General features: G+C 43.1%; 1 protein-coding gene and 1 long non-coding RNA gene across 4 annotated transcripts; both read right to left on the bottom strand.

Annotated features, from left to right (window-relative positions):
- Positions 1-30833: 30833 nt before the first annotated feature.
- Positions 30834-62667, bottom strand: HEATR6 (HEAT repeat containing 6). 3 transcript variants are annotated; one of them, XM_046675607.1, is made up of 21 exons: positions 62437-62470; positions 59817-59924; positions 57729-58245; positions 57511-57651; positions 56922-57037; positions 55978-56092; positions 54188-54289; positions 53103-53240; positions 50583-50884; positions 49625-49802; positions 43992-44198; positions 43492-43591; positions 41332-41687; positions 40464-40586; positions 40016-40102; positions 37374-37508; positions 36475-36597; positions 35629-35753; positions 34707-34803; positions 33461-33665; positions 30834-31796 (listed from the first exon to the last, which is right to left on the bottom strand). In XM_046675607.1, the coding sequence occupies exons 3-21, from the start codon at positions 57771-57773 to the stop codon at positions 31228-31230; spliced, it is 3264 nt and encodes a 1087-aa protein (XP_046531563.1). In that variant the 5' UTR covers positions 57774-58245; positions 59817-59924; positions 62437-62470; the 3' UTR covers positions 30834-31227. The 3 variants fall into 3 exon arrangements, with proteins under 3 accessions (XP_046531563.1, XP_046531562.1, XP_046531564.1); XM_046675606.1 differs by lacking the exon at positions 57729-58245 and having other exon boundaries at positions 62437-62667; XM_046675608.1 differs by having other exon boundaries at positions 56922-57027; positions 57511-58245.
- Positions 62668-66013: 3346 nt separating this feature from the next.
- Positions 66014-70438, bottom strand: LOC124247038 (uncharacterized). The gene is made up of 3 exons (XR_006890650.1): positions 70264-70438; positions 67494-67594; positions 66014-66207 (listed from the first exon to the last, which is right to left on the bottom strand). It is a non-coding gene; the product is annotated as an uncharacterized LOC124247038 (long non-coding RNA).
- Between the last annotated feature and the right edge of the window lie 1347 nt (positions 70439-71785).

The following is a 71785-nucleotide window of genomic DNA, read 5'->3' as shown; positions in this document are numbered from 1 at the left end:
CCTCACCCAGCTTACAGTCCAGCCGGGGAGACAGAGGCGAATCAGCTCACCTGCACGCGTCTTATCGCCAAGTGCAACATGAACGTTATAAAGGAAAAACAAAGCTGCTCTGAGAACCTGTGAAAGGACTCTGGTGTAGCTGGGAGGTCAGGGAAGTCCGAGCTGAGCCCTAACTAAGCGAGCAATCGTGAAGGATAGGGAGAAGTGGGGAGCACTCTCTTACTGGGTTCTTCTCAGAACTGTGCTCTTCTGGAAGCCAGTTGGGAGGCACTGAGGCTATAAACCCCTCCAGACACCAAAATGGTCTCCAAGAGGATCTTCTCCTCACCCTTGCCCCACAGCCCCGCCTTCACGTCCGCGTTTCCGCTGTCTCCTCTTGCCCTGAGCCTGTGGGAGATGCTGTGTTTGTAAGCCGCAAAGAGACCTATTTCTCCACCCTGGGGGCTTCCTGCTAGCATATACGGTGCCTTTACTGAATAACAAAAAGGTGCACCTCCCTGTGAACTGACGTAATCTCACACTGGGCACACAGCTTGGCTAGTAGAGCGCAGGCTGGATTTAAGCCACCCCCTCCAACTTCCCTTCTCCCTCATCAGCTGAACACCCTTGTGCAGTGGACAACTTGGACACCCTTCTGTGGTGGCCCTGCTGCAGTCTCGAGCAGAATGTTCTGGCTTCTTAGCTGTCTCTCATAGCTGGAAGATTCCTTTATCCTAGAAAGAGATAATTACGTCTTCTATGGGCATAAATCTGTTTGGACATTTAGAGAGGAATTTATATGTATTTTCTGGAGGACTGGGTGTTTTTCTTATCTAAATTGAAAAGAGGATTCTTTTAAATATGATCCAAGAGAGTTCTTTCATGTGGTAATTCACACACACTGGCTGATAAGCCCCAGACTTGGCATAAGGTTCAAAGCAGAAACTGTTCAGATGAGGCACGGGGATGCTTTTTGATCTGATTTGCTTTCAGACGCTGGCATTGGGATAACTTTGGCTTCTGAGTGGCAGTGGGCCTGAAAACCTGGTAAAGCAAGATCTTTGCAAAGAAAGTCTGAACTACGTAGAATGGGTGGAGGAGTCCTTGTTACATTTGGAAGCTGGAGAAAGATGCATTTTCTGGTGGAAGATAATTCTCATCACACGCTAGCTGAGCCAGATGGGCCCTTGAGAGCCACCTCATCCAGATCCTTCCTTTTACCAATGGGGAAACTGAGGCTCAGAGAGAGAAAGTGGATTGACTTAGGTCATATAGTGAGTGGCAGAGCCAGGTGGACACCTGACAGGTGCTTTCTTCCACACCAGACCTTGCTGATGGCCACCAGTGTGCAGTATGAACATGGTATGAGCTAAGTGGGGGACTGTGTGCATGGGGAAAGTGAGAAGGCAAGACGCAGGCCCTGAAGACACGGTGTCTCACCAAGTCTAGTGTGGCCCTCCTCTTTCAGATATGGGAAGCTGCTTTTCCTACTTAAGAGGGGTTAGGGATAAGTGTCATCTGCAGGAGACGACAGTAGGAGAAGAGTGGGAACTGCAAACGGGAAGACGGAAGTTCATTTACAACACCGGAGAATACACAAGTGAGCCACAGGCCGTGTCACTGCTTCAAGGTGATTGTAATAATCGGTTTGGGGTGGGGGAGGGTTGGGTGTCAAAGTGACATCCTACCTTGGGTACTATATCTTTCCATGTCTGAGATTTGTGCTAACACTCTCAGTTGTGAGTATAAGATGAGCTGATGGGTGCCTGGCACCCAGTGCGCGCTCAGTAAATGGGAGCATCTCTCAATAGAGATCCTGCTAAGGAAAGGGGCAGAGAAAGGGGACTAGACATGCGTTTTCTCCTTCAATCCCCTCAACAGTGCTTTCAGGAGGTCTGACTCTCCCCATCTCACAGATGAGGAAAGAGAGAGGATGAGTTTCCTGCCCAAAGTCGTACAGCTTGAAAGCCGTGAACCCTGGCTCTTCTCGTTCTGTACCATTTCCACCAGGCCAGGCTAGCTTCTCTTAGACTCAGTAATTTCCATCAGCTTCAGGTGACAATTCCTTTCCTTGCCTCGAGGGCCTGCTCTCCCTCCCCAGAGGACATGTAGCAGACATGATCCCTGAATGCACATGCACTTGAGTAGGGGTGTGGCACCCCGTGCAAAAGCTCTGACTTTGGGAGACAAGTGTGTTGGCGGCTCTAGTATTTGGGAATGTTGGAAATGGAAGTCCCTTTCCCAAAGATGCAAGATCAGGGGACATTGTGGGACACACCCAAGTTCATTTGCTTTTCACTCTAAGACCAACGTGTTTTCCATAGCCCCAAGCTCCATCATCCCGCCAGGACCCTGTTCTGATCCTAACTCAGAAAGTCAGCATGGGCGTTTCCGGCTGAGGCTGCTCCTACTTGGTTCCAAGAAATCTGGGGTCCCCTTTCCTTCTCTTGCCTCATGGTGACTGCTTCTGGTGACGAGGCAGAGACAGCTTCCAAACAAGATCTTCATCATTTCTTTTGTGAAACTGTCCTACAGATTAGGCAACTGTGTTTTTCATCAATATTCATTTCCCTAGTGAATTTCAACAAGATATAACTCTAAAAAATAAAATTCAATTTCCATTCCCTGGGGGTGTACGTGAATACGGAAAGACAGATTCACAAGGTGAGCTTTTCTAACTCTGAAGGGCACGTGCAGGAGTCCTGATCAGGCTGGGAGTGAGGCGACCTGCATTTTGCTCCTGGTTCCTTCCTGCTGCCTGTGTGATCTTGGGCAAGTTGTTTAACCTCTCTGGGCCTACATACTTGCTAAGGACTCTTTCAGTGCAAATATTTTATGGTTATAAATGCAGAGACAATCCTCTCAATAACACAGTTCTTTTGTAGTGCTGAATTTCACACATTCACCATGGCAAATGATGCCTGATGAGTTTAGAATTTTCTCTTGTTTGGAACAGGGACAAGGATTTAAAACAAAGATTCGAGTTCTTCCTAACTGTGGCCCTAAATCTATGGTTTTGGTAGATCAATGAGACTATAGGGCCAGAAGCATTTACGCTGCAAAAATATTTCCCATTCATTTAAAATAAAATCCTAGATGTGAAGTGGTGTTTCCAAACTCCACTGAGTTGCAACCTCAGAAACAGAGAGAAGGACCATGTGGTCCAACTCCTTGGTTTACAGGTGTGGAGGCCCAGAGTCAAGGAAGAAAGTGCCCCAGGACTCCTGGAGAATTTGAGATGGAACTGGAGCCAGAACCTGGCTGCCATCATGCCCAGTCTAGTGTCTGTGTCCTCTCTGTGTGAATAAAAGCTGATTTGTAGGGCAAAGGATTATAAAAATTATACCATCATCTTAAGAGCAACTTTAATACATGTAAATAGAGGCCCAAAGATTTTTATTTATATTTTTCAGTTTAACACACTTCAAAACCGTACACGTCTTTAAACACCACTATGGACATTTGATTTGCATTTCCTGAAGCCACCCCAGTGAGCAACTCTGAAATAAATTAAAAAGAATGGTCAAGGCTGAATGCACACCGACGTTTCCATGTGCTCAACTCAGCAGATTCAGGTCTGACCCCTACAGAGCGTGGACTCTGGACTGGCACTGACATTCTCTACGCTCAGTGACCATTTCACACAATGAATGCATCTGTGTAATTGTGCTTAGCTGTCCCAAGATTAACTCCATGTTTGCATGAAGATCAAAATGCTTACTTTAAAAAGTTTGGTTTTCTTCCATTTCTGTCTTATCTGGGGAGGTATTCGTGCTTGGAATTTCCTGGGCTTTTCTTTTTTAAATCTCTTGGAGGGAAAGAGAATGTGAGGGCAGAGTAGGGGTGGGCTGCCTTACTTTTTATTGTTCTTTTTTGGGAAACAATTGGCAATCATTCTTCACTGTTTTGATGTCCCCTTGTCAAAGGCAACTCAGCACATTGGGATTTTAAAATGGGAAATAGCATTCTTGCTGCTCCTACCCTTAAATCCTATGCTAGTTAGAACGTGATCTAGAATTCTGCTTTATTAAAAATTTTTCTATTGGGTTATAATTTACAAACAGTAAAGAGAACCCAACTGAAGTATACGACTTGATAAAACTTTCATATATGCGTATACTTCTGCTTTGCTTATGTCTTCAGTTTTTATTTAACACCATTTGGTAATGAAATACCTGTTCTGGGTTTTTCCAAGGACAGCCGCATCCGGGTGGGGAGGAGGCCAACATTCAGGGTGCTGGAAGGGTGGTGGCGTGATTCAAGTCAATCGGATTTACTTTCTACCGGTTCACCTCACTCGCACATGAGTCACAAGTTCTGGGAGAAACATTGGAAGGCACACTGTGCTTTCACTCACAATGGGGATCAGTAGGGAAAAGTGAGACATCTGTATGGGATGGGGTGTTTCCACTTAATCATTACCACTGCCGACATCAATGAGAACCAAGCAGTGCGTATCGTGGGCACCGGCACCTGCAACGAGCGGAAAGGAGGCCAGGCTCTTAGTAAGCGTTGTGATGAAGTTGGGGACAGACAGAATACAAAAGTGAGAGGGGAAAGCAGTGTGGCTCCTATTTCAGCTTCAGTGTACGATTGTTTTTTGTGGTTGGAGGGTCCAAACTGCTCTGGCTATTTCAAAACAATGTCAGGAGAGGAGCGGTCATGTTTTCCAGCGCCTCAGCCGGGGCCCAGGACACGAGGCAGCCTTGAGAACAAATATGTCCTTTCCTGAAATAGGAAGCCAACTATTTACTTTCGCAAGTCATGCTATAAAAGGGCTTTATGAGTTGAGTTTCAGCTCCTGAGCTTTGGACTGACCCCTCGATCTGTCTCAAAATGCTCCTTCCAGAGGATCCTGGCCCAAACAACAACTTAAATCCAGTAGAACCTCTTCCGTATACAAGTTGAACCAGCCCAGGCAGGCACCCTCAAGAGAGCTTCCGAACAAAGATGGCAACGATAACATTGCATCCTCAACGAGCATCACAACCTGGTTCCAAAATGCATTTTGTAAAGTTGAAAAAAATGTTTTAAAAATAAAATTCACTTTTAAATCCTACAATTATTCATTTTAATCACTTCCTTGCATACCCTCAACTCTCTCTCCCCCTTCACTTTATCCCTCCTTTGATAAAACCACCACTCTGGTTTAATCTAACACTCTGCTCACTTAGCGCCTGAGCCCATGTAGCTGAAGGAGGTTTGAGAAAAGCACACAACCACGCTGGCTGCTCTCACTTTAAATTCATGACCTCAGACCTCAAGTGGTTCCTTAGGGCTACCAGGCAATTGTATCACACATCCCGCGTTAATATAGATTGGCATTTTCCACTCAACCAATATTTGTTGAATAAATGGATTGAACAAATGCATTTTACTTAGGATCCCACTGATGCTACGGTTCTGCTTGTCCAAGTTTAAAAGTTTATTTTAAAAACAGTTTTTTAACATAATCACTGGCCTTGGACGCGGAAGATTCACATTCCAGTCCTAGCACGGCCGCTCATTAGCTGGGAGATCCTACGTGAGCCACGCTACCTCTTTGTGAGTCGGTCTCCTCTATAAAATGAAGCGGCTAGGCCAGGAACACCAGCAGGCCGAGAGTCTCTCTAGATGTTGGTGGCATGACTGATGCGAGGTGCCTTCCTTCTGAAGTTCACGGGTCCATGATTCTTCCTTGAGCCAAGCAAGCCCACAGCTGGGGGTTAATGAGGAGCGAGAAGGAAGGTCATGGACATTTAAAGGATACCAAGAGAAACACTTGCAGGAGGACCCCTTCTCCTCTTTATTGGTCTCTGATTTGAGAGGTTTCCGATCCTGCAGCTAGAAAGAGATCCCAAAGTAGTCAAACCTGTCACACTAAAAGTGAACAGTGGCTTTGGTTCTGAGCCAACTTCAGAGGGAGTGTGGCGGAAAGATGACATTGGACTGAGATTTGGGGACCTGGGCTCTAACCCAACTCTGTCACTGATCATCAGTGCATCCCTCCTCTCAGGCCTCAGTTTCCTCATCTGCATACTGAGTGCATTTGAGATCACTAAGCTTTTATCTGGCTTCCACCATTTCCCAGCACTGGTGGCATCTTTGGGTCCTTTTTCGCTTGCCTGGCCTGTTTCAGATCAGAACTGTCACAGTATCGGCAAGTTTATGGCTTTACAATGCCTAAAACATGCTTTGCAAATAACTGGAGAAGGCATTGGGAAGATCGTGTGGAAACACCAAGGGCTTGAACAAAAGCAGGACTTTGGGATTGAAGGAGGAATGGAAAGGTGTTGACAGTAGAAACACCTGCCCTTGAGTTTAACACCAGCTGAGCAGGTGACCACACATTGGGGGACACCTGCTGGTACCAGGAATACTGTATGGTACTCTCCCGCAGTGTGTGGTATTGTTGGTAGTTTGGGTGCCACCTGGGGAAATCATTAAAAATAAATCAAAATCTCTAGTGAGAAAATCAGTTTCAGTTTTCTTTCAATCTTTCTGATTCCTTCAAGGGATCTGTTGTTAGGATGTTTTAATAACTCTCAAATCTTTGCTAATATATCCCTTCTTCCTTGCCAACACTCTCCTCCTGGCCCCCACTTTTTATTTTATTTTTTTGCTTGAAGAAGATTAGCCCTGAGCTCACATCTGTGGCAATCTTCCTCCACTTTGTATGTGGGTCGCTGCCACAGTGTGGCTGATGAGTGCTGTAGGTCCACACCCAGGATCTGAATCCGGGAACATGGGTGGCTGAAGCGGAGTGTGCTGAACCTAACCCCTGTGCCACGGGCTCCCCCCGCCCCTGACTTTTTATTAAACAGAGAGAAAACAGGGCTCAAGCCTAGAAGCATTGCCAGTCTAGAATTTGATGATATTGTTTTGTTTCATTGCATTTATTTTTGTGGTTACTTTCCATCAATGACAAGTGATATTATTTTTCCCTTTAGAGTAGTTAAAAATTTATCTTAAAATACATGTATTTAAGTTAAAAAAGTGAGCTGATCTCTATAAAAATGTTAAGTAACAGTGTGTGTTTTACATAGATATGACAATATAGGGCAGAGGGTTCCTGGAGTTTGGGATACACTGGTGGGCAGCATTGCCAACATGAACTGGCACCGTTCAGATGGAGGAAGTTTCTCTGGACACCACAATAGTGCTTGTAAAGCCATTGAGATCTCCTGGGTCCTGATACCTCTGGATAACTCAGCTTGAGGTCTTTTTTTTTTCTTTTTAAATAAATATTTACCTTTTCCTGATCACTATTGTATAAAACTTGGAAATACAGACAAACATGCAAAATAAAAGGAGAAAATATAGAAAAATATATAGAATAAAATGAAAAATCACTCATTGTCTCACCACTCAGTATAACCACTCCTAATACATTAGTAAATTTTTCTTCCTCTGTACACCAACATAGCTATTATTATGTATATTTTATTTTTGTAGTGTTTTATTTCCTTAACATTATAGCATAAGCACGTCCCACATCATTCAAAACTCTTTACGAACATTATTCTAAATGGCTGTGAGATATTTAACATAGAGAAGCCCCATAATGGATATAACCGTTTCCCAATTGTTGGCTATCTGGGTTGTTTCCAGTTTTGTCCACAAAAATGTTGTGACGACTATCTTTATGCACATTGCTTTTCTGCATTTCGGATGATTTCCTTACAGTAATTCCAGAAGTGGCATTCACAAGTGAGAAGATGTTTAGGGCTTTTGGAATACACGTTGCCAGACTTTTTCCAAAGGATGGGACCTGAGGGTACTCAGATGTGACCCCACATGATGGGACACATTCTGGTTGTGTATGCAAGGTGGGGTTGTTTCTGGAAAGAGCTCAGACTCTGCCCCTTGGGACACTTTACCCAACTTCACCACCTCCTGCTGGTGCGGGGGCCGGTCACTCCCCAGGAATCCAGGAGCGAGCGTTGATGTGTAAGGCCTGTGAATGCTCATATTTCAACTGCAAAGGTACAGACGTCATTGACTTCACTTTATGTGATTCTCCTTTCACGTACAAGGATCAACAAAAGTTTTCTGGAAAATTACTTGCCACAACAGCCAAAATGCGTTTTTGTAACTGAGGTAGGAAAGGTTTGAATAAACATCGATGACTTTAGGGAGGGGATGCAAAAGGTGCTCTCAGCGCTGGGTGCCCATCATGCACCTGCCAGGAGCTGTGCCGAGAGCCACGTGCTTAGCATCTCATTTAATCCTCCAAACAGCTTTTCCCAAAGCATATTACACAGAACACTGGCTGCGCAGGAAGCTACTGTGTGTTCCTTGCAAAAAGGATTCAGTTGTTTGGAAAAGGCTGTGTTAGTCAAAGTTAAACAACTCTTTCACGGTTTCTCAGAGCTTGATTAGTCTAACGCTATTTGAGAATCTCCAAGACAGGATGTGATAGTCAGCATTTGCCAAACTCTCTTGACAATGAAACCCTTTCCCATCTTGTGGGATTGCTGTTCCAAAGACCTCACTTTGAGAATCACTGCTGACAACAACCTCGCAAGGTAATGCTTACAATTTACAAATGAGAAAACTGAGGCTCAGGTAAGTGGATCAGGGTTGCACAGCTAGTAATTTGTGGACTCAGGGTTTGAACCCAGAGCCACCTGACTCTGCGCCTGTGCTCTGTTCCACCATCCTGTGCTGTCTTCTGTGGGCCAGGAATGGGGGCTCTGAGCAGAGTGCCTCTTACCCGAGTGCTGGGAGCATGAAACTAGAGGGTGAATATTACATCAGATCAGAACTCGAGGGAGAATCCCATACTGAGTGCAGTGATCGCGGAGTCTGGGCCATTGGAAACCCATGCAGGGCTAGTAAACCAAGGAAGTGAGGAACCCAGAAAGCTGAGATGAAGCAGTGGAAGGCGGGCGGGATGACTTCTGGGGGCCAAGTATGAACACATCATGGAGTGCCTTCTTATGGACTCAGCTGGTTTACGAGGGAGCAGGATTCATCTACTGTGCCCAAGGTAAGATGCAGAGAGACAAAGGAACAATATTCTATGGTGGGCCACCCAGAAGTTTCTCTCTTATTACCCAGGAACTTCTGACTGTGTTATTTGCTTCACAATATGCTTACTGTATATGTGATATACAGTAAGGAGAAAAGGGGGGCATGGACGAGTTGGGGATGGGATATTCGGAGCTGACATTTTCGATAGGGATGGCCAGGGAGCCTTTACTGAGAAGGGGCTTTTAAATGCCCACAACAGCCCTTTGAGCAGGGAGGGCATCCCACATTGGTTACCCACCTAGTAAATGCCAGGAATTGCAAATTTATATATCCCATATAAATATTTTCCTTTCCAACTTACGGATGAGTAAAGTGAGACTCAGAGAAGCCAAGCAATTTCTCCTAGATCACGCAGCCAGATTATGGAAGACCCAGCGTTAGAAACCGTGTCTAACATTGGAAAGCCGATGTTCTCGCTGCAGTTGCACACTCTCTTCCTGAAACAGTTAGCCAGGCCAGGCACCACGCACCCCACCTACAGGAAAGGAAACAGAGGCCCCGAGAGCCGAAGGGACCTGCAGAACTGGGACTGGAATTAACGTCACCTAATGCCCACTCCAAGGTCCTTTCCATTTCAGTATACTGTCTCGGGGTAATGTGCGCAGGTGCTGTTCTTTGTGCTTCCCTGGGGTACAGCAAGACTGAGGGCTTGTCAAGAACTCCTTTGCACATGAGATTACAGAAGCTGACTGAACAAGCAGAAGGGACAGTGACGACGTAACTCAGTATGAGGTTTGCACTGCACTGCTATCTCGAACAGCTGGAAGGAGACGGACAGTATTCCACCCCTTGTGGTCAAAGGACAGGCCAGAGGTCAGCAACGTGGACATGGCCTGGGAGCTTGTTAGAGGTGCAGACTCTTGGGCCCCACCCCAGACCTACTGGATCAGAATCTGTGTCATCACATTGGAGTGGAGGGCCTCCTCCCGGCATCTCGTAGGTAGAGGCCGGGGATGCTGTTAAACGTCCCACACGCATAGGACAGTCTCCATCACAGGGAATTATCCTGCCCCACACGTCAGTAGTGTCAAGGCTGTGAAACGAGAACTAGAGGGAATCTTATAAAGGTGGGTGAGATCATGGCGCTGCTCTGCTCACAACCCTCCCAAGGCCCCTTCTTCCTCAGAGTCCTCGCACCTTCCCTTTCTCTGCCTTTTTAACAGCTTTATGGAGATAGAATTCACATACCATAAAATCCATCCTTTTCAGTGTGCAATCCAATGGCTTCTAGTGATCAGTTGTGTATCCATTGCCACCATCCATTTTAGAAATTTTCATTAGTCCTCGCAGAACACCCATACCCTGTAGCCATCGCTCTAAGGCTCCACATCTGACCAACCACCTCGGGATGTGGTTCTTCCTCCTGAATGTGCGCCATCCTCCATCTCTGGAAACCACCTCACCACTTCTTGCCTGGACGGCCACAGAGCCTCCTCGCTGGCATCCTCTCCCGCGGGTCACCCTCAGCTGCACATCAGAGTCACAGGGAGAAGGCGTGTCAACACCCCAAAGCCCAGGCCACGTCACAGACCACGTACCGCGGCCTCTCTGGAGGGATACCCAGGCAGCCGCCTTTGTACAGCTCCCAGGTGATCAATAGACAGCTGGGCACGAGAGCCATGGCCCCCCTTCCTTCTAATCCTTGCGTCACACGGGCACCTGAGTGCTTTTTCTAAAGCAAATCTGATCGTGTTCAGATCTCTTCTTGAAACCCCTCTCTGCTCCCTGTGGCCCTCATGATGAAATCTGAACTCCCCAGGATGTGCCCAGGTTTCTGGGACCTCCGGCTACGTGCCTCCCCGTCTTGCCTCCTCTCCCTCCCTGGCTCTTGGCGCATGCCCGCCGAGCCACACACACTTTCCTCCATGAGCCCGCTTGCCACACCTCCATGCCTCTTCTTGCATGCCTCTCCCAGCTTTTCACCCTCCTCTGGGAAGTCTTCCCTGACTACTCTCTGTGGGTGCTGGCTGGGATCCTCCCCCACAGAGCTGAGCAAGCCTCTCTTGGTCCCTTACCACACTGACTGCAACGTGGTGCTTCCTGGACTCTCCTCTGCGCATCCTCAAGGCCAGGGCTGGTACATTATTCATCTTTGTATCCTCAACCTGTAGCTGCCTGACACACAGTAGGTGACTTTTATTCGTTTGTTTTGGTGGGTGGGGGTGGGTGATGAATGAAGGAGCGAAGGACTGACTGAATGAATGCCTACCGGTCTATGTAAGGACAGGGATGGGTTTGGCAGCCGTACCAAGTGCCCAGCTATACTCCTGAGTCACAACAGTAACCCCGGGGCAGCCAGCAGGCCCTGCTCACCATCCCCTGCCCAGACTAGGACCCACACCACGGCCACATCCGACTGCATTGCCCCAGTCTCAGGCTGTTTCTCTAGCCAGGGCCCTGGTGCCATCAGGTGTGGGCAGGAAAGCGGGGACTGGGTGGGACAGACCTTCTGCAGCTGAAGGCGAAGTGCCCCAACCCAGAGATAAATCACATAAATCCACTTTCAAAAGGCCCGAGGCGGGTGGAACGTCCCTTGTCCCTTCTTCAGCCATAAATCTCCAGGCTTGGGCAGGTAATTGCCCTCCTCTTGAAGAAGCTATAAAGAGCAGGGCACATCAACAGCTGGCAAAGAGCAGAGACTATAAACGTCCCTCTGGGAGGGGCGGGACGACAATCCTCTGCCCGCTGAGCTTTCCTCTCCCTCCCGCCTGGCATCGGCTGCGCTGTCTCTGGGGAAACTGCTGGAGGTTGCGGGGCTGGGGGCTCGACTGCTTGTGCTGGAGGTCCCCGTGGAGCATCTGCCCTATCAACGACCAGCTGCTTTCTGCTGCTCAGCTGATGCTGATGCTGCTTTACTTCCTGTGAATGAGAGGAGCACTGTAGAGGGAGTCCGGCTCTGCTGTCAGACTGTGGGTGACTCACCGCCCCTCTGGGGTTCTGGGTTTCCCTTGAGGCAAAGGGGGAGTGGGGAGGACTGGAGGATCCTGAAGGCTGCTTTTCATGCTAATATCACAACTCACATGAGAGCAAGGCTGTGCCCGGTGTTCCCCTGGTCTGAATTATCAGGATGACCAGAGCTGGGAAGACCAAACATAGCGAAAAATAACAAACTTGAAAAGAACGCCTTTTTTACATTTTGCTTTTTTTCTATATCTGGCCTCTACAAGCTCATAGTAACAGCAGTGTGGAGGGAACAGCCCTGGAGAAAGGCGACTCCAAGGGCTGAATTCGATTCCTGCTCTGCCCCCGACCAGCAGTGTCATCCCGGCCAAGTCATCCCTTCCCTGCAGGCCTCAGTTTGCTCATCTGTAAAACGGGGATATTTCCTACCTCCACAGTTCCTTCAGCAAACACTAGCTGAGAGCCTGCCACACTCCTGGCCCGGTGCTGGGGGAGACAGAAAGGATGACGAGACATGACGCTCGTTCTCAGGAGAGGCTGGGAGGAAGACGGCCAAGTGAACAGGCAATTGTAACAAGGTGGTGGTGATCGGACAAGGACCATGATGAAAACGATGATAACAGCCGGCGTTCATTTAGGCTTGTTAGAGCTTGGCTCTCTCTGCGAGGGCCTGATCATGTCCTTCAGTCCTGTAACAACCCTGTGAGCTGAGCACTGCATATGTCCCCACCTCACAGGTGCTCGGGGCAGGGGGCCCGGAGGAAGGCATGTATGTGTGTGTCCCCTGAGACATGAGGCGTGTGTAGGAGCTCGTCAGGCAGCGCCTGGAGGGCTGAGAGGGAGCTGACAGCCTGAACAAAGGCCTGCGGACACAGGGAGCCCGGTGGCAGGAGCCCACGTGGGGGCTGGGGCGGGGAGGGGCCCGGCAGGTGACAGAGAGGTGGAGGAGCAGCCATGGAGGGTCTTGTAAGCCTTGAAATGGGTGAAGGAGGAGCCACGGCAGCAGCTTGGAGAATGAGTTGAGCCAGGTGAGGAGGGAGTTAGAAGGCCTGCAGACCAGCTGGGACACAGTGCCCTCCTGGAGACTGCTGTGGTTTCAGGAAGGGGTGAGAGCCCGTGCTTAGGGCCTGGAGGTCAGAGGGGACTGATGGCCAGAGCTGGTGACTGTGGGCCGTGGCAGCGGAGGGCGATCAAAGCCAATGAGACTGTGTATCCAGGTGGCCTCCAGAAATGGAAGGGCCCTAGAGCTGTCCCACGTTCTAGCGTCAGCCCCCGGTGCCTCCATCTCATTCCCAGAGTGACCGTCTATCCGCCTGCCATCACAGCTGTCAGCACGCGGTGAGTGACCCAGAGGTGGAGACAGAGGCCTTCCTGGCCCAGCAAGGACCCCTCAGAAGGAAGACGACCAGAGGCCAGGCCCGAGGAGGAAGTTCCACAGCTTCACAGGAAAAAAATACCTTATGGACACGTTTAATGGAGAAAAACTCTTTTCTTCCCCTTACAGCTTCTATTCGTTTCCTGAAATATCTTCAACATATTAAGTCTCACGGGGAATTTACACCCCCACCCCCCCCACTTTATATTTTGAGAGAGTAACAATAATCTAGGTATAAAATCTGTGCATTAGACAGTTCATACATATTTAACAATTAGATGAATAAATTAATCTGCCTTTGTTAATTCAATTTGGTAGACTGTTTTTAACAATCGCAAAGGGTCGTGGCACTGTGCTGGACTCTATTTGGACATAACAGAGCATTCAATAAGCAGATATTGAGCAACTAACACACACAGGAAGCGAAGGTGGGACCGAGGGGAAGGGGGCAGACCTCTGCCCTCAGGAGGGGCAGTGAGCCATACAAATTGCCTTGATCTTCCTAAGCCTTAGTTTTTACAACCGTACAATGGGACAATAATATCTGCTTCAGAAAACTGTTGGGAAGAGTAGAGATAATCTATGTAAAGTGGTTAAGAGAGTGCCTTCAGTTGTGGCTCCTCTGGTCTAATCGGGTCCTCGCCCATGAGGAGTGAGCAGGTCTTGGTCTCCTGGGGTTATAGACCAGGAAACAGCTCAGAGAGGGAGGTGGGTGGGGTAGTGCAACGAGCATGGGTTTGTAGGTAGACCTATGTGGGCTCAGGTCCTGGCTCTGCAACTTACTAGCTGTCTGATCTTGGGCAAGTTACTTAATGCCTCTGAGCCTCACTTTCTTCATCTGTAAAGTGGAAATAACACCACACGTTTCAGAGGGCTGCTGAGAAGATGAAATTAGACAACGCAGCTGAGGTGTCTAGCACACCGCTTCGGCACATAATGGGTTCATAACGGTGAAGGTTGGCTGGAGAGGGTACTTCCTCGCCCAAAGCCTCACGGCTCGAGTCAAAGCCAGCTCTGCCTCACCTCAAAGTCCATGCTCTCCCACTATTCCACCCTGTGGACAGGAGGAAGGACTTGTTGAGAGGGCTGGACAGTAGCAGAATGGCTTCCGGGAGAGCTTCAGTCATTTACAAGTAGCCCACTTGTTCTCCCTTGCCCACTTCCAAGTTTTGTTTTAATTAAACATTTCTTTATCCCGGATATTTAATGGACAAAGGAGATGGCATTTATTTCTCAACTGCCCACTGTCCTTTCCCTAGTCTCAGCATAGGATGCTGTCCTGGGCCAGCGTGGCCCCTGGTGGGGATGGGATTTGCAGGGGTGGCCATGTTAATGGTCTCCTGGACCTTGGCTCAGCTGGGAGGGGCCCTATTTTTCCTGCTCCGGAAGAGCAGGAGACACAGCATCAGGTGTCAGGACATTGTCTTAACTGGGAGGATAATACACCAAATGTAGCAGCCTCTGTTGATGATCAGGGCTCGGGCCTGCCATAGTCCTCCTCTCCTCCTTGCCCTTCACCTGCTGTCAAAGCAGCAGCAACTCTTCCCGGCTCCAAGTCTGGGGCTTATCGCTTATTAGCTTATTTTTCTCTTGTCATATTTAGAGGAGTTAAGACGTAATTGTAATCAGCTCAACTGTTTTGTCTTACCCAGGAAAACAAGTTTAACACGTGCAAACAGTTTTTCTTGCCAGGACTTGCTAACTAGTTTTCATTGATCCAGGATATATTTTAACCTAAGACATACTCTCTGAACCTTGAATGTTGCTTCTTTCCAAGAAAATTAAAACAAACTTTCTTCAGAAAAGTTCCTAAGACAAAGGCAAATATTGTCTTCCTTTGTTCTCTTTTCAGCCCCCAAGTTAGGTCATCACAAACATAACTTTAAGAAAGATCCCACACAGACAGATCCGAGTAGAAATGTCCAACAGACAGTTGAAAATATAGGACTTGAGGGTTCAGGGCTAGAAATGTAGACTTGGGAAGGGGTGGGGGAAGCTGTCTTGGCTGGCTTTCCTCCAGGAGCTGGTTCTGAGAAAAGGATTTGAATGCAAATAGCTTATTTGGGAAGTGATCCAGGGAAACATTGGCAAAGTGGAGGGCAAGGAGGGAGACGGGGAAGGGAAAGCTGCCCATAAAGGGTGCATTTTCCAGCCAGCCGCTGCTCCAGGCAACTGAGCTGAACCCCAATAAGGAACTCTTGCCTCTGAATTCAATATCTCTACCCAGCGACTTCTCTCTTTTCTCCCACAAAATATTTGTGACCAGACCCTTTGCTTAAATCCCACATTTCTCTGGCTCTTTCCCCAGCTTCTCCTCCTTCTATCCTGACTCAAGGAATGGGTGCCCCCTTCTCTGAACAAATGCCTCCACTTCACCTCTCGATCTACTCCTTTCCCACCTCCTCCAGAATCCGGCTCCACCAGTGGTCCCCTTCCACCCTCCAGCTCCCTTTCCACCAGCTCTTCCCTCTGTGTCCCTAGTCTTCCCAGAACTCCTTGGATGTCCTTTCCCCTCTTCTCCCTCCCGTGCACTGAGTCTCAGATGCTTTTCTCAGAGGAGAGGACTTCAAGCTTCTGTTACATGTCTACCCATCCTTGTTTTAGACACAATTCTTTCATAATTCACTTCTAAAAAATTCTCATCTCTAAAACCGAGGACAAGAATAGGTACATAACCGAGTAGTGGTAAGGATTAGAGGTTAAGTAATAAACTGCCTAGCACAGAGTCTGGCACCCAGTACATGGTAGCAACTAATCCTGTCACCAAGCTTAATTACTAGGGTTTGCAACCCACAGTTGATCAAAAACAGAAAATTACAAGAAAGAGCACTGCTAGAGACCAGAAGTGACAGCTGACAACTTGACATTGAGGAGGAAGACCGAACAATCCCCAAAAGCAGACACAGAACTCAGAGAGTAGCCATGTGGCATCATTGTACAGAATTACAAGAAGTCTGGGTGACTTAGGAGCCCCGAGACCTCCCAGTCGTTTGGACTGTTGCAGGCTGGGGCGTTCTGAAGGAGAACAATGGCATTTAGTAAGAAGAGTTAGTTCTTCAACCTGCAAAACATTTTTTTCCTCTTGAATAGAAAGTGTTTGTTCTAAATGTCAATACTAAATGTTTAGTAATAATTAGCTGCATCTGAGATTCTCAAGAAAAAGGTAGTGTCCAGCCCTCTCAGGTCAAGGAACCAAGAGCCGAACAAGCCTTGTCTGGTTGGTCATCTGGCTACTGAACCTTCTGTTACAAAGCCCAATGGGTGAAGAAGTCTGGGACTATCATGAGGACAGAGGAGCAGTGGGACAGACAGACTAGGAAGCCCACACACAGTCCTGTGGGAATGTAAGAATGCAGTACGTGAGCAAGGAGGCATGTCAACCCGGGGAAAGGATGGGTCGATGATTAAATCAGTGGTGCAGAGACGACTGGCTAACTGCTTGGAAAGGCAGAAGGTTACATCTCCGCCTCACATCACACATCCAAATAAAACTCTAATATCTACTAAAGAGTTCCAAGTAAATCAAAAAACAACTGCGAAGGCAACGTCCAACAATAGAGAATTGGTTAAATTATGGTGTATTGATACTACGGGCTACTATCTAGCATTAAAGTCATGCTTTAGAAGAATATTTAGTGCTTAGTTTATTAAGTAAAATAGCAGCCTACATAAACATGTATAGGTTCAGATCACAATTTTGTAGACCAACTCCCCACAGTATATATGGAAGAGCGCTCACATGCACACACACACATATTTGGAGTGTGAGTTCACACGTATAGTGTGTATGCATACTCACGTATACACATATCATGAAAACAAGTCTGAAATGCAACATATCAAAATGATAGCGATTATCTCAAGTCATTTCTACTTACATGTAATTATAGTTTTGTTTTTTGACAAAAACTATCGACTACGAGTGTCAACTTCTGGAAGCTGACACCAAGCACAGGCTGTACTTCTCCGGAGAGGAAGTCTGCTGGCCGGCGTGGGAAGCTGCTCCTGTGTTCCACAAGACCGTCCAGAGGTGGCCCAGCTCATCTTCTTTCCATTTCCAGGGAAAAATTAAGTTCATGGTTAGCATTTTCTCAATTCAAATTTTTCTCCTATAAAATTTTCTTAAACATTTGATGCCTGCAGTTACTCTGATGCATTAGAATCTAAGACGAGACTCTATCAGATTTAGTCCTGATTATATATTTAACTATCTGAAGTTTAATGCATCACCATTTCAGTAGGCACCGCTTCTCAAAAGGATGAAGACCACAACAGCCTGGGTCTCTGTTTTTCACAGGTTCTCCAGGTGATTCTGAAACACGCCAGCTCGAGACCCGCTGTGGTTGTGTGTCCTCCAGCAGTGGGTCGTGAGCTTTGCTGTGATTTGAATCACTTGTGCAGATTTTAAACCTCCCCGTGGCAATATTGCACCTCAGACCACTAAACCGAGAAGCTGTATCTTTTAAAGTTCCCCGGGTGATTGCAGTGTGCAGCCAGGTTTGAGAGCCAGAATTCTAACGGGAGCAGCCTGATAGCAGGGGCTGTGGCTCCTGAGACACAAACACAGCTTTGGTAAAGGGCCAGAATCTGAATAATTTTGTGTTCTCTGTCTCCATCTGCTGGTCATTCCACTACATTGCTATAAGATACCTAAACAGTTTGAGAATGTGCTCAAGACATGCAGCTTCATGCACTTTTAAGAACGTTTGCCAAAGAGAACCAAAAAGAGTTGAAATTTGTAGGTAATAAAAATAGCAACCAAATGGTTTAAGGGTTATAAATGCTTTAGGATAATGCATCTAGGATTTTTTCTGTGCTTAGTAAATAAAAAGCAGCCAACAAATGTTAGCTATTACCATTATAGTTAGGCATAAAATACCCCCCATCTTTTGAGGACTAGTGAGTCATTCTGAATGAATGGCTTTCATCCACTTAGAAAATATATTTAGTGCTACTATACCTGGCACTCTGTCGGCTATGAGCACCCAAAGGTAAACAGACATAGTCTGTACAGTGAGAAAAAGAGAGATTGTGTGTGATAAAGAGAGATTTTTAAAAATTATTGTTTAATAAAGTGTTATTTTAACACAGTAAAATAGACTTTTGGGGGAGCACATTGTTCTCTGGGTTTTGTGATGTGCAGATTTATGTAATCACCACAATCGGGATTGCAAACAGCTTCCTCATCCCCAATCCTGCGTGCCTGTAGTGGGACGCTTCCCCAACCCCAGCAACCACTGATCGTTTCTCTTTCCTATAGTTTTGCCTTTCCCATAATGTCATGTAAATGGAATCATGCGGTATGTAATATTTGAGAGTGGCTTCCTTCACTCAGCAGAATTTTCTTCCTCCTGCTTGCTTTAGGTTTGTTTTTCTCATTTCTTAAGTTTGAAATTTAGATTATTGATTTAAGATCTTTATTCTTTTCTAAAATAAGTACCAAATACTACAAATTTCCGTCAAAACTCTGCTTTAGCTGCACCTACATATTTTGATATGTTGCGTGTTCATTTTTATTCAGTTTAAAATATTTTCTAATTTCTAATTGTTTAATATTCTTTAAGACTTCTCCTTTTACCCAGGGATTACTTAGAAGTATGTTATTAAATTTCCAGGTATTTAGAGATTTTTCAGTTATTGGTCTCTGGTTCAAGTCCATCATGGTCGGAGATCATACTTTGTGTGATTTCAATTCTTTTGCATTTGTTGAGATTTGTCTTATGATCCAGAATATGGTCTGTTTGTTCTGTTGGTTATGGAGAAAGGAGTGAGTGTTGAAGTCTCCAACTATAATTGCTGATTCACCATTTCTCCTTTCAGGTCTATCAGGTTTTGCTTCATGTATTTTGAAGCTCTGTTGTTAGGCACGTAGCCATTTTGAACTGTTAGGTTTTCTTTGTGAATTGACCCCGTCATCATTATGCAATTTCTCTCTTTAGCTCTGGTAAATTTCCTTGCTCTGAAGTCTACCTTGTCTGCTATTAGTACAGCTACTCCAGCTTTCTTTTGATTAGTATTTGCATGGTAAATTTTTCTTTTTTGTCTTTTTATTTTTATCCTATACTATTTATTTAAAATGAGTTTCTAATAAGTAGCATATAGTTGGATCTTTTTTTTAACACATTATGACAATCTCTGTCTTTTATTTAGCATATTTAGACCTTTTGAATTTAATGTAATTGCTGATATGTTTGGATTTAGCTCTACTATTTTATTTATTTTCTATTTGTTCCCTATGTTTTTCATTCCTGTTTTCCCTTTCCTGTCTTCTTTTGGATTGACTATTTTTTGGTATTCCATCTTAATCTGTCTTTTGAGTTTTTTTACTATACCTTTTTGTGCACTTTTTTATGTGATTGCTCTAGGGATTACAAAAATCTTACTTTTCATCGTCTGTTTAGGGTTAATATTGTATCTCTTCACATGAAATGCAGAAATCTTACTACCATGTAGGTCCCTTCACTCTTCCTCTTTATGTTGTAATTTTCATATGTGTCACATCTACAGTCACTGAAGACCCCATCAGACAATGTTATGTTTTGCTTTCACTGATTATACACTGTAAAGAGCTTCAAATGAGAAAAATAGGCTATTTATTTACCTAAATATTTCATATTTCTGTTGCTCTTCTTTCATTCCCAAAGTTTCAAATTTCCCTCTGGTGTCGGAGTTCAATTAACAAAATGTTATCACATGTAAGAGGTCAAATAAGTAGAGAGCTTCTCTGGGGGCTCTTTCTGCCTGCATCTGGTTTGCAGGCCCAGGTTGCCGTCTGCTTGGAGTCTGGGCCAGGAGGAACCGGAGGGGAAAATGGTGAACTTACTGCCAGTTTGGTGCTCTGAGCTCTGCTTCCCTTCCCTGGTCTTCCTGTTACTCCTTTCCGAGGTAGCTGCTTCACCCATTTAGCCTGGCTCTCTAGCCGCATTCAGCGGGAGAGACAGGGTGGGGTGAGACTGGAACGAGAGTGAGAGAAGCGTTTTTATTTAACAAACAGGGGCGTGTATTTACAAAGGCTGAAAAATGCTCCCGTAGGGCACACTAACTTCAGGAGAAATTCTCTTCCCCCACAGTATGGTGGCTAAAAGCCGGATTGCTTAGTTCGAATTTTTGCATTCACTTTTCCAGATGAAATTTAGAACCATTTTGTCATTTAAAAAATCTTGTTTTGATTTCGATGGAAATTTAGTTAAATTTACAGATTTAGAGAGAAGTGGTCTTAGAATATTCAGTCCTTCTATCTAGAACATGGTAGATCTTCTCTCTTTTTTTTATGTCTTCTTTTATGACCTTTGAAAAATTTGTTATTTTTTCCCAAAATCCTTTCATAGGCTTTGGTATATTCCTAGGTATTTTGTTTGTTTGTTATTATTGTGAATAGGATCTTTTAAATTTTTTGTTTATTTAATTGAGGTAACATTGGTTTATAACAGTATATAAATTTCCAGTGTACATCATTGTATTTTGACTTCTGTGTAGACTACATCATGTTCACCACCCAAAGGCTGATTACCATCCATCACCACACACATCAGCCCAGTCGCCCCTTTTCCTTCCTCCCTCCGCTTCTGATAACCACCAATCTAATCTCTGTATCTATGTGTTTGTTTATTGTTGTTTTTATCTTCTATTTATGAGTGAGATCATATGGTATTTGACTTTCTCTGTCTGGCTTATTTCACTTAGCGTGATACCCTGGAGATCCATCCATGTTGTTGCAAATGGCAAGATTTCATCTTTTTTTACAGCTTAGTATTCCATTGTGTAAATACACCACATCGTCTTTATCTATTCATCCCTTGATGGGCACTTAGGTTGTTTCCAAGTCATGGCTATTGTGAATAATGCTGCAATGAACATAGGGGTGCATATATCTTTACACATTCATGTTTTCATGTACTTTGGATAAATACCCAGCAGTGGAATAACTGGATCATATGATAGTTCTATTCTTAATTTTCTGAGGAAGTTCTGTACTGTTTTCCATAGTGGCTGCACCAGTTTGCACTCGCACCAGCAGTGTATGAGGGTTCCCTTCTCTCCACATCCTCTCCAACACTTGTTATTTCTTGTCTTGTTAATTATAGCCATTCTGACAGGTGTAAGGTGGTATCTCATTGTAGTTTTGATTTGCATTTCTCCAATAATTAATGAGGTTGAACATCTTTTCATGTGCCTGTTGGCCATCTGTATATCTTCTTTGGAAAAATGTCTGCTCAGATCTTTTGCCTGTTTTTTAATTGGGTTGTTTGTTGTTTTGTTGTTGAGATGTATGAGTTCTGTATATATTTTGGATATTAACTCCTTATCAGTTACATGATGTGCAAATATCTTTTCCCAATTTTTAGGATGTCTTTTCGTTTCGTTGATGGTTTCCTTAGCTGTGCAGAAGCTTTTTAGTTGGATGTAGCCTCATTTGTTAATTTTTTCCCTTGCCTGGTTGGACATGGTATTCGAAAATATGCTGCTAAAACTGATGTCAAAGAGCGTACTGCTGATGTTTTCTTTTAGAACTTTTATGGTTTCAGGACTTACATTCAAGTCTTTAATACATTTTGAGTTAATTTTTGTGTATAGTGTGAGATAATGGTCTACTTTCATTCTTTTGCACGTGGCTGTCCAGTTTTCCCAACACCATTTATTGAAGGGACTTTCCTTTCTCTGTTGTATATTCTTGGCTCCCTTGTCAAAAATTAGCTGTCCATAGCTGTGTGAGTTTATTTCTGGGTTCTCAATTCTGTTCCATCAATCTTTGTGTCTGTTTTTGTGCCAGTACCATGCTGTTTTGATTACTATAGCTTTGTAGTATATTTTGAAGTTAGGGATTATGGTGCCTCCAGCTTTGTTCTTTTTTCTCGGGAATCCTTTGGCTATTCGAGGTCTTTTGTTGTTCCACATAAATTTAAGGATTCTTTGTTCTATTTCTGTGAAAAATGTTGTTGGAATTTTGATAGGGATTGCATTGAATCTGTAGATTGCTTTAGGAAGTCTGGACATTTTAACTATGTTAATTCTTCCAATCCAAGAGCACGGAATATCTTTCCATTTGTTTGTGTCTCCTTCAATTTCTTTCAAGAATGTTTTATAGTTTTCAGTGTACAGATCTTTCACCTCTTTAGTTAAATTTACTCCTAGGTATTTTATACTTTTTGTTGCAATTATAAATGGGATTGTATTCTTAATTTCTCTTTCTGCTACTCTGTTGTTAGTGTATAGAAATGCAACTGATTTTTGTATGTTGATTTTGTATCTTGCAACTTTACCATGTTCATTTATGATTTCTAAAAGTTTTTTGTGGATTCTTTAGGGTTTTCTATACATAAAATCATGTCATCTTCAAATAGAGACAATCTCACTTCCTCCTTTCCAGTTCGAGTCCCTTTTATTTCTTTTTCTTGCCTGATGGCTCTGGCTAGGACTTCTGATACTATGTTAAATAAGAGTGGTAAAAGTGGGCATCCTTGTCTGGTTCCTGTTCTTAAAGGGATAGCTTTCACTTTTTCTCAGTTGAGGATGATATTAGCTGTGAGTTTGTCATATGTGACCTTTATCATGTTGAGGTACTTTCCTTCTATGCCCATTTTATTCAGAGTTTCTGTCATAAATGGATGTTGTATCTCAACAAATGCTTTCTCTGCATCTATTGAGATGATCATGTGATTTTTATTCTTCATTTTGTTAATGTGGTGTATCATGTTGATTGATTTGCAGACGTTGAACCATCTCTGCATCCCTGGAATAAATCATTCTTGATCATGGTGTGTAATCTTTTTAATGTATTGTTGTGTTCAATTTACTAGTATTTTGTTGAGGATTTTTGCATTGATGTTTATCAGTGATATTGGCCTGTAATTTTCTTTTTTTGTGTTGCCCTTGTCTGGTTTTGGTATTAGGATAATGTTGGCCTCATAGAATGAGTTAGGAAGCTCCCCCTCCTCTTCAAATTTTTGGAATAGTTTGAGAAGGATAGATACTAAATCTTCTTTGAATGTTTGGTAGAATTTACCAGCGAAGCTGTCTGGTCCTGGACTTTTATTTTTTGGGAAGTTTTTGATTACTGTTTCAATCTCCTTACTGGTGATTGGTCTATTCAAATTCTCTATTTCCTATTGACGTTTTGGAAGCTTGCATGATCCTAAAAATTTATCCATTTCTTCTACATCATCCAATTTGTTGGCTTATATCTTTTCCTAGTATTCTTTTATAATCTTTTTGTATTTCTGAGGAGTCCATTGTAATTTCTCCTCTTTCATTTCTAATTTTGTTTATTTGAGCCTTCTCTCTTTTTTTCTTGGTGATTCTAGCTAAAGGTTTGTTGATTTTGTTTATCTTTTCAAAGAACCAGCTCTTAGTTTCATTGATTTTTTTCTATCGTTTTTTTAGTTTCTATTTCATTTATTTCTGCTCTGATTTTTAATATTTCCTTCCTTCTACTGATTTTGGACTTCGCTCTTTTTATTAAGACTTGCTTTGTGGCCTAATATGTGATCTGTCCTGGGGAATGTTCCATGTGCATTTAAAAAGAATGTGTATTCTGCAGTTTTTAGATGGAATGTTCTGTATATATCTACTAAGTCCATCTGGTCTTATGTATCATTTAAGGCCAACCTTTCCTTATTGATCTTCTGTTTGGATGATCCAGCCGATGACATAAGTGGAGTGTTAAAGTTCCCTACTATTATTGTGTTTCTGTCTATTTCTGCTTTTATGTTTGTTAATAATTACTTTATATATTTAGGTGCTCCTATTTTGGGTGCATAGATATTTACAAGTGTTATATCCTCTTGTTGGATGGTTGCCTTTATCACTGTGCAGTGCCCTTTTTTGTTTTATTACAGTTTTTGTTGTAAATTCAATTTTGTCTGATGTAAGTATTGTTACCCCAGCTTTCTTTTCATTGCCATTTGCATGGAGTATGTTTTTCCATCCATCCCTTCACTTTCAGTTTGTGAAGTATGTCTTTAGGTCTGAAGTATGTCTCTTGTATGCCGCATATATATGGGTCTTGTTTTTTTTAATCCAATCAGCCACTCTGTGTCTTTTGATTGGAACATTTAGTCCATTGACATTTAAAGTAGTTATTGATAAATATGTACTTATTGCCATTTTGTTACTTTTTCTGGGTGTTTTACTATTTCTTCACTGTTCTTCTCTTGCTGTCTTCCATTGTGGTTTGATGGCTTTCTCTAGTATTATGTTTGGGTTCCTTTCTTTTAATTTTTTTGTGTATTTACTTTAGGTTTTTGGTTTGTGATTACCATGAGCTTCATATATAACAACCTACGTAAATAGCAATCTATATTAAGTTGATAGTCTCTTTAAGTTTGACCTCTTGCTAAAAGCTCCACTCTTTTACTCCCCTCCTTCCACGTTTTATGTTTTTGATATCCTATTTAACCTCTTTTTGTGTGTGTGTGTATCCATTAACCTCTTGTCTTAGAAATAGGATAATTTCAGTAATTTTGTCTTTCGACCTTCATATTAGTTTCACAGGTGGTTGATCTGCTAACTTTACTGTATGTTTGCCTTTACTAGTGATTTTTATTATTATTTTGATAATTTTCTTATTCCTATTTGTGGTTTTTTCTTTTCTACTTAAGTCCCTTTGGCTGGTTTCTTGGTGATAAACTCCTTTAGTTCTTGCTTATCTGGAAAACTCTTTATCTCTTCTTCTGTTCTGAATGATAACCTTGTCAGGTAGAGTATTCTTGGCTGTAGGTTTTTCCTTTCAGCACTTTAAATATATCCTGCTGCTCCCTTCTAGCCTGTAAGGTTTCTCAGGAGAAGTCAGCTGATCGCCTTATGGAATTTCCTTTATATGCAACTTGTTGCCTTTCTCTTGCCACTTTTAGGATTCTTTGTCTCAGGAGGATAGTTTAAGCGCTCTCTGCCCTCTTGTCTCTCTCTTCTCCTTCTGAGACACCTATAATACAGATGTTAGTGCACTTGATATTGTCTCAGAGGTCGCTTAAACTATCCTCAGGTTTCTCAGGAGAAGTCAGCTGATCGCCTTATAGAATTTCCTTTATATGCAACTTGTTGCCTTTCTCTTGCCACTTTTAGGATTCTTTGTCTATGATTTTGACATTTTAATGTGTCATGGTGTGGGCCTCTTTGGGTTCAACTTCTTTCGTGCTCTCTATGCTCCCTATACCTGGATATCTGTTTCCTTCCTTAGGTTAGGAAAGTTTTCAGCTCTCATGTCTTAAAATAAATTCTCTGCCCTCTTGTCTCTCTCTTCTCCTTCTGAGACACCTATAATACAGATGTTAGTGCACTTGATATTGTCTCAGAGGTCGCTTAAACTATCCTCATTCTTTTTAATTCTTTTTTCCTTTTTCTGTTCAGCTTGGGTCTTTGGTCTAATCTTTTGTACAGCTTGCTGATCTGTTCTATTGCATCATTTCCTCTGCTATTTATTCCCTCTAGTGAATTTTTATTTCCACTATTGTATTCTTCAGTTCTGATTAGCTCTTTTTAAAAAAAAATTTTTTTTTTTTTTTGAGGAACATTAGCCCTGAGCTGACATCTGCTGAAAATCCTCCTTTTTTTGCTGAGGAAGACTGACCCTGAGCTAACATCGGTGCCCATCTACCTCAACTTTATATGTGGGACGCCTTCCACAGTATGGCCTGACAAGCAGTGCGTAGGTCTGCACCTGGGATCCGACCTGGCAAACCCCAGGCCACCAAAGCGGAACATGCGAACTTAACTGCTGCATCACCAGGCCAGCCCCTGATTGGTTCTTTTTTATATTTTCCAATTCTTTGTTGCAGTTCTCACTGTAGTCATCTATTCTTCTCCCAGGATCAGTGAGCATCCTTATGACTATTAGTTTGTACTCTTTTATCAGGTAGAGTGTATATCTCTGTCTTGTTTAGTTCTGAGGATTTGTCCTGTTCCCTTATGTGGAACATATTCTTTTGTCTCCTCATTTTGCCTATTTCTCTGTGCTTATATGTATGTTTTAAGTAGATCAGCTACGTCTACCATTTTGGAGAAGTGGCCTTATGTAAGAGATGCCTTATGAAGCCCAGCAATGTGCTTCCCTCTTGTCATCAGTTCCAAATGTTCCAGGAGTGTCCCATGTGGGCTACATGTGTCCTTCTGTTGTGGCAGGGTTGCTCTTACTGCAGGTGAATGGGAACACTAGGCTGTCCCCCTGGCTGGCTAGTTGTAAGGCTCAGCTGCATGTGGCTTCTATGGTCCCTTCAGTCACTTTATTGGGCAGGGGGAGCCCCAGCACAGTTGTCTGCAAGGTCTAATAGCACATTCCTGGGGCAGTTTTTCTGTTAAGTGAACAGGTCCTCAGCATGGCTGGTTGCTAGGCTCAGGGGCTTACAACTGCTGTAGGCCTCCAGCCTGCAAGGCTGCTGTCAACTCTCTCAGGAGTGTAGCTAGGTGGGGCCAGATCCAGGCGTGGCAGCACACAGTTGTTTCAGGCATTGGCAGGTGGGGCAGATCCCCTATATGGCTTAAGATTCCTCCTGTTCATGAAGTGCTGTGCCTATAATGTGCCTTTTTTCCTCTCCAGAAAGCGATTTCTGCCTCTTCCACCTCAGTCAGCACTGTCCCTGGGGTTGTGGGGTTCTTTTTATCCAGTTTCAGGTTCTCTCTCAGGGGTGATTATTCCAAGGGTAGTTGTAAATTTGTTGTGTGTGTGGGAGGAGGTGAGTTCAGAGTTCTCCTGTGCCACCATCTTCCCAGCAATCCTAGGATCTTCTTTTAACATAAAAAATCAAATTGATTATTGCTGATTTATGGAACAGCTACTGATTTTGGCATAAATTTACTTTGTAACCAGCTACCTTACAGGATTTTATTGGTTCTATTATTTTCCAAGTTGATTTTCTTCAAATAGTGATTTGTGAATTCAGTCTCTCAGACTGGTGTTTCACAAATAATGATAATTGGGAAAATTTCTTTGACAAAACTTTTTGAAAAATTCTATTTTTGGGTTATTTAATCATATTGGCCATTAAATCTTGTATAATATTAGGTAATGGTGGTAACAGTCTTGCTTCTCTTGGTTCTGACTTTTTTAGGAAAGTCATCGTTGACATAGATTTATTTTATGATGTTAATGAAATATCTTTTTAAACATTCTTTATCTTTTAACAAGAATTTTGACCAGAAAAGGACATTGGATTTTATCAAATGCTCTTTGAGCATCCATAAAAATGACCATTTGAACTTTCTTATTTGACCTATTAATGTGATAACATTTTGTTAATAGAACTTCTCATTCAAAAAGAGCCTGCATTCCTACAGTAAATCCTAGTTGGTCATGGAATAGATTGCAGAGCAATAGTTCTCAAGGAAGAGCTTTTGCAAGTGACACAAACTCTTCCTAGGTTTTTGTTTGTTTTGCTGAGGAAGATTCGCCCTGAGCTAATATCTGTGCCAATCTTCCTCTATTTCGTATGTGGGTCACTGCCACAGCATGGCTGCTGAGCGGTGTACGTCTGCACTCATGATCTGAACCTGTGAATTTGGGCCACTGAAGCAGAGTGTGCCAAACTTAACTACTAGGCCACAGGGCCGGCCTCAAGCTGTTCCTGTTTTAAATAATGTCCCCAGAGAGGTTGCACCACCACCACCTCCCTCCTGCCCCCATTAGTCCAGTGAGCTACTGCTACCCATGACAGTGTTGCAGTCCTTGGGTGCGTTGGACAGAAAAGGCAAATGAATGCTCAGTATCTGAGACTTTGGCCCAACCCTAACATAATGTCCTTGTCCCCTGGAGCTGAGGCTCCCTTTAGTTTACTTTGGTTTAGACCTGAGAACTCCAGGTCTGTACTAGAAGCAGACAGATGCTCCTTCCGCAAGATCCCACAGCCATGATCTTACTCTGGGGAGCAGACGGAGATGTTCAAGCCTAAGGAGGATACTGAAGAAAAGTGTAACAAGGGCACCATCTATTATTGAGCACCTGCTCTGTGCCAGCTCCGGGCCAGATGCTTTACTCGTATTATGTGACCTCCTGAAAGCCTATGAGGTACTGTTATCCCCATTTTACAGATAAGAGGTCAAGTAACCTGCCCAAGGACATAGTTATTACATAGCAGAGTTGTCCTTTAAAAACCAGGTGTAATTCTGAAGGCTGTGTAAACTGGATCTGTAATTTCTGAAGACTGGCTCTCAGGGATGGGTCACGAGGCAGAGGTTACTACTCCCCTGTTAAGTGTGTGGCTTCTCACACTTCTAGTCCTTTCTTTTGCCTTTGAGGGACCTGTGGGGGCAAGATGGAGGGCAGTTTCTGGCAGGCTACAGAGGTCCTGGGGCAGCACCTCTCCCACACTGCTGGATCCAGGTTCCAGAGGCTTCTAGGCTGACAACTTACCTGAAACTGCAGTCAGGGGAATCCAGCTGTTTGTCATCATGAAAGCTCATGGTATGTTACTGTATTTCTGCCTAGCGCTCTCAAAATTCAAGGAAAAGAAATATCTGACATTTATTGAATACCAGATGGTGTTCTAAGAATTTTCCGGGTACTAATGAATTTAATCCTTGTACATCATTGTGAGGTAGGCGCTAATATCCTCATTTTACAGATGAGAAAACTAAGGCACAAGAGAGGTTAAGTAACACTCACAGATAGAGCAGCAGAGCCAGGATTTAAGCTGAGGCTTTTAACCATGGCACTGTATTAACGAAGGGAAGGCTGAATGAAGCAGTCACTAGAACTCACTTAGCTCTATTTTGAGAAGACGGTGAGGTTCTGCCTCTGGTCTGGGTTCATGCACAAATACCAAAATTAAGGAAGCCTTTGCCCTGTGTTCTATGGGAGGTTTCTGTCTGCCCTGTAGTCACCCTAGGACACCTGCTTTACCATTAGCTAATACCACAAGGGAGGTTACAAACGTGTGTCTTCCTGAGTTCTAGAGGTGCGTAGGAATTAGTGGGTTTCTTTTAGTGGTCAGGGGAAAGGTTCAAAGAGGAAGATAAGCTGTGTTTCAAAATGCTGTCAGTTTCATGAACAAAGGCTCGGCCATCTGTGCCTGATCGACCTCTCCTCCTTTTCTTTTTTAAATGTCATCAAGTTCAGAATCTGACATCTTGAATTAGAATTTTGAATCAAAGCCGGACTTTCTACTGTTTCCGCAGGAGCGAGAGTTCTAACTCTTGATTGTCTGTGTGGCTTCCTCTCACGATGGCAGCTTTACTGAGGCACCAGCCCAGGGGTCTGAGAGGAGCTCCCGCCCCTGCCGTACACCCACAACGTCACAGTGAGAAGGCAGTCAGCACCCCATCAGGACAGAAGCCCGTACCCTGACTTGCGGACTTTCTGCTGGAATTTCTAGCAGAGTTTACCCTTGGTCTTTCCCTGCATATGAACATTAACACCGGCTTTCAGAGACCTGGACACCTTTACAGAGGCAAAAGGTTTAAAAAGAAAAAATTAGATTTTATTTGAGATAAGCAAAGGATATGAATAAATCATCAAATGAAACCATTTGAAGTCATTTCACAAATACTTTAAGAAACCCACCAATAAAAGCCCAAAGAACCAGTAATAAGCTGCGTATGCCACATTTTTACTTTTATGCAAAAGACAAGTAAACAAGCTGCTATCAAGGATGTATTCCTTCAGGAGAAGGAAGTTCCAAGATTCATTGTAGGGTCAGCACAGCCGCACTCAGTCCCCGGGCCTCTTTAACAATTTGTGGCCCGAATCATCTCCAAAGAAAAGTGAGTTTCAAGAATGTTCTATGTGGGCATTTTTACGATGCCCGTAGTCTAATTCTTAGGAAACTGGTACTCTACCAATGGAAAACTGAGCCCTGTTATCTGAGCACTGTTCCCAGTCTCTGCCTAGACAGCATCTTCTGAGCAACCAACACTGAACTACAGGGAAAAGGGCGACGTAAAGGCAGAGGAGAAAAACTGAGGACATATGCCCTCAAATTATACATTTTAAGCCAAATAACAATAGTTAAATAATACATCACCCATACCCATTCTGTATATCTTGATTCTTATTTATCCCACATCAAATATGAGTCAAATAATTTTAATAGATGCTTTTACTAAGTTCCTAAGTGAAATCAATTCCAATAAATTGTCAGTGCTCAAGAGATGAATGCAAAATTTCAATGTAAATAATCCTTCAGTGAGAAATTCCTTTATAACTGCTTGGATATTACCAAAATATAATTTAAAAACCTCTCTTTGTAACCACCTAAGTTAAATAATTCTTTTTTAAGGCACAAACTCGAAGGTAACAAAACAACCATAAATTTGGCATTTGGGACCACACTCTCCTAAAGGGCATCAGGAAGTTTAGATAGAGGCTGATGTTCCGGCCAGGGTGAGATGGACGTGGGCCTAGGCTGCAGGCCCCCACGTGTTGGGAGTCAACTCTGGATGCCGGGCTGTGGGGCGGCGTGGAGGGGCTGCCGGGGTGGGCACTAGGGGAGCTCAGGGCAGCAGCCATTTACCAACCTAGGAACTGTTTCTGTACGGTAGCAACTGATGCTGCCGTCCCAGTGCCAACTGCCTGAACAGCAGCTCTGCCTGCCGCTTTCTATAAACGCAACTCAATAAAAACAGGAGATTATGGGCACACTGTTTCATTAGTTTATTAGAAAAGAAAAACAGTTCCCACAGACACAATATACAACATTCTAATTTCTAAATCCTTTTGCATTGTTTTTTAATCTACTGAGACTAAACACCCTTCACAACCCCTCCCCATGGTTTGCTCTGTTCACACTAGAACCCAACTCCTTGCTCCTAGTTGCACAAGTCAGAGGTTCCAACAACCCGGACCACAGCCATCACAGTGGAACCGCTCTCTAAAGTGGTTGAGCCCTTTGATAAACTTAAACAGCTGCTAACTCATTCTAACTAAACAGTGGATGGATTGTGTCTGCCCCTAAGACTAAATGCCACACATCTGATGCTCACACTCAGATCTTCCTATTACCACTTGACACCGAGAAAGTATGGTGGAATATTCACCGATGTGTTAATCCTACGAGTGCTACTTGTGATCCAGAGTCAAAATAAATAGTCAGGGTGTCCTCTAAAAAGCCCATGACGGCCCTTTTGGCTGTGTCGCCAGTCAGTGCCTGGACGCTGCTTATGTGCTCCAGGGCTGTTTTGACCATCTGGTCTCTTTCCTGGGGGCTGTGGGGTGCTCCAGTGTCATCTCCCTCTGCTCCTGACTTTAAAAACTGTAGGATATAGGACTGGATCATGTCCCCATTCAGTTCAAGGGTTTCTTTGATGGAGGGCAGGTCTGAGGTGCTGGCCAAGCTCAGGAGGTGAATCAGCGCCTGGCAGATTTGGGTCCGCAGGCTGGCACAGTACTTGAATTCCAGAAAGTCTGTGGTGTCTTCACTCTTCTGTAAGGCAGTGACCAATGCGTTCCAGATCTGAGCATACTGGTCAACAGACCCATAATGCTCCCTCTTGCCCGGAATGGAAAGGGCAGTGGCAGATTTGATGCGCACTTTGAAGTTCTTGCATGATGTCACAACGGATGTCAGGGCGTTGTAGGCCTGGGAGGTCCACGGGGCTGTTCCTGGAAAGAATCCATAGTCATTAAAACAAATGAAGGCTTAGAAATAAGTGAGGGGTAGTGGGACAGAAGGAAACACGTATTTGTGCTCAAGTTAGAAAAATCTTATGTTTTCATTTAATACACACAGTAATCCTGTCAGATCAGAGTGGTGAGTGACTAACTGCCAGATCCTAAGGCAGTGGCTGAGTCCTGACTCCCAAACCTCCCTCTGTCCCCAGACAAGCCTGTTGCAGGCTCAGGGCCTCTGCTACCCTAAATAGGGACTCTGGCGACTTTGAAAGAAGCTTCTTCTCTGGGAGGATACTGTCTCGAGGGGTGAGGCTTGACGGGAGAAGCATGGACTGAACTGCAGCCACACCTGTCCCCTCAGGTGGGTGCTTCAGAGCAGTGCGCAAACTGCACAACTGTGCGCCCAGCCCTGTTCATGCTGGCAAAAGAATATTTCCTCACCCGGCTTAGCATCTAGACCCTGCTCTGGCCACAGCATGTCATGGATTTTATTGCAAAGAAAAGGAAAACACTATGTAGGCAGTGACTGGGGAACAGCATACTCAGATTAACTGAAAGCTCAATTTGCTGATTCTGAGAAGATGGTGCCCAGATTTCTGTCTTCTCTCCCTTCCTGTTGGCCCCAGGAAATCAGCCTGCTTTCCTCCTTGTCAGAGCTCCCACTACCCACCAGCCACTCCATTTGGGGGGGTTCTTATTCCTCAAGATGGGCAGCAGAGTAAAACGCAGCTTCCCTACTCTCCCAGCCCTTCCCAACTCTTTGCTGATTCCAGAGAGGAAGGAAGATGCCCACCTCAGTGAGCGCCAACCCCAAAGGTCACCTTAGGCTATTCCCTCAGTGGAAAAAACCACCAGGCTGCTTCTCCACCAGCTCCCGGCTGACTGGTCTGCATGGACGCTCTTGACAAGAAAGTAGAGCACAGCCAGCTTCCTGCATGCTCTGCTGGTCCAGAATGATTTTTTCCCTCCAAGAACACAGGCTTATGTTTCAAATCTTGTCACAGAGACAAACGTGTAAGGCGAATGCTGGCAATTGAAGTGAAAGGCATTTGGAGGCTGTGATCCACACACCTAAGCAGCTGTCAGCCTCTGGTGACACACCACGGTGCACGGCATGTGCCACTGCTCCGAGACAGCTGCCCTCCCCACGCACAGCGCGCCACTGCAGTTCAGGATTTCCAATGGCACCCTCCCTCTCCCACGCCAGTTTTCTCCTTTATTTTTTTCCTGATTGTTAAAACAACATGTGCTTATTGTAGAAAATTTAGAAAATGAAAGCAGAAAAAATATCCTGCTACTCCTCCCATCCAGAGGCAACCACTGTTGACAATTAGGCTCCTTTCCTTTCAGTCTTTTTTCTACCTATTTACTGAGATCATACGGTAGAAACAATTTCATATCCTGTTAGAGTTTGCTTAACATCAGAAGCATTTTGCCACATTATCAAAACATTTTGCAAACACAATTTTAAATGGCCACAAAATATCCATTGAATATATATACAAATCATGATTTCCCTCAGCACATCCTACACTTGGTGTTCTATATGTTTCCATTTTTTCTAATCTTGTGACGAACATCTTTAATAACAATGCAGACTGGTGTGTGCTGTCCGAGGAGGCCGTCCACCAGCGAGAAGAGGGACACTCTCTTACCTAACGGAAGAGCAGGATTTTTAAACACATTTCCCAGTGCGTAACAAGCATTCCATCGGACTTTCATGGCAGCCTCAGTCAGAACAGTAGAAATCAAGGCCTGGAGAGACTCCTCAATGATTTCAGCAAATCTGGGTTTTTGTATATGAGACGGTTGCAGAAAATGAAGCAAATTTCCAAGGGCCCGGACTGCATTGCTTTTCACCTAGAATAACATGTAAAAGTATTAGAAATCTGTTTTGCCAAAGAGATGTGTCAGAAAGTATAATTTCAGCTTTAAAAGCCCAGGCAGTCCCAGACATCCTAAAGCAAGAGAGCTAATGAAAAATGTGGCCAGTAAAGGTGCAAGTCCTCGGATCTCCGCCAGGTCTGGTGTGGTTAACGTTCCGAGCCACCAGAGAGGTGAGGTTCCAGAGCTCCTCGCCATGATTTCTCAGTGAGACTGGACCTCAGAGACGTCCATCTTCACTGTTTCATAGAGATGGCATCTAAGGCCCAGGGGCAGCAGGACATGGCTGGTTTGCACAAGGTAAGGAGGAGAAGCTGGGTTTCATGATTCCAGTCCAAAACTTTTCAGCTAGAGTCTCAACCTTTGCAGCATTAACAGAATCATCTGGGGAGCTTTCTTTTTTCAAAACAAATTCCCAGGCCCTAACCCTGGAAATTCTGATTGAACTAGCCTGCAGTCGGGTTTCCCAGGTTTTCAGAGCCACTGTAGTAAATTAAGCACTTGGTGCAGGTCAGGTACTACGCCAGGCGCTTTAACATAAGGCATCTCAGAATCCACTGAGGTATGTGTGATGACGTCCATGTTAGATGAGGAAACTCACCTTCAGAGAAGTTAAATCATGCACCAAAGGCCTCCCGGCTACTAAAGGGACAGCCAGGATGTGAACCGTGTCTGTCTGACCCTAAAGCTCGGGTCTACGCTTTTTAAACTTATTAGTGTATAACAGGGGATATTCAAAGCCAAGCTGCTCATCTTTCTGACTGGTCAATTCTACTTAAGGATTTTTTACAAAAAAGCAAATTAACATTAAAACAAACATGGACATATCATGGGGTATTACAAATGGCACTGATATTTTTCGTGAGTTGGGAGACAGGAAAGAAACTGCCCAAGAGCGGGCCACTTGATACCCTGCGCACACTCTCCATCTCCTCTGAACAGGGATATACTTAGTGGCATAAAACGATAATACGTGAAGCAGCTAACTGAGGAACACTGGGTTTGCTGATTGTCTACCTTGTCTTTGTCCTTCGATGCCTCTATGGCTGACCGCAACATCTTCAAGAGCAGCAGACCAGAGAACTCTTCCTGGAAACTTGGGTCCGGTGTTTCCCTATTCCACCCAAAGGAGGCAAAACATGTTGAAAGGTAAAACCCTTTAAATATACACCTATACGAATATATTCACCTAGTATAACTAAAAACACTTTAGGAAAACAGCTCCACAAATCTGTTCAGAGAATACCAAGGACTTACAGTTTACACCTAGTCCACATCTAGGAACGTAACCCAAAGGAGTATATCAAAATGGAGATGTCATGTGCAAAAACGTTCACGGCATGTAAAAGCCTCGAACAACAGAAAGGTTCAACAGCAGGGCAAGGGTTAAATGATCATCACATAGTGATGACTGGGTAATAATAAAAAACGATTTATAAGAGTCAGGAGAAGTCAGCAGAATGCTCATACATGTCACATGTTAGAGTTAAGTGACAAAAAGCAAGACACTTGTGTATGAATAGCAACAGTTGCCTCTGGGGAGGGGCCCTAGGGGATTAAGGCAGGAGAAAGGCTTTACACCGAGCACCCTTTGTACTGTCTGAATTTTCTTTTTATCTGTGAATATATTACTTAAAAAAATACAAATACGATATTTAAAAAGTAGGGCAACCATTACTAAGGTTTTGGACTTCTACTTTTCTACTTCCCACATTTTCTATAATGTGGATGTATTACTTATATCAGCATAGAGTATTTTTTATACATACATGTTAAGAACAGCTTACGAATCTTCTTACTTGAAGAAATAAAAAATAAAACAAAGCAGGAAGATTGACTACATAATTTAGGGGAATTACTGCTAATTCTTGGGATCAAAGATACCCTCTTGGGACCTCAGCTTCAGAAGCAACCCGGTGAAACGAGCTGTGACACCTACATGTTGACAATCAGGGTGTCTGTCAGGTTGCCCAGGGACCAGGCTGCTTTGGCGCGGACATTCAGAGACTTGTCTTGAAGTGACATCAATATTGCATTTGCTGTGTCTGCAACAAATATGACATCCTGTAAGAGAAACAAAACAAAACACTGTAGTTACTTTACGAGTTCACGCTGCTACCCTGGAAATTCTGAAATTTGTTTTCTGATAAAAGCGATATGCCTTTACTATGAATTTCTATTTGGAAATAAAAATTCATTTATTCAGTCAATTTACTATTCTTCTTATATGTTACAATTTGGACACTCAAAGTCTAGGGGAAGGTCCCCCGTGATTTTGGTGTGTGCCAGGCACCCCTGAGGAGCCTGTGGAGTCTGCCTGTGCGAACAGCTTAGAACCCGGCCTGCGATGGTTATCTGTGAACTCTGGGCTTGGATATTTCCACCTCAGGAAATGATGCTGACAATGAAGAGCATTTCCAAAATACCTCCTATTCACTTACACACCTCTCAGTGAGAGAAGTGTCACAAGTAAGAGTGAAGGAGAAATACATTTCCTTCATAGTAAACACTCTCAGTTTTCTAAATTATTACTATTACATGGTAATGTCCCGTTTAATTTTTTTTCAATTATCCATTAATTTAAACATTTACTGGGCAAGCAGGGTCCTAGGCAGTGTGCTAAGTAACTAAAAGTAAATGAACTACAAGCACGGCCATATTTTAGTAGAAATTAAGGAAACCACATTACAGAGCAATTTAATTTCCTTTACTGTCCAACCCTACAGCTTGACAGCCACCACGGGCTCTCCGAGAGGCACGGAGCAGCTCCGCGGGCCACCCTCACCTGTCTGAGACAGGGAAAGAGCACGTAGACTCCCAGGGCCCGCGAGGTCGCAGCTTTCACTAAACGGTTCTTGCTGTCGTTCAGCCCAAGCAGCAGAGTGATGCACAGGATCTGCCTGTCGCTCTGCAACGAGAAAGGATGGCAAGGAACAGTGAGGATGGAATAACTTCGCCACCATCTGTGCCAAGGGACTGTGACGTGTCACGTGCTTGAGTCCACATTCAGGAGTTGAACACAACTGAGACCTGGAGGCCCCCTTGGTAGAGAGCAGAGGGTCTCTGCTCAGACGCAGCTACTACCTGAGGGCCAGCTGGCGCAGGGCGCACACAGCATCTGGGATCACATTTAATCCTTACCACTGTGTGAAGTAGGTCATTTTATTCTCCTACTTTATTAAAGATGTCTTTTTTATAAAAGCTAATTTACATAAATAAGAACAGATGCAAACGCCATTGAGGACTAAAGGAGCGGAGCGCTCTGGACACTGTATGTGTTGGGCACCAGCTAAGTATTTTCACTGACTTCGTGTTATTACTCACATCACTCCCACTTGTAGACGAGAAAACTCAGTTTTGCAGAAGATAATCAAAGAGCTAGAACACGGAACAGCCGGGATTTAAAGGCAGGTTTTTCTAACGCTGGGTTTGAAATCTCTCTGACGTCAAACCCTCCGCTGCCCCTACTTCTCCCACCTGCTTTCTAAGCACAGGGAGGAAAGCTCTCCAAAGACACTGAGATTCTAAGTTTCCTACTGCCCTCGCCCCACACTCAGGGAGAATAAGCACCTTCTCCTCAGAGATGATGGGAAATGCTGGTTCAAAATGAAAAAGAATCAAAATCAAACTCAAGCTCTGATGCTCAGGGGCACGACTTAAGGATGAGAAAACGCCCCAAGTTACCGGCAGGCTGCTGAAGGCTTCTGGCAAGATGGAAGACAGGGCATCGCAGGCGCTCGCCTGGAGGGTCGGGTGCTCTGAATTCTGCAGGGCTCTCGGTAAAGGACCGTTCAGCATCATAGTCCAGAACATCACCACCTGGAAGAGGGGCGCAGTTAAAACCACGGCCGGAGGGACGACAGCGGAACCAACCGATGCTAAGCTACGAGAAGTGACCATGGTAATGAAACATTTTTCTTTAAAGTAGTGGCCTTTTGTAAATACTTTCACTGGTTCTTCTTCCAGAGATGAAAGAACTTTAGAAAACTACTAACTGAATCCTTCCATTTTATCGATTAGAAAACTACAGTCTGCTCCAGTCAAGCAGCAATAGTGATGAGGAAGAGGATGAAGGTGATGATGACAGTAACAGCAGTAGCAGTAGCAGCTAAGGTTCTTCAGAGAGCTTATATGCCAGGCGCTGCTCTCAGTGCTTTACACATAGCAACCCAGTTTAACCCTCAGCAGAGCTGAATTAAATATATCATTATCTCCATTTTCACACAAGGAAACTGAGGCATGAAGAGAGAATGTAACTTGCTAGTAGGCAGCAGAGCTGGACTCGAGTTCAGATCAACTGACACCCAGCTAGGGCTCTTTCCCCTGATCCCTTGTGGGCTCAGGGTCCTGGGGCAGCCGGGAGGCTGTGTGCCGGTGTCCAAAGAGCACAGGATCTGGAGGCAGAGCTGGGACTGTCTTTCGGCTGCTACTTCCTGTCTCTCCAGCCTCGGGTGAGTCACTGGACCTGTCTAAGCTTTGGGTCCTCTTCAGTAAAATAGGACAAAGACATCTGTTTGGCAGAGTTTGTGTGATAATGCACTGTAATGCTGTGTGTAAAGTTCCTAGCACAGTGCCTGGTGCACAGTGGAGACTCTTAAATTGGGCAGTCGGCTCTGTTTTAAGCACTTTGAAGGATTATCTCACTTCAAAGCCCCTTAAGGTGGCATCTGAAGAGTACCCTTAACAGTTTCCTTCCCCTGCTTTATAAAAACCCTGGGATTTCATGTGCATTTGCAGATCTGCCTGGGGTTTTGGTGTCTTCACTTTCTGCTCCCTGGACTGGGCCCTGAGTTGGGCCGTGTATCCCATGCATCAGTTCTGTCCTCCCCACAGTCCTAGCTCCTGGAAACCCAGTCTGGGTTCTCCCTGCCCCAAACCAGAAGACTGTGGACAAGTGTGAAAGCCAGCCTCCAAGATGGCCCACGATGATTCTTGCCTCTTAACGTTTAGAAGGCAGCCCCCTCCCACACTGACTCGGGTTGACCTGTGTAACTAATAGGATATTGTGGAAATGACAGTGTGAAACTTCCGAAGCTGGGTCATAAAAACCCCGCAGCCCTGTCTTGCTCTCTCTCTCGACTCACTTGCTGTGGGGGATGCCAGCTGCCACGTCAAGAGAATACTCAAGCAGCCCTCTGGAGAGGTCCTCTGGGGAGGAACTGAGTGAAACTTGCTGCCAACAGCCAGCACTAACTTGCTGGGCACGCGAGTGGCCAGGTGGGAAGAGCCTCCAACCCCTGTCAAGTCTGGCTGACTTAACCTCACGAGAGACTTGAGCCAGAACCACCCAGCTAAGGTGCTCTCAATTCTCGACTCACGGAAAATATATGAGAATAAATGAATATTGTTTTAAACTGCTAAGTGTTTAGGATAATTTATTACTCAACAAGAGATAAGTAATACAGAAAAGTATATCCCTTTTTAAAAGATGAAACAATACCTGAGTGTGAACAGTTAAGACTTGCCTAAAGTCACTTGATGAGTAAGGGGAGAAGTTTGGATTCAAAACCAGGTCTGTGATAGCAAAGCTCAACTCATCTCCCTGCGAATGGACACATTTCAGCTTTCGTGGCAGTCTAAGAAAGGAAGTAGGGCTAGACATTCTTAACTCACTGCAAGGATGATGGAAATTATGAAGGGAAAAGAATAGGGAGAATGAGGAGGGCAGAGGGAGAAAACACCATGAACGTTGAGCTAATTTTGCTTTTGGCACTAAGCAGAGCCTTTTTTAGTGAGGTCATGTGTTCCTCTTTCAAAGAACTGGCACAGTGTAAGGGCAACAGAAACAACCTAAGACCACAGGAATTTAATAGGAATCGGGGGGTGGGGTGTGGTGGTGAGGGAGCTAAGGGAATTAACATTCATTGACCATTTACTATTTGTCAGTATCTTTACATTTCATTCAATCTTACAATAGCTCTATGAGTTAAGAATTTTTATTTCTCTTTACAAGAAGGAAACTATGCTCATAATCACATCCATTAAGTGGTGATCCCTAGATTTGATCTCCTGCCTTCTAATTCCAAATACTTGGCTTTTCCCACCATTCTAGGGTGAGTAACCAAACTAGGTTTTATGCAAAATAAATACTGGTTTTTCCATTGCTGACTGTATGTTACACATAATCCTACCACATACTCAACTGCAAATAAACTGAAATGCAAATAATACTTATTTATGCAAGTATCAAATCATCCTAGATTATAAACCATAATTTTTGACATTGGAAGAAACCATACCATCTACTCCACTTTATCACTGAGCCTCAAAATAAAAATGACTGAAGCACTAAGAAAAGAGAAAACTATGAACTGACGTTTACTTACCAAGGTGACGGGCACTCTCTGATCAGGTGCGACGCTGGAATCTCGTTTATACTGTTGTATTAAGCCTGTACCCACTTCTTCCAGAAGCTGCCAAGATAAATAGATTATCAAAGCAGAGTATTAGAACCATGGAGGAGGTAAAAAAACCACTTTGGTCTGGAGATGATCTCAAATCAAGAGGAAAAATAATTTCCAAATGATTTCCCTTCTTTTCTCAGTAACTCCTATGTCAGAGGCATTCTTTCCAGGAGCAAAATCACCAGCTATATATTGTTCATTTATTACCAAGTCAATTCTTTGGGCTTATACGTAGAGCTGAAAATAGAGGAATGTATGACTTCCCTATCTGAAACCTCTCAAAGAAACCTCAGAACTGATGGACATGCAGCAGAGGGAAGAACATAAAGGGAAGAGAAGAAAAAAGCATGTGGCTTTTGAGGAAAATTACCTTTGCTCCATGAAGCTGAATGGATGGATCTGCTTCACCCATGCACTTGCAAATCACCTCTCCAAGCTCCATCAGGTAGACCTGAGCCATTGAGAAGTAGCCTCTTGCCAAATGAGCCAACACCTGCAAGGAGAACAGAGGATCAACCCCAGACCTGAATGCAGGGCTGCAATATCCAGAAAGTGCTTCGGTATTTCAGAAATCGCTCACACTTTGCAAGGGCTGAAATCTGATGTGGAATGAAATGGAAAACAACCATTATCTTTATGACTAAAATAAACTATATCACACAATTTTATAGCACTTTATAGTTTATGAAATGTGTTTCATTAAGATTATCAGTATCATCTCCTTTAAGCCTAGGAACCATTTTTTGAGGTAGGTATTAACTGAACATTTCAACTGAAGAAAATCGGGCTGAAAAAGTGAAAGGTTAAAGAGGTTAAAGGACATGTGTAATATTAACCAGACAATTAGCAGCAGACGCCAGGAGCAAACCCAGGTCTTAGATCATATTTGAGTACAGAAAAAGAAAATACTTTAACCTAGGGTTGCTTTCTTCCTTTGTAGCAGCAATTATTTTGTCTCTAACCAAAGAGAAGTCTATGGAAAATTAAACATTTATTTAACTTTAAGTTGCAGAAATCAAAGATCAGCTCTATAATTTCTTTCAGAATTATTACAGAATTTAGTATACCCACCTGTCATCTAATAACTGAGGTGACTAAAATGGCTTGCAACACAAAGGACTGAACCTGACATTTTATAAGCAGGTTTTCCATGATTTTCATGGACTCACTCCTCGCATCATCGTATGAAGGAAGAACGATTACTGCCACTTCAGAGATGAGCCAATGAAACCTCCTACCTGTAAGGCCTCCAATCGCATGGGGGACGGTTCATAGGTGCTTCCTGCTGTAGACGCAGCATCGCCACCTGAGCAGGAATCCTCCTTGGGCAGCACAACAATGGAAATGCAAAGTCGAATGAGCCAGCAGGGCTCTGAAGAGCCCTTAGGGGAGCTAACTGATGCCTCTTCCAGAAGGGGTCCCGAGCTGCCTTTCTTCCACCAGTCAGCAGGGCTGAGGTGAGGAGTCGCTGAATTGCTATTGCTGAGTCCAGAAGAACAGGGCTGTTGTAAAAGTAGCTGGACTTCAGGTAAAGGTGCGTGAGTGGAAACTACGGCTCCCAGGAGAGTGAGGCTTGACACTCGAACATTAACATCTGTCACAGGAAACAATAAGAACCTGTCACTGTGGGAACAACTATCGTAAGGATCATAATTATCGCTGCAGGCAATTAAGAATTATGGTGTCTCGTTTAACTTGAATCTAACGAAACCTCTAGACCTAACTTCCAGTTTATAGGAAATACATGGGACAGAAATACAAGTTACCACCATAAAGAAACGACCCAACAAACTGAGAATGTAAGACATGCTACAAGACAACTGGCTTGGACTCTCCCAAAAATCAGTATGGTGAAAGAGAAAAAAAAGGGTGGGGAGACTACTCTAGATTAAAAAAGACTAAAGAGACATATAATAACTAAATGCAGTGCATGAACCTCGAATGAACCCCAGATTTTTTTTTTAAAAAAAGCTATCAAAGACTTTTTGGGACACATGGGGAAATTTGAACACGAATTAATATTAGACAATATTATGGAATTAATTCAATATTTTTAGGTACAAGAATAATATTTTGTTTTTTAGGAGATTAATCTTAGGAGATGAATACTGAGGTATTTAGGGTAAAACATCATGTCTGTAATTTACTTTCAAATGGTTCAAGGGAAAAAATCTATATAAATACATATACATACACAAAAATATACATATACACACATATGCATACATACACGCACAGACACGCATATGTAGAAAGAGAGACAGAAAGCAAACATGACAAATGTTAACTGTTAAGTCTAGGTAGAGGCATACAGGTGTGCAGTGTATTATTCTTTCAAGTTTTCTATGGATTTGAACATTCTAATAATAAAAAGTTGCTGGAGGACAAAGCCAGACACTTGAAAGGGACCTCTGAGATATGGTCCACTCCCCTCGGTTTGCAGCTGAAGAAAAGCCAGTGCAGTGGAATGAGCAGCGGACTGAGCCAGGAGACCTGGGTTGTTTTAATCTTACTTCTCCCACTAACGTGATGAGACACCTTAAGGCAAGATTTATCTTTCTGGGTTCCGTTTCATACACTGGTGAAAGGAGTGAACTGACTTAGTTTACACATCATTATCTCCTGTAAGCCTCAAAAATCTTATGAGGTAGGTATAATTCCTCTTGTTAGGAGGAAATTAGGGTTCAGGGAGAGCATGACTATGAGGTGGCAGAAATGAGAGAAAAAAGAGTGGGCTGCAGACCCTGGACTGGCTCCGGGTCCAGTACCCCTTCCATGATGTCACAAAAAACATCCACGCCTCCTTCAACTTCTTTAATTCTGACTGAAAAACTCGACTTGTCAGAAAGTGGTCTGATCCTAAAGCTTGCAAACAAAAGAAAACAAATGTCTACAGCACATATATATGATGTGTGGGAATAAGTTAGGAAATAAACAATAAGACTCTGCAGTGAGTGGGGATTTGAGGTTCTGGAATATTCAGAGGAGATAATGCTAAAGAAGTTAGGTTTTATATTCCAGTTTTTCTTTCCAAAAAGAGATGATGTCTGTCTATCTGACTGTCCAACCAGCCCCTCCTTATGCCTAGAGACGGACTGTTATATACTAGAGGGGGACCTCTGGTGCCTGGCTCAGTCCTAATTCTAAAGGAATACTCTGGCTACTGCACAGAAGCACTGAAGGGGCATTCAACTACACTGCTGCCCAGCTCACTTTCTTCCGATGGTGCCCACTGGGGCTGCAGGGGGCAAACTGGGGTTCTAGCAGTTGTTAGTTCGCCCAGAAACTTGAGGAGAATAAGTAGAGATATCTTTGAGCCATAAAAATGCTCTGAATATTGCTTTAACTAATAATCTAGATTTGATATAGAGAACAATCAGTTTTAAATGACCACCAACCTTTGTGGCGGAGATAAGGCTTTATCTGGTTCCAGACTTTGGTCAGCAGGCTGAGTTTCAGACGGTTGTAAGGCGAATTGGATACTAAATTTGCAAGGCACTGCAAAACACAAGAACAGCTCATCAACATGCCTGATTAAGTCACAGCACAGAGACGAAATTTTATAGCATTTAATTAACAAGAAAAGTCTTTACACCTATTTGAAAGTCAGTCTTTTTCTTTTTTGTCTTCTTTTTTAGGTTGGGGGGCGGGAACAGCACTTGTATTCTCATGGTACAACTAAGATAAAGGAGTATTTTTAGTAAATCATTTATTTGGACCTACAGAGATTGTAAGTAAGATCACACAAGTAGGTATAGACTTCCAAATAGGACATATTTAAATAAAATTACTACTTGGTTATATTCTTAAGTCAAGTTACTTTTGGGAAACGTAAAGCGTTACACAAAATTGAAACAGAAACCCTCTGTGGAACCTACGGATCACTTGGCATATTTACCTTAATTATCTGAGTAAGGGTCTGTGAGGATGACTCAGCCACCAAAGCTAACAACAGACATCTGTGCAACTCTCTAATGCTGGAAGCAATCATCACAGAGAAGGGGGTGAAAGCCCTTCTGTGGTCGCTGGTATCTTCAGCAACAGAAAGAAACTGCTTTGAGCCTTCCAAGATGGCCGATAAAACTTGCAGAGCACAGGCACGCGTCTGAAATTTCAGGACGATTTGCATCAGTTAGTTAAAAATCAGGAGTCGTATCCCCTTCTTCCATATATATTCTTAATTTTCAAAGTACTTAGGATCATTTTAATTAAAAGAATAAAAGCAATGTGATTATCTATCAGTCCTAAGAGTAGCCATGAATTAGGCTACTTGCACCCCACACTTAAAATCTTAAATCACATTGCTGTTAGGTTTTCCTACAGTAAGGAATAAGTCTAAGCTACACCATAGTACAAAAACCTGAAATCGTGGGCATGAGAATAATTTAGAGATTAGAGGCCTAGTTTATTCAAGCACAAGGCCAACTGAAAAGAGAGAGCTACACAGCCCATATGTATGCGTCTAGAGTCTGTTTCATATCAAAGTTCCCAAGGACATCCTGCTGTATACTCCACCCTGAAGCATCTACCAGTGCTCAATGTTAATGAAACAGGATATGAGGAACTCAGCAAATTCATCTTGGCAGGCACCATTAGTGATCCAACTTTTTACAAACACTCTTAGGTGGCGGAAATAACATTGCCTGCAGGGAAAGTCTTCGATAATCAAAGAAAGAAATACCATGAAAAATAACTTCCTGGGTGGAAGGAAACCCGTGCACCTTTGTCAGTGGACTGCTGCATCTGTCAGGAAAAGTGTCACTGCATCAAGATTTTCTTTACACGATTGAAAGACTACTTCCAACTGATACTGTGATGATTTTGTGGTATTAAAAATCAGAAAAGAAAAAATAAAAAGACAAGAAAGCCAATTTAACCAAAATGGAATGTGGGTGATAAATGCAGGACTACTAACATGAAACAATACTGTATCCCCTTTGTCCAGCACACCCAAAAATGCCAAGTAAACACTTTCAGTCAAAAAGCAGAGAATCAATATTATAATTCTAGGATCTAATCTAAATATTTACTCAAAGCATATCTGGGTTTGGTGCGAAAAAGGTTTTCCAGAAAGTCTTCAACTATGTTATCTCCAAGTAAGCAAAGAACAAAGCAGTCCTCCACGCCTTGTGTAGAATGGAATCATACACAAAAAACTAAAGAGTTATTGCTTTGAGAACAAACTTGTAGTATAGCAGTATGCTTCTTTGGAAGTAAGCATAATCACTCAAGTTAGGAAGTTGATAATGTACTAGGAAACTGTGTGTGTGTGTGAGAGAGAGAGAGACAGAGAGAGAGAGACACAGAGAGAGAGAGAGAGAGGGAGAACGTGCACTCATGCAGTCAGCTGATCCTAGAAGAACTTAGATCAAGGGCTAGCAGTACATAATTTATATTTTAGACTTTTTTTTTTTTAAAGATTTTTTATTTTTTCCTTTTTCTCCCCAAAGCCCCCAGGTACATAGTTGTATATTCTTTGTTGTGGGTCCTTCTAGTTGTGGCATGTGGGACGCTGCCTCAGCGTGGTTTGATGAGCAGTGTCATGTCCGCGCCCAGGATTCGAACCAACGAAACACTGGGCCGCCTGCAGAGGAGCGCGCGAACTTAACCACTCGGCCACGGGGCCAGCCCCTTATATTTTAGACTTTGTAGGCGACAGTCTCTGGCACAACCGCTGAACTCTGCCATGGTAGCACAGACACTATATAAAGAAATAAATGTGACTGTGTTCCAACAAAATTTTACTTATGGACAATGAAATCTGAATTTCATGTAATTTTCACATGTATTGAAATCTTCTTCTTTTGATTTAAAAAAAAAACCATTTAAAAGCATAAAAGCCAATCTTAGCTTATGGGTCATAGAAAAACAAGTAGTGGGCCAAATTTGGCCCAGAGGCCGTAGTCTGCCAACACCTGATTAGACAGCTGGCTGGTCTGAACTGAAAAAGGCAGATGTTACGCTAAACCTCCATTTCTTTAGAAGGCTATTAAAAATCACAATTCCCAAAGCTCACAAACCAAATAAAATTAAAAACTAAGTTGTGGAAAGAAATGAACTGATATTTAAAAATTTCCAGCTCATTTAACTTTGGTACCCTAACACAGAAAAAGCACCCATGACTATCACAGATGAAAACAAAAGGAAAGTCATTGAAATTGGTTATTTTTCACCACTGGGGTATAAAATCTATACAGAAATATGATACTATATCAAATTATACCTCACAGTTCTGATTTAATTTCCCTTAAATCCTGTTTAACACATCTGTTGTAAAAATGCTATTTATGACACTAAATCTAATCAAAGTTCTGCTTCACTTATTCTTATATCAATATTTAATATACTGTTTACCAGTTCTAATCAGCACTTTAAGCAGAAATTACTGAAATTATGGTTTGTGCAAGCAAACCATAAGAGGTGCAGCTCTCCAGAGAGCTCATTTAGTTGATTCAGTTTCTGTTGTCTGAATATTTCCAATGATAGATGACTTTTCAATCCTATAAACATCAGTGTGCTCAGTTTCACTGGCGGGTAGTTCCCCCTCCTTGGACATGAACACTTGTTCTAAGGTAATGAAACAGGAAAGCACTTTTCCTTTTTTGCTACTTAACAAGGTAGCAGAAATGTTTGCTGAGGTAGCTCCCTCAATCCTTATTTTCCCCTTTTTTATGCATGTTTGGTCTCAGAATATTTCTGGGAGGGGGATGAAGAAGTCACTGCCGGGAGAGGGTGCCACTGAGGTTTCGATGCAGGGCCCCCGGCTGTTGTCTTCTTTGGCTCTAAGTACTGATTCTTCTTCACACACGTTCACCGTTAATCCCTTGCTCACACTCCTAAAGCTGGCTGTATTTTGGGTGGAGGCATTTGAACACTGGGTCAGGGTCTCCAGATTCGGAGACATCCCAGCAAAGGTCATCTGTTCTTCACCACAGAATTCGAAAGTCAGCATAATTCTCAAGGTACCAAGAGGAAAGTTTGTCCTATAGTTTGATCAAATCTTGTGGATATATCTACATAATCTACCTTTGTAACACCTGAGGAAATCATATACAAGAAATCTGTAAATTAGTCATGCTATTTTTATTGATAATTTGCTCCATGCCCCCTGGAAACATAAAGGATGTGCTTTCTGAAGCACAATTCCAACACGTAACCACGTCACAATTTCCTAAGTACTGCCACACTGCCAAATCCTAGAGGAAATTTCTAAGTTTCCTCCTTCACAAGGAACCATTCTAGCATTTTATATTTCAATTTCCTGGAAGTGATCTCTGTCTACTGTTGGTGTTCTGAATGGAAGAGTCCACTCACCTCCCTTCTGCCCATTTCTGTTTGGAAAATTTCTCAGTATGTCAATGAAAACTGTGCTTCCAGCTGAATCTACCACAGGGCATATCAGAGCTGCCATGAACTCAAAACTATCATCACTGTGCACTTCGATGACAAGATGCTCTATTGTTGTCTTGTCATGTTTCATCCTAAGAGAAACTTCAGTCATCCAACTCTACACTCACAGTGAGCACCTGAGATGACCACTCAGCCTTTACACATTCTATGCCTTTTAATCTAGCTCTGATCATTCCAGAATCCTGTTCCATTCCATTTACATAAACCAGCACTTTTAATTTTTGCACATAACTTTCTGGAAGTCTTTATAAAAAGCCTCTCTCGCTGACATCGTCTACCAAACGCTTTCTTCTAGTGTGTGTCTTGGTGAACAATTAATTATACTATGGACAGTCTGCAGAGGTGTGCTCCAAGCCTCGTGGGGGACAATACTCACCACACTTATTTACACCCTTCTAAACCAAGCATCTGCTAAGAATCTATTGAGTATAATCATTTCACTTGCCACTGCACTGAAATGATGAATTTTGATCATTATTTTGATCTTTTTCAATCCTCTTTAAGAATGGTGACTGGTTTCCCATGTCTCCAGGCCCTTCATGCAGCTTTTGTCCAGGATGTAGGACATCTCCCGAGGGAAGGTCTGTATTTTTTTACTCATCACATTTCTTGCATTCACTGAAGTTAAACAACAAGAACATATCTAAAAGGTACCCAAATCAAGGAGGACCACTTTGCAATATGTAAAATCTCTTTTGGCACTCTAAGCCAAATGTAAACATTTAAAAAATATAAAGATGAAAACATAAAATTATTTCAATCGCCTTCCCTCAGATATGACTTCATAACCTCTCTGTCTTCATATCCCAAACTCACACGTCCCACATCCCCTTCGCTGGGCCGCTGCAGTGCTGGGCAGCTGGCCCGCTACTTGCTCCATAGCACCATCTCCATGGCTACTTACGGCAGCTCCTCTCAGGTGGAGGGTCTTCAAATGTGTGCGTGTGTGCGTGTGTGTGTATATTTTTTAACTTTTATAGTTTTCCTTTCAATTACTAGAAGAGCTTCATTACTGATTTATTTGCCACCATTCATTTTCCATTTTTCTCCCAGATTCTTATTCGCTATTGAGTCAGTCAACCTGAAAAATTTCTACTGGTTTAACTACTCGGGATACTGGGTATTTGAAATATGCTAGAAGACATTTTTTGTGTATAATTGAGGCTATTTTATTTTTCTTTATCCTGTAAAGCTTTTGAAGGGTCATTTAGAAGTTTTCTTATATAGCCATTAGCCATCAAGGAGATGATCACACGGAGTTTCAATGTATTGTGGATTACTAGGGCTCCTCCTTATTTTTAAGGGAAAATAGAAAAGGAATAATACTGTTGGCCTCATCAACCTTCTTCACTGTGAGAGGGTAGTTGGCTACCTAAGGACTCCCAGACGGCATTCAGCATAACTTTGTAATGTTACTGTAAGGGGAATCTAAGCAGCAGACCAGTTTCCTGACTGGGCAAGCGGTGAACTTCTGGAGAGGAGGTTAACATATTCAAGAAGAGGCAAATATTTGATCAGCCAGAGCTACCTTGCTGTAGCTATCCATGACTGCCAAGTTATTTTTTTTCTTTTTTAAAAATAAGTTATTCTCACTAAACTATGTAAATATTTATTACATGTGATTTGAAAGATACGAAAAAGTTGAAAGAAAAAAACATCGTTGGGATCATGTAATTCTATATCCTGTACTTTCATAAAACAGCATAAGCATTTTTCTAAGCCATACACATCCCTCATAACCACGATGTACCATATACTCCAGAGTACTTAAGCCATTTTTAAATTTTTTCCTATTATAAATATCAGGGCAATAAACATTTTCATAAAAGAGAGCGAAACACAGCTTTTTCAATGGAGCTCAAAGGGGACACTGAAGCAGTAACTCAGCATGCTGAGGCTTCAAGCAAGCCTGGGGCAGGAGGTGCCCTCAGTGTGGCTCTCGACCTGTTACTCACATAAGCCCGTTTCCTACTCCTGCCCATCTCGTGGTTCTCAAGTCAGGACTCGGGTCAGTACTAACAAGAGCTGGGTTCGGATATGATCCAACAGGGCAGAGAAAACAACACAGACTCATAAAGCTTTTCTTCCTAGCGTAACTAAGCAGAATTTAAATGCTCTTACCTTTGGAGAAGGATCTTTTAATGTAAGAGTCATCAAGGACACAGACTGTGGGCTTCCGAGTTCAGGGGTATCAGGAACAAAGGCTGACCAGTAGCCATAAAGAACTTTTTTTTCTATTGATTTTATAGTAGAAAGAAAACAAGCTAATGCTCCCTGGCGAACTTTGGCTTGGTAAGACCTTTAATAACCAAGAGAAGGAAGAAAAAGTCTTTTAATACGAAATGCTATTTATTACAGCCAACTCAAATGATACACTGAAAAAGTCAACATTCTAAATAAGTCCTAAAGATGCCAACATGATATCAAAAAAGTTATTTTTCAAAATACGATCAAAACATGTTAAAGCAATTTGTTTATATAACAAGTTAATAAAATTGACAATTAAAAAAACCCAACTAGATAAAGAATAAGAGGGCAACACGCTGATGTTAGGAAACTAGTGTTAGACATGAGACACTGAGAGAATCCATTCATCCAACTGACAGGTCCTGAGTGTCCTCATGCACGTGCCAGGCGTGTGCCAAGGCTGGAAGATGTAAACTAAGCCCCTGCTGTTGACGAACTTATTAATGGCAGAGACAGCCAGTTAAAGAGATAACTGCAGCAAGTTATGATCACCCTAAGGCAGAGACAGGTGAAAGGGCCACACAGGACAGGTACCTAAGCCAGAATGGGGGGTCAGAAAAGGCTCCTCAGAGGATGTGATTGCTGAGCTCATACTGAAGATGAGTAGTGGTTAACAAGGAGACAAAAGTGAAAGAAGGAATATTCCAGGCACAGGAACCACATGTACAAAGACAGATTTAGAGAACAAGGCAAAATGCAGAGTAATGCAAAGTCCCACATAAATCAGAACCTTCAAGTTAAATCACATGCAGTAGAAAGGTTTTTAAGCAAAGTTATAAACTTACATGCAACTTAGAATACAAGGCATAAAAACACAACAAAATACTACTACCTCATTTTACTCTGCATGCCTCCTTCAGCATCAGAATAGTCTGACTCACTACTGCTGACCCTTTTCCAGCTGGAAGAACTGAGGGGTGAGGAGGCTCGCTCTTTTCCTGCAGCACCACTTCCATTGAACGGCAAACTCTGGACACCCGCGGATGGGGGGCACTGAGGGCTCCCTTCATGCAGGTTCGCTCTGCCTGAGCCAGTGACCGAGGCTGCTTCTCTTTCACCGCTGGGTTCTTCCTCCTCCTCATCTTCTCCTTGCTGGGTTTTCTTTGGTTTTACTTTTGATTTTTTCTTTCTATTCTGATGTTAGGAGCAAATGGAAACATATGTACGATAACTATTTCAAAATATTTTTTAACTGAATCATTGGTACTTTCTCATTTGATAATTACTAAATATGTCCCTGACATGTAGTCTGAAGAAAAGAGGAGAAGAGAAAAAAGTGGCACTTACTTAATCCTCTGTGTGTCAGGAACTGTGTTAAGTGCTCACACATACACTACAGGACTACTAAGAAGCAAGGTATGAAACACGCGGGACAGAACAAAACTTATGGCCTGGGTTTAAATTCTACCACTGTGACCCTGGGCAAATCACTTAGGCTCTCTGAGCCTGAACTTCCTCAGCTCTAAGCACAAGGGGAATCCCACCCACCTTGCACAGTTGTGGAAGCACTCAGCCTTCTCAACTGGGGTTCCGCAAGGGAATTAAGGTCTACAGAAAATGGCTTGAGAGACTATTTTCTCAGTTCTCCCAAATAAGATACATAGTTAGTACCACTCTAGATGCCCAGGAGAAACTTGAACCCATTACATACAATGCATGTTTTAGGGCAATGGGGCTTTTTAGATGTAGACAGTAAGTAAACGCCAGTTTCTTTCTTTTCACCTACTTTCTTCTTTCTGGCATCCAAGTATCTTTGGAACCTGTGCCCTCCTCTGCACTCTCAGTCTCTGGGCTTGGGGAAGGAAGGTCCTCATCACTTCTACTTTAGATTATTAACGTGGCTCCCGACTCAGACCCTTTTACTTGCTACCACAGTGATTTTTCTAAAATGCAAATCTGATCACACTATTCCCCTACATAAGATTCTTCAGTGAATCTCCACCACCTATACAACAAAAACCCAAACTCCTGAGCATACTATATAGGACCCTTATGATTTGGCTTCTGCTACATATTTGTCCCACCCTTCCCCTCAGTGCACCTGACACTCTAGCCCTGCTGGTTAACAATGGGCTACAGGCACTCTCATTCTCTGTCTTTATGCACCTTCTGTTCCCTTGGAATAAAACACAGTCCTTCCCTCTCTGTACTGCTACTCATTCTTGAGTCTCAGGTTAGCCAGCACTTTTTTTTTTTTTTTTCCTGGTGAGGAAGATTGGCCCTTAGCTAACATCCGTTGCCAATCTTCCTCTTTTTGGTTGAGGAAGTTTGTTGCTGAGCTACAATCTTCCTCCATTTCATGTGGGATACCGCCACAGCGTGGCTCGATGAGCAGCACTAGGTCCAAGCCTGGGATCTGAAGCTGTGAACCCCAGGCTGCTGAAGTGGAGCACATGAACTCAACCACTATGCCACCAGCCCAGCCCTGCCACCATACCTTTTAAAAAGTCTCCTTACTCCTCTATTTGGACTGGGTCCCCTGACTGTGTTCCCAGAGTACCCTGTGAATATTCTGATGAAAGAAATCACAATATTGCATTGTAGCTGTTTGTTTATCCAGCTTTGCCTTCTCCTCCAAACTCCTAAAAACACTTAGGAGTCTATATCCTTAATGCTCAGCACAATGTCTGGGATACAGCAGATGTTTGGTAAGTATTGAATAAGTGAACAAGTGAAAGAATTCCTAATTATAAGCATTTTTACCAGGTATTGTATTTCTAGATGTAATACCTTTGGCCCTATATCTGTATATTCTAGGTTCTCCAATAGAAACATGAGGGAGACGGCAGCTATCAGGAAAGGCTGGGAAACCTGGGAATGTAAGGCGTGTGGAGACAGTGAGCTGACTGGTAGGTGGGTTCCTAACGATCTAGAGAGGGGTTGGTGAATTGCAGTCTGAAGGCCAAATTCAGCCCAGTGCCCAGCCTGTATCTGTAAATAAAGTTTTACTGGAACACAGCCACACCCATTCGTTAACATAGGGTCTATGGCTGACTTTGCACTAGGAGGACAGAGTTGGCAGTTGTAAGAGACCTAAAATATTTACCAGGTGGTCTTTTAAAGAAAAAATTTGCTGACCTGTAGTCTTGAGCATTTGAGAGATGAGGATGCTTGGCTTTGGGTGTAAAGTGAATGCCCATTTTTATAGCTGTTACACTGCCTACAAGTAACTAAAAGATGCTCTAACTTGTATTTTAGCAGTGTGATGAATTTAAATTTACTATGCTAAAACCTCTAAATTAAATCAAATCCAAGGTAAGTCTTTGGTGCAGTAGTGATGTAAATCATTGAAAACACACATAGCAAACAATTAAAAACAGTCCACAACTTAAATCTAGAGACATAAATGTACCACAGTTGGTCGAGAAGCACTGGATTCCGATTGCTGTGGTTTGTCGGGTGGTCGCCCATCATACTGAGGAAGTGGAGTGGGGTATAACACCGTAGGCATCTCTATGCTCAGTCCAGGGAGTCCATGAAACATGGATTTCTATTCATGGTGATTAAGGAGACACACACCCACAAAACATAAATCAAAATACAATGATTCATCATGTTCTGGATCACACAAACAGATTAAGTTTAGAAGTTTATTAAAGGAACTAAAAATGGAAATAGATAGCTTGACAATAGATAGCTTGAAGATTTAGGGCTTAAAGAAGAGTGTAATCTCATCCAGCCTCCAGCTGGATCTGGTTTGGCCAGATCAGGTTAGGTTTGATTTTAGTTTATTTACTTATTACTTTTATTTATTAATTTTTAAAATTTATCGTCATTTTTATCCAATTACTTTATCTACCTATAAAGTTTTTACAAATCTATTATTTTTATTTAGCTTATCTATATCCACATCTAGCTATCGTCTATCTATTTGGGAGTAGGAGACACGGCAGAGGGAAAGAATTAAAATCTTAGTCTTGATAAAGCTAGGTTATCCATGGCTTTGACCGGGGCAGGCACAAAGCTTCTTACCATTTCCTGGCTGAAATGAAAACCTCCGGGTTCCCTGAGAGGCTGCCCTAACCTTCCCACTGACTGGCAGGCTCAGAAACCTAAGGATAGCAGCCCACTGACACACGTCTTGACTGGCCTACGCGGGAGAGAGCCAAGGGAAGCCCTGATTCTTCTTTCAAGTACAAACAGGTTCAAGATAATCTAAAATTAGATAATCTACCAATCATATCTCACAACTTAGTCCCTTCCTAGATAAAATTTTAAAATTTTAGAATGATACATTTCCTAAATCAAGGTTTATTATTTCTGGTTCTTAATTTTAAGTATGCTTGAATATGAACATTTTATTCTTCCCTCTTAAAATACGATACCTGAAAGCTAGCCTTGGAGTGATGACATAAAGTGGTCCTTAGGCCTGCGGTTTAAAACAGGAAAGACACTAACCATAATGAGGTCTTGGGGTTTAAATGGGCAACGCCTTACCTTTAGCACAGCTAGCAGAGCTCCAAGTTCATCAGTCTGAGTCAGTTTCATCTTCCCACCATTTAGAAGAGACTGTATACCTTTTAATGCATTTTGTAACAACTAGGGGAAAAAAGGAGACCAACTTAAAAGGTAAATGAAATTTCATTGTCCAGGGATCAACTTTCCAGCACTACTTAGGACAGAGGAGAAAAAGTCTTCAGATGATGAAAAAACCTTTAGCCAGGGGAAAAAAAAAGCAGAGATGAAGATCCAGAGAAGAAATCAGATAAACTACTACTAATTATTTTCTAAAAGAAAACAATACTCTTATTGAATAAGAGTGGTCTTATTGTATATGTTTATAAACCAGCATGTACAAATAGTGAGCAAGAAAAAAAAGAAGAGACACCTAGTGGGGAAAGTGTGACAGGAATGAAAAAGTGGCAGCAGAGATGAGAAGTGGGGAATCTCTAACATGGCAACCTCGGTGGTTCTTAAGGCAAAGGAATGTATCTGGGAGCAGGTTTCTGAAAGGTAATTCTGATCAAGACTAGTTTTGTGACTCAGTAATCTCATTTCCAGGATTCTTTCCTTAAGAAACACTTCCCAGGGCTGGTCTGATGGCGTAGTGTTAAGTTCACGCATTCTGCTTCGGTGGCCTGGGGTTCGTGGGTTCAGATCCTGGGCACAGACCCACACATCGCTCATCAAGCCATGCTGTGGCAGCGTCCCACATAAAAAATAGAGGAAGATTGGCACTGACGTTGGCTCAGGGGCAATCTTCCTCGAGCAAAAAGAGGAAGATTGGCAAAAGATGTTAGCTCAGGGCCAATGTTTCTCACCAAAAAAAAAAAAAAAAAAAGTAACATTCCCTATATGGAGAGGATGTGAACTGTAGCCTTGTTTGAAATCATGGAAACATCGAAAAAACTTCAATTTCCATCAATTATGACAATGATTACATAAGAAGCTAACCTCTGCTACATGTGAAACTCAACAATAATAGCAAGCACTCTGCCAAGGACTTTAAATGCTTTATTTTATATACTCCTCACAAGACCCCTATGAGGTAGTTATACCATTTGGCCCTTTTCAGAGAAGGAGAACCTGAATGTTCAAGAAGTTAACTTGTGCAAGGTCTTCCAGCTACAGCAGTTGGAAAGCGTGAGGCACATCAACAGGTACTGAAAATATCAACTACTGAAGATACTAAGTTTAAAAAGGAGAGAAAATTGCAAAACAGCATATTTAATACGATCCCACTTAAAAGTTATAAATATACTCATTTACATGGGGAAAAAAATCTAGGGGCAAGGAGAACAAATTGTTCCCAGTGGTCATAACTGAAAGTCCATATAAGGAACTGTCACCATCTTAGATATGTAATTTTTGAAATGTGTCACTCTGAATTTAAAACATGTTAACAAATTGTCATATTTACATCAGATTTTTAAAAAAAGAAATAAAATATTGCAGGTATTGTTGAACTCTACTCCTTCCCTTCCAACTAAAAGATAGTCGCTAGTCTGTTTTTATAGTCAGGAGGGAAAAAATATAGTTTTCTTTAAAAACCTCAAATTGCAAAACAAAAACAACAGCAAAACAAAACAAACACACACAGTTTCTTGCAATTTAAACTTGAAAGCTATGACTTCAGTCTTTTTAGGTTCTAAACATTCCACTTATGCCTCCACCTCTAGACAAACTAGTACGGCAACCAAATTAGACTCTTTACTAAGAGCCCCTGTTCTGCTGCGGCTTCTAGACACATGGGTAACGTTCACAAGAGTAGCGGTAGTCCCACCTACCATGCAAAATGTGATATCATCCATATCAGATGACTTTGGAGACTGTAAAGTGGTCAAGAAAGCCTGGAAGCAGATATTTTGATAGGGCTCCTCCAAGTACGGCTGTCCTGGTACACTAAAACACACAGAGAGAAAGCAACTTACACTCAGTCTCCTTTGAAATGGGGCTTGCAAAAAAATAAGAATTAAAAATAGCAACAATACAGACTAATGGAGTTGGAATACACCCTTGGACGAAACTGTATAATGGAAGATTATGTACTTTGGTTAATTAATTACTGCTGTGGGGCAGGCACAAGACTAGAATAGGAAGAAGGACGGATGGTTTCCCTAAGGAAAAGTTATGGAAGTTTGTGGTGGAAGAAGTATGGAGAGGGAGAAATTCTGCTTTCTGGTTCTTAGAGGGAAATAGTGCAGACAGGTCCCATCAAGCTAGAGCCACACAGCTGAACGCTGGACAATACTGCAATGGAGAGACGAGACGTCATACATCAGTTCCAGCCCGTGCTGTTCATCTTCTACTGCGTGAATCTAGAATGGGGCAGCTGAGATGGGTTCCATTTTCTTAGAAGAAATCGGCTTTGACAGATAAATCTCACCAAAGCTTAAATTCATATGAATATATCCTTCTAAAAGACTTAGCATGGTTATAATTTAAACCAATAGAAAACGAAACCTTGACATACTGCACACATATACTTTACCATATTTTAGGGATTAAGGTCCTAGTCTATTTTCCCCTTCACTTTTTTATAAGCTTTCTTTACAAGCAATATTAAAAATAAAAATAAAAAATATAAGAAGATCTTATTAGCAAAGAACACAGAAAATGCAAAGTAGGTTATTTTTATAAGCCTCTGGCTTCAGACAGAGGGAACCACCTACCAAGAGCCCATGAGAGGCCCTATCTGATTACAACTGGGGCATCTGATGGATCCACATACCTGAGACATAGGTTTGCCATACAATGCACTGCAGCTCTCCTAACTTCAGGGTCCGACTGAGACGAGTCACTCAACTTCATCAAGAGTCCACTCTTGCCTAGCAAGTCTGGGAGGTACTAAGACAAAATAATAGCCAATGGTTCTTGAAGAAAAGCTTCTAGGAAAACAACACTCTTTAGACAGATTTCATTTTTTTAACTAAAGGGTAGTTAAGTACCAAAAACTAGCTGCTAGGTAAACCTTTCAGATGGGCATGCAAAGATACACCAAAAAACATCAGTAGGGGTCATCACTCCCAGCGTAGGTAGTTGCTGAAGCTCTTTGTTCTCGGCTGCCTAGCTGAAGGGTAGTGATAATAATAATAACGGCTACTATTTACTGAGCACTCAGCACTTTACGAGTACTGTCCCACTTCATCCTCAGAGGAACTATTTTACACATGAGGAAACGAGGCTCAGAGTGGTTGAGTAAGGGTTGCTCAAGGTTACATATCCAATTAATGACAGGATAAAAATCTCAATAGCGGTCTGTTGGTTCAGAGCCTGTGCTCCCGACCTTTCAAGGAAAGACAGAACACAGTTTAAACTACCTTTTGACATTTCGAGCCATTGCAGTAAACCAGAGCTGCCAGGGCTTGAAGAACTTCCACATGTGTCCAGGAACTGCACTGTTGAATAGCAGAAATGGTATATGCCAACAGGAAATCCAAGTTCTGTTCATCAACAATGACCTATTGATAGAAGAAAAAACAAATATGATCTAACTTCTAAAAAAATATTTTTATCCTTTTCAGACATGCATACTCACCTGAACTGAGTTGTGTAAAAGCAAGAAAGTGTGTGTGTCCATCATTTTTGTGTCAAAAAGATCAGCTGTAAAGGCCCTGAAAGTTTGATCAAGACAGGGCCTTCTCTTTACTTTCCCCTTTACTCCCTCCACTAAAGGAGAATCTAGCAAAGTCCTTGTAACTTTTCCTTGAAATAGCCAGACACTGGCAGCTGTAAATACACAGATATATAAGACTCAATCCACTGAAATATCTTAATTCAACTAAATTGCCCTCCACATAGTAAATGTTTGCTCAACAAATATATTGTGAATAAATATGCCTGCTAAATAGCTACCCTGTCTCTACTATGATGTCGGGAATACAAGAGGAAGAGATGGCTAGCCCCGTCCTCAAGGAGTTTATAATCGTGTTGGGACAAAGTAGGCTAATCCAAGTATCGATTCATGGACAATTGAGATAAACGGTCATCAAATGCTGGAAAGTCGGTTAAGGGCTGTAGGTGCCACAGGTGATGAGGAACTTTTCCAACTGCCACTGTTAACAAAGAAGATATACGTGAGAATAGTAAACAATCAGAAGCCACCGTATCAGTTTGGAAAATTCTAAACTTGAAAACTGCCCTATTTCACTTAGGAAGTCACATGTAGCAGACGTTGCTTACCTACCAGCACTCATCTCCTATTTCCTTGCTGCCAGAGTACTGATTTTACTTGGGTGCCTACCCCTCCCACAGGAGACCTGAGGGTACATCCTAATTAGTCTAAGACAGTGGTTCTCTACCAGGGGCAATCTTGCCCCCCAGGGAACATCTGGCAATGTCTGTAGACATTTTTGATTGTCACAATTGGAGGGATGCTACTGGTCTCTAGTGGGTAGAGGTCAAGAATGCCCCTAAACATCCTACAATGCACAAGACAGCCCCCCACAACAAAGAATTATCCATTCCAAAATATCGATGGTGCCAAGGTTGAGAAACCCTGATGTAAGGGATGAGCTGCACGTTATAATCTTCAAGGGAGCTTAAGCCCTCCAGGGGATTCTAATGTATAGTCAAGGCTGAAACTTCTGGTTTAAGCCACTTAGGTTAAGGCCACTCCCCTGATGAGACTGGTGTAGAGGGGTTCTCATATGACCTAGCTCTCCCCAGCCAGCTATCAAGGGAGTTCTGCTGGAGAGTCTGTGGGACACGTTTCCTCATTTTGAAATAAAAGAGACACAAAATAAACAGGTCTTTTGCTTCTGCTGGATGTTATTTATTTTGCATGGGATGCGTGCACTTGAGGCAGCCATCCTATGACTGTGAGAGATGCCAGCTGAGAACCCGTATACTGAGGAGGGCAGGATGGAAAGATGCCAGTAAGCCTCTTATTATTAAGTGCCCTTGGAGTTGCCTCCCTTGGGGCTTGCAATGGGAGATAATTTTTTTAAAAAACTGTTTAGCTATTCTGGGTAGGCTTCTCTGTTTCTTGCAGCCAAAAGCATCCTAGATTACATAATGCTAATTGACAAGTTTCGTGCTACCTACATTCACATAATCATATGGTATCTTACGGTAACAGCCTTGATTTTTGAACTGTTCCTAAAAAGATACTAGATTTATTCAGCATGTTGGAAGAGGTTCTGGAGAGAGGGGAGCTATAGTATGACCTTGATATAAATAACAGGGGTCTTTTTAACCAGTGTCCTCTTGCCCCCAAGCTACTTATGTTTTATGAAGAACAAAAGTAGACTACAAAAATGGTAGCTTTGGGAAAGGGGAAAAATATTGGTAGAAAAGGAGCAGGAGTAGATTTCAATTTATTCTTAGATAGATCTCAGTCAAATACACCTTCCATGAAGAATTCCAAGACTCGGGGGCTTGAATGATAATGGTTACTAGAACCAAACAGAAAGGAATACCTCTAATGGACAAACTTCTAGAATTGTGCAGCATATTTTTTTTGTCAGTTATATTTGTTTTAATATCATTCTTAGTAAGGCACCTGCTGTTTTTATAGCTTCTCAAAAGACTGGGCTATCATACCTACCACAGATGTAGTAGTTCAAAGGTACTTACTTATTCTCAAAGTTCATGATCTGAATGCTAAAGGTACACACATGATTACCTGTAATCTGTTAAGTAAATGGTGGATCAGCTGAGACACTTTGCTGACAAGATGATTCTGATTAGGAGGCACCAGTCGGCAAGCTTGGACAAGAAGAGTACTGACATCCTACCAAAAAAAAAAGAAAAAGACAATGAAAAGGTGACATATCTACTAGTCAGGTAAAGACTCCCTAAACACAACCGAATGGGAAAATAAAAGTGAATATTCACACTCAAAATAGGGAAAGATGAAATTTGAGGCAGCAAGCAGGAAAAAAACGAAATGATAGCACAAAAATAGGATGTGCTAAATAAGAAGGAAAAGAATCAACATCAACATGGCTTAGTTTTTGTTTTTGTTTTTTGTGAGGAAGACTGGCCCTGAGCTAAGATTTGTTGCCAATCTTCCTCTTTTTGCTTGAGGAAGACTGTCACTGAGCTAACATCCCTGCCAGTCTTCCTCTATTTTCTGTGGGATGCCACCACAGTGTGGCTTCACAAGCCGTGCCAGGTTCACACCGGGCCTGTGAACCCTGGCCTGCTGAAGTGGAGCATGCAAACTTAACCACTACGCCACTGGGCTGGCCCCTCTACATGGCTTTTATCAGGCTAAAGACTCTAGAGTCTCTACAGATGTAGACACTATAATTAAATAACCAAAGAAAGGCTTCCAGAATATAAAAGCACACAGTGAAGTTAAAAATACCAAAAAGTGAGTGAACCAGACTTTCAATGCCACTGGTAAATTCAGAAATGACACTTGTATGAATTTACTGTGAAATTAGGGAATTCTTAAAAAAAAAAAAAAAAAAGAGGACCCTATTTGCAAATCACCCTATTTGCAAATGGATGTTCGTTCATCCATTGATGTTTATTGAATTAAAAGGCTCCGAGCAGGACTACGTGCCAGGCAGTATGCTACGTCTTTGAGGTTCACACGTGAACAAACATATTCCTGAATCTCAAAGAGCTTACCATCTAGTGAGGGAGATAGAAATGCAAATAATTAAAGTGATTTACATGCTGAAAGAACTATGTACAAACCATCGGGAAACGGGAATTAGAGAGGTCTTGTGGAGGTGATTTTTAAGCAGAATCTGGAATGATTTGAAGGATGAGTAAAAACCTGCCAGACAGACAAGGCACTGAAAGATACTGCAAGCAAAGGGAATAGAGTGTGCAAAAACTTGGAACACCAGGAGGTGTGAAACACCGGTAGGTGCCTGAGGAACTGCAAGTTTTAAATGACTGCACACAGGGCACAAAAGGAGGAGTGACAGGACAGGAGACTGGAAAGGCACACATTTTTGGTGCAAATATATCAAATTACACAAATATGGCAAAAGTTCCTGACTACTCCCTTAATTCCACTCTGCTCCCTAGGGACACACACTATCACTTTGTTGTAAACTCTTACATACATTGTTGTGAACTCTTTCCATGTATAAACGTATATTTATCTTTAAACTCTCCCTGCCCTATATTGGTCTCATACTGTATGAACTGTTCTGTAACTTGCTTTGACCATTTACCAATACGTCCTGAAGATCTTCCCAAATTAGATTTTTTTCCATGAAAGAAAAGATCACGCTAGCAGCAGAGCAAGGCTCAGTTCGGAGAAGGGCTGGACTGGAGGCCGGAGATTAGTTAGAGAGGAGTGGAATCGACCAGGAAAAAGTCACCTTGCCTGAGGGCCTAAGGCATTGGCAGTGGGTATAGAAAGGATGGGATGGACTGAGAAATATTTATGAGATAGATTCTGAAGAATCCAGATTGGATAGGATCTGGGAGGAAGGAAGGAGAAATCAATGTTTGTTCCTGTGTGACTTGGCAGACTGTGCATGTTTGTGTGTGTTGGGGGGGTGGGAGGGTTGGGGATGGAGTGTGTGTATGTAGCTAATGTACTCATTTTTAGGAACTGTCAAGTTTGAGGTGCCTGAGAGCACCAGAAGGCAGTGGTATGACCGGGTCAAGAGTTCAGGGAATTAAGTTAGTCATCTCCAAGGCCTGATATGTGTGAATAGTATCAAACACTTCTGAAGAGGAGGCGGGGGGGGAAGCTAGCACGCAGAAACAGAAAATGGCAAGGACATTGTGACGGACTTAGGTTCCAATTCTAGCTCCGCCTTTTGCCAGCAATATGACATTGGATCTTTACGAGCCTCAGTATTTTTATCAGTAAAATAGCCCCAATAATACCCACTTTCTAAGATTCCTGGAACTGTGTCCGGTAAAGTACAGTAGTGGCCCGCGTACCACGCACTCAGTAAATGGTAGTAGTGAATGTTATATACAAATTGTTTTGGATGCAGAGCGTGGAACAGGGTTGGGGGGGGGGGGGGCCGGAAAGGTGGGACTAGAGATGACACCTGCGGCGTTATCAGAGCAGAAGTCACCAAGTTGGGTTCTGAAAGACGCGAGTTTGCCCAGTACTACTGCAGGGTCTCCGGGATAGAGGAGGGCAGAGAATGTGCCACGGGCAGAGAGGGCAAATGAGCCTGGAACGGAGTCATGGGACGCGGGGGTGGGAAAAGCCCTCCCGGGGAGAGGCAGGCGGGAGCTACCAGCTAGCATCCTGGAAGGGTGGGCCGGGGCCAGCAGGCGCGGCCCGCGTCGGCCCCACCCGGCGCGCCGCCTACCTCGGGGGCCACGCCGCCGCCCTCGCTGTAGTTCTCGGAGATGAGCTGGTCGAAGAGCAGGTGGATCTCGGTGCGGGCGGAGCTGCTGTCATCCGGACGCAGGGCGCGGAGGCGGGCTGACAAGCAGCGGAATCCGTTGCCCTGCTCGGGGGGTGGCTCCCGCGGCGCCTCCCGCGGCGCCTCCCGCGGCTGCCCGCCGGGCAAGGAGCCGGCGACTTGCACTGCCGCCATTTTTCCTACGTAGGACAACGGGGAAACACTTCCGGGGCATCCCCAGTCTCCTCCCGCCAGTTCCGGAAATGCATTATTTGGACCAGATTCCCTCCCCGGGTGTTGTTCCAAGACTCCGGGGCTGGTGCGCTGCGAATACTTGTCAGAAATCCCCTTGCAGACTTTGTCGCCGCCCACCTCTCCTTGAGCCCTGTCGGAAAAGTGGGGACTCTGTCCTCCCAGAAAATTTGTTCCTGGGCGGGGCTGACATCACTGTTTAGTACTTCAGATTCGGGCTGGGGTTGGAGAGGAGACATTGTGGATGGCAGTGGCAGAAACTGCTAGTTCTATGACATCCTTCTACTCTTCTTACGTAGTATTAGAGCTCCTGATTTTTTCCCCAGGTACAAAACCACCCTGAATAAAGGTTACACTCCCCAGTATTACTTACAGCTGGCTTTGGCCAAGTGATTTAAATCTGGCCAATGGAATGTAGGGCAGCATTCAGGTACTTAGGCGACACTGACCGCCTGCACTCTTTGTTCCCATTTCTCCCCTTTTCCCCACGAAAATCCTCCTGTGCATCTTGAGGCTCCTCACCCCACAAGACAAGTAATTTGGGCGTTCAAACCGAACCATTGATAAGAACTTTGAGTTTTGTAAATATAAAGCAAATTCTCACTCACAGTTCTTAAGGAAAACCTTGAAGGCCCCTGGTGTACATGGTGAATCCTGAGAATAAGACACTTCTGTTCAGCAATGAAAATTGAGGGTATGCTTTAGCAGAACTAGTTCTCGGAAGACTTTGGGCTTCCTTGGGGAGAAATGTTTATTTTTTGTTTGAATTTAGATTTCACTGCACTTGTATATTATTGCTTGTTCTTGGGATGTGTGTATATGTACGTTATGTGTGTGTATGTATTTGTGATATTCAAGCACTTGCTTAGAGAAGATCAGGAGCTGAGACCTAGTCACTGATGTTTTAGTCTGAGTTCTCCTAAAGCAGAGCCTTAGACAAGGTTGATATGTGAGTGATATATTCAGAAACGAGCAGGGAAGGAAGGAGAATCAATACAAATATGTGCTATGGAGTGTCCGTTGCAAGGAGTGAGTGATTGCTCAACCCTCAGGACTTTTTGAGAAGCCTTATGGAATGCTCTCAGAATCCCCTTCCTGAATGGAATGGAAGGGGGAAGTATATATCTGTCAACCTTTGACCCCTTTTGTCAAGCATTACCCCACCAAGCACTAATACTTCAGCACTTCTGAGTTAAGCATGAGTCAGCAGTGTGCCTGGTTCCTACAGGAATCTCGCTGTATAGTCTAAGAAGCCCTGGGGCAAAGACGAGAGGTGTAGAGTACTAGAGCACAAGTCCAAGGCAAGGCTCTGACAAGTTACCTTGTGCTAAGTTAGTAGATGCCTGCGACAAACTGGTTACTTAGCAATGGTTAGAATAAGAGTGTAAGGCCAAGAATATTTGAAGCAGTGCCTAAGAGACGTTGAACACACTGGGCTAGAAGGATGTGAGGCCTGGTTATCACCACAGTGGTGGAAGTGTGAAAAAGACTATGGAAAGAACCTGGGTTTGATGGGGCTCATCTTAGGTTGCAACATCAGTGACTCACACATGGTGTTATTCAAGACTGAATGACCCAGATATTGTAAAATATACTGACACAGTCTGTTGAGTTCTGATGGAATATACCCTGGTGGATGGCAGTGTGGTTTCTCCAAGGAAATGAATGTGCCTACTCTATGGTGATCACCAACTGAAGGAAACATATGTCAAGCTCCCAGGGAGGCCTTTGAAGATTCCCCTTCATTGGCTTGTGTTTAGATGGTAACCCTCAAACTGTGCAAACTCACAATTTGGCAAAATCTCTCCCAAGAGAATCTCCTCACATATCCTCATTCTCAATATTTTTAGTCTTACTGTGACTGGGGGGTTTAAGGGATGCTAAGTAAGTTCACAGCCATTTCCTTCTCTAAATTCTGCATAATGTAGTCCGGAGCCTTCCTCTGGAATTTCACTTTTTTCATGTTTTGGAACCCTGTCAAGACTTCATTTTCATCACTTCGTTAGAGTCTGGATCAACCTAACCAAAGTAGACTTGACTTCATCTCCGCCTCCCCTTCCAATTCACATCTTGGTTTGTTTCCTTAAGAACATTTACCATAATCTGTAGTTATCTCCTTTATTTGTTTACTTGTTTATTATCTGTTTCTTCCTCCAGAATGTGAGCCTCATGAAGGCACAGATCCCGTCTGTCTGGTTTGCTGTTGTATCCCCAGTGCTAGCACAGTGCCTGGACGTGGTAGGCACCCACAATACTTTTTGACAGAATAAATGACTTCACTATTATTTACTCAGAGCCCTCTATTTTCCATCTGTTGGTTGATGTGAAACTCAAATGGGATGTTTGGGAAAATGCTTTGTAAGCTGTAAAGTTCTATAAATCTTAGCATCCAAGTGAGTGAGATATTACTATTTTCCCCTTTGTACAGCTAAGAAAAGTTTAAGTGGTTTAAAGAGAGAAAGTTTAAAGAGTTTAAATGATTTGTCAAGGGCCACACAGGCAGTAAATTGTCAAAATTAGACTACAACCCAGGCCAGTTGAATCTTAGTTCTGCAATTGTGAAGAACATAGGCAAGAAATTGTAAATCTATTTTTACCTCCCACATTTTGTAATGAGGAAAGCCAGAAGAGCGGGGCTGGCTTGCACTATCCAGATGAACTAGGAGAGGCTAGGAAGGAGGATTGGCCTTGAGTTCTGTTCTAGAGTCTTAGAAAATTAGAACTAAGGGCCATTAGTCCATCTATTTGGTAATAATAATAATCATTGCTGTTAGCAATTATTGAATGTTTTCTGTATGTCAAGCACCATGCCAAGCACTTTACATGAACTAACCTCTTTTATGCTTGAAGCTCTGTGCAGTATGTACCATTATACAGATGAGGAAACTGAAGTGCACAAAGATTAGGACGCTTACTGAAGATCACACAGTTGTGTGGTGGGCCTGGGTTTGCAATTCAGAGTTGGAGCTCCCAACCACTACGCTATCATGCATAGGCCTTAGAGGTTGACATGAAATTATAGTTAAGGCCCTGACACTTATCTGCTATGTGACACTAAGCAAATTACTCCATCTCTCCAGACCTCAGTGTCCATGTAGAAGTGTAGTGATAATAAGCGTAGTCACTAGGTTGTCATAAGGAGAATCTAGATGATATCTGTGGAGACTCTAATGCAGTTTTATATTATATTGTTGCATAGCAAGTACTCAACAAATGCCATATGTTGCCCCCCTTCTTCTCCTCCTCCTGCCCCTCATCACCCCTAACTAAATAACTCAAGTAGTATGGATACTTTTGATGATGATTTATTAAAAGAAGCAATTCTTTTTCCTTCACTCCCACATCCCTTGTAATCTCCATTCACAAGCTTCCATTTTCATCTGTCTTCCTGAGCAGGAGCTCCAAACAATCACATCTTTGAAGATAGAAACTCCAGGAAGGGATGAGCAATAGAAAGGGATGACCCTTAAGATAAGTCTTCATCTGAGAAATGAACAAGAAAGTCATGTGTGAGACTTGCTGTTTTGGGGACCTGGATCCACAGAATACAATTGAGAGGTAATGGTTCCCAGTTCTGGGAATCAATAAGGACCTGCAAAAAGCCAGCAAAGCCAAAGGTGTCCCAAGGATCATGGGTGGATTGGAGAAATAATATGTCCTGAACACAAATGGTTTTTTTTTAAAGTATATGTTGATTCCATTGTGTTTAATACAACTTGATTTATAATCAAAACTTAATCATGGTAGCTTTCAATTATCCTTTTTTTTCCTTCCATTTATTGGCTACTGGAAATAAAGAAACCACTATGTGAGGACCCTGAAATATTTTTACAGGAACTGGGTTCTCATAGGTCAATATGGTGACGTGCATCAAAGGCTTAAAATGAGCATACTCTTTGGTCATCACTTATACTTCTTAGAATTTATCCCAAGGAAATTCATAAGGGCATGTACAACAATTTAGTAATTATTACAGCCGTATTGATGATATAAAGAATAATAAATATATTGAATGTGTATTAATTGATGTTAAGTATATGAGCATACATGATGGACTTCTATGAGGTTATTAAAGATGATGGCATAGAAGCATCTGAACTGATATTAAAAGTTGTTCATTGGGCCAGCCCTGTGGCAGAGTGGTTGGGTTCGAGCACTCTACTTCCGCAGCCCAGGGTTTCGCCGGTTCGAATCCTGGGCACGGACATGGCACCACTCATCAGGCAATGCTGAGGTGGCATCCCACATGCCATAACTGGAAGGACCCACAACTAAAAAAACACACAACTATGTACTGGGGGGCTTTTGGAGAAAAAGGAATAAAAATTAAAAATCTAAAAAGAAAAAAATTTCACTAGATTTCTAAGTGAACTAATCAAGAAATCAAGAGAGCTACAAGATGATCTCACTTTTATGTAAATATTGTATGTTAATATAAGGTAGCATGTATTTTTAAAATATGCACCAGTGTCAAGCAGACATCATTTTGGAGTAGGGGATTATGGGTGATTTTTCTCCTTCTTTTGCTCATATAAATAGTCTGACTTCTCTCCAGGATATACTGGGTAAGGAAATTACTTTAAAGGTTTGGAAACCACCATCCTGTGACAGATGCTTCTTTTTCTTAGGAAGGGTGGGTGAAGAGGGAAAGGCCACAGAGAAACAGGCTTCTGTCCCACCCATTTCTGGAAAGTCCCGTCCAGGCCGGTGTACAGCCTGCCTGGCTTGCACAATGTTTGAGGAAGCAGGGAAGGGCCTGATGTTTTTACCTGTCCTTAGACTGAAGCACAGATGTGGCCACAGCCGTTGCTGACACAGCGCTCCTCTGGGTCACAGTCCCAGTCACCGCTGCAGAGCTCAACACAGGTGCCTGCGTTAGAACAGACCAGCTGAAAACCGCCAAGCTTTCGGCACAGGTGCTGGAGAGGACAGCCTTTGAGTAAGGAGCCAGTCCCACGTTTTTTCTTTTGGTTGAATACATAATGTAGTTTATAAATGATAACTCACAGAATAATACTCATTAACATCTTATATATTTCAGTTAAAAACAGCGCAGTCACACAATCCCAATAAAGCAAGGCCTACTTTAACGATGAGGGTGATTGTGGAAGTGGAAAGAAACCCCCTTAAATGTCCTCACTTCCCCCTCTGCAGGGAAAGGAGTGGGGAAGGGAGACTCACATTTACCAAATACCGTCGAGGGTGCCTGGCAGTCACCCTGCGCAGTGAGTCTCGCTAGCCCCATTTTACAGGTGTGGCGGCTGGGGCTCACAGAGGTGACTCGCCCACTAGTAAGTACAGAAGGGGGATTCAACCCAGACCAAGCTGGCCCCTAGTCCCAGCTCCCTGTGCAGTCCCACATGCTGAAACTGACCCTGACATGGAGAGCACATCTCCTAATAACAAGGAGTCACTCCTGACCTGAGTGCAGGCTCCCCATTTTCCTAGAGCCTCTAAGGAAGTCTTTGAGGATCAATGAAGTAGGTCCAAGAAGCTGGTTAGGACCCTACAGGATCTTCTGGGAAAATGTATGCAGAGCTCTGGACGAATGTGTGCTGTGCTTGGTTGGCTACTCAGTTGTTATCAGGAGGTTACTAGGTGATTCTGTCTCTGGACCTCTCTGGGTCTCTGTTTCCTCACATGTAAAATGGAGCCCTTGGATCCAGCAGGGGAAAGGAAGTTCATTCTCCAGTGTCAACTCCAATCCATAGAGATGGCTGTCGGATGCTGTGTTGAGAAGGCTGGGAGGCCTTGTCCAGGCTCCAAGAGAATGAGTGCTAGGATTGATTAGCAATGTAAGGTAAGGAGGGGGAAAGGTGGGATGTCCACATGGACTTGCAGACCTCAGAGCAGATCAGCACGATTCCCCATATTTCTATTAGCTGTTGTTAGTTTTTGGTGAGAGGGTTGAAGACTTCGTGTCCCCACTCACAGCATTTTGGTCACTCATTTTATCCGTTGATTTCTTACTCTGTGTAAAGCACAGAGGAGAGTTATTCAGGAAATACAAAGATATAAGAGAGGGTCATTACCTTCAAGAAGCTTAGGGAGTAACAATAGAGATAAGACTTACGTTTAAAGTACTAGAAATAAGACTGTGAGAAGTGTCCCAAGAGAGGTACATCCAAAGGACTAAAGGGACTCAGAGGAGAGAAGGCATTTCTTCCAATGGGATTAATTAGAAAAGGTGAGTCTTGAAGTACAGGGATTTTTTTTTAAGGCAGAAATGAGGAGGGTAGTAGAATGTTGTGAAGAGAGAAAAGAATTACTAGCTAAAGTTCACAAGGGGAAAATGCAACAGGTTGAGACCAGGGAGAGGCACAGGAGTCATGTAGGGCAACAAATTTAACGAGGCGCTTGCACAACCCTGAGAATGAACATCTGCTTCAATTTTGCACCTGAGGCACTTCATCTCGTCACTCCACACCCTGAAATACAAGGAATCCAGGGGAAATGGCAAATGGAAGGCTGATAAATACTAGGGAAGAGTTGGAAGTTGAGCAGGAAAAGTAGGCAGGAGGTAAAGTTACATTAGGCAGATCTTGAGGACCTGAGGAATGTGGATTTCATTTGGGAGGCCAAGAGAGGGATATGGTTGCAGTTTACTTATGAAGATCATTCTGGAAGGAGGGCAGAGAATGGATTAGGATTCAACGAGCAAGTCAAATCAGAAGGAAGAGAGGGCAGGGAGAGCTGCTGGGAAGAGATTGTGCTGGCCCAAGCATGGTGTAATCAGGGCTGGAAATACAATGTGGCTATGGAGTAAGAGAGGAAGGAACACCTGCAAGAGACGATTTCAAAGAGTGGATGGATTTGGTAATCAGTTTAAGGTAGGGGAAGGAGACCAAAGAAGGAGAGAAGTAAGAGTTGAATGCAGTAATCTTTAGGGAGAAGAAAAAGATCTAGTGAGGAGAATCCAGAAGAGAAGAAAGTTTGAGAATTGATGAAGTGGGAAACAATGTCGGATGCTATAAAGGATAAAGACTTTGGCTCCTGAGGAGACTCAAGAGATTTGTCAACAGGACCTGCGAGAGAAGTTTTAGGAGAATGGTGGGGGCAGGAATGACTATAATCAGTCTTCAAGGGTTTCAGGAATGAGTCATGGAGAAGTATGGGCAGAGAATTAAGTTTAGTTCTTTGAGAATGTTGGTGGTAAAAGGAAAAGAAGAGATTGAGATGATTCATGGCCAACATGATTAATAAAATATTTTCTTTAAGCCCTCCATTCTGTTTGTAGCAAGAGACAAAGAAACTGGTGGAGAGGGAGACACAGAAGAGATGGAGCCTGGCTGATGAGGGAGCAAAGTAAGTAGTGGAGACTCCAGATGGAAGGATGACCCAGGGAAAGGAGGGGACACAGTGGAGGCAGAAGAAGAGAGATTCTACAGTCAAGTTGGGTCCCTGCGGTGGCTCCTTGACTAGAATATCTTCCCTTCTCTCCTTTCTTCCCCTCCCGCCTCTGCACGCACTGGTCCCTGATGTCCAACTGTCTGGCTCCTTCATTCAAAGAAGAAGGGGTTGCCTTATCCCTGGACTTACCCAAAATATGAAAGGGTCTCACTGCAGCCTGAAGCTCCTGTACCTCCAAGCTGAGGGTGATGAGGGTCACAAGGAGGAGGAGGCCTCCCAACTTCATGTTGCTGTTGGAAGTCTTTGGTAAAGTTGCAGCAGGACTGAGAACAGGAATTTCTGCCCTTCCACCCAGTGAGCTGCAATGCAAGGCCAGGGGTGGGAGGGACTAGGGACTCTAGGAGCCTAAGCCCTGCCCAGAAACTGACATTTCTGGAGAAGGCACACCCCACACGGTGTCTACGTGGGGTAATGCCACGTTGTTACCTAAGCAAGACTCTGAGCCAAGGGAACATCCTCCTCTGACAGATGAATAAAACTGCTAAACTAGGAAAACCTTGAATCACTGAGAAAGGATGTGGGGGTGGGCACTAACTTTTATTCTGTACTTTCATTCACTCATTCATTTTTCAACACAAGTAACAAATGTATTCTCTGGGCCGGTCATGTGGTAGGCATGAGGAATATGTCCTTATAGACATTACAATCTAGGAACTGGGTGCTGGCTGACGAGGGAGAAGTCCACGCTTTCACCTCCCCCCTCCCTGCTCTGGGCCTCAGCACCTCTGGTACTGGGGGCAGGGAGAGGCAGGAGGAGAGCTAGCAGGGATCCACCCAGGTCATGCTGGTGATGAGGAAGTGACCTTGGTCTCCTTCTGGCTTGGCTGATTCTCTTTACTGCTGGGCACCTAGGCAGGTGCGGTGGTCTTTGCCTATAGGATACATGTAAGTTTCTGGGGATAGTGTGGCATTTTGTCTTGTCCACCTTCATTTCTGAGAACCCAAGCTCCTGATATACACATTAAGTGCTTCCAGGATGTCTGTCTTCACGCAGTACTGGGGTGGGAGTGGGGCGGTGCTGCAGTAACCAACCAGCTGGGGAGTAAGATTTTATTTCCCCTTTCTTGTAGGCACTTCTCATGTAGATGAGTGCTTTTCTGAATCACACACTCCCCTCAGTTCTTTGGAGGAATATGCCCATTTCCCTCCCCAATGACAGCGGGGCTAGGAGGAGGCATGTATAAAATTTGGCCATGTACATGTGTCCCATAAGATGTCTTACTTCATGTGAAATAAGGATGACTGGATTGGGTGGGAACGGCAAGACCAGTTTGCAGCCTCCTAATATGGCTTTGGGGAGATGGTTGACTTCTCTTTAGAAAGTGAGGGGGCTTGATGTTTCATCAGTGGCCTGGTTCCTAATTCTGGTGCTACTGGAAGAGACTCTCCAGTTATACTTAATTTGTTACAGTCCCTGAAATGCCACCATTTGGAGGTCCTTTGGGCAAACAACTGACCTCACTAACTGCTAATACCCCCAGGTGGGATAAGGGGTACAGTTATAGGTTATTTCCAAAGGAATTTTGCAAACTGCCTTAACTCAATCCTGCCTATCTCAAAGCTGACCTTGGGGTTGGTGTCTGATTTCTATAATCTGGTCAGATTACGGAAATCTTTCTGGTCAGAGCCAGGAAGAAATTTTTGAGATCCT

This window comes from Equus quagga, chromosome 11 (genome assembly GCF_021613505.1).
Source record: "Equus quagga isolate Etosha38 chromosome 11, UCLA_HA_Equagga_1.0, whole genome shotgun sequence".
Classification (NCBI taxonomy): Eukaryota; Metazoa; Chordata; class Mammalia; order Perissodactyla; family Equidae; genus Equus; species Equus quagga.
This window is presented reverse-complemented; position numbering and strand designations above follow the sequence as displayed.

What these genes read in the sequence shown, in the direction of transcription:
- HEATR6 (XM_046675606.1), bottom strand. Translation starts at nt 62,667, where the DNA reads ATGGCGGCAGTGCAAGTCGCCGGCTCCTTGCCCGGCGGGCAGCCGCGG. An exon ending in ATGGCTCGAAATGTCAAAAG is followed by an intron (nt 57,038 to 57,510) that starts GTAGTTTAAACT and finishes ATTTTGTCTTAG; the next exon opens with TACCTCCCAGACTTGCTAGG. An exon ending in AAATCCTGCTCTTCCGTTAG is followed by an intron (nt 31,797 to 33,460) that starts GTAAGAGAGTGT and finishes GATTCTTTCCAG; the next exon opens with GAACAGCCCCGTGGACCTCC.